This window comes from Miscanthus floridulus, chromosome 10 (genome assembly GCF_019320115.1).
Source record: "Miscanthus floridulus cultivar M001 chromosome 10, ASM1932011v1, whole genome shotgun sequence".
NCBI lineage: Eukaryota > Viridiplantae > Streptophyta > Magnoliopsida > Poales > Poaceae > Miscanthus > Miscanthus floridulus.
This window is the reverse complement of record NC_089589.1, coordinates 46988552-47060640: the sequence shown is the minus strand read 5'-3', so window position 1 is coordinate 47060640 and position 72089 is coordinate 46988552. Positions and strand designations below refer to the sequence as shown.

At 47.8% G+C, this 72089-nt stretch overlaps 2 protein-coding genes and 1 pseudogene across 2 annotated transcripts in view; 2 read left to right on the top strand and 1 right to left on the bottom strand.

The window, feature by feature from the left end:
* Positions 1 to 3599, bottom strand: part of LOC136488560 (uncharacterized) — a 15773-nt gene extending 12174 nt beyond the window's left edge. The window contains exon 1 of the mRNA XM_066485455.1: positions 3387 to 3599. Within this exon, the coding sequence (XP_066341552.1) occupies positions 3387 to 3599 (213 nt within the window). The remainder of the gene's footprint in view (positions 1 to 3386) is intronic.
* Positions 3600 to 15838: 12239 nt separating this feature from the next.
* LOC136488559 (uncharacterized) lies at positions 15839 to 37922 on the top strand (annotated as a pseudogene).
* A 5597-nt stretch (positions 37923 to 43519) lies between these two features.
* LOC136488558 (serine carboxypeptidase-like 50) lies at positions 43520 to 44911 on the top strand. Its single transcript, XM_066485454.1, has one exon. The coding sequence runs from the start codon at positions 43520 to 43522 to the stop codon at positions 44909 to 44911; it is 1392 nt and encodes a 463-aa protein (XP_066341551.1).
* The last annotated feature ends 27178 nt before the right edge of the window (positions 44912 to 72089 follow it).

Here is a 72089-nt window from a genome sequence, read left to right as displayed (position 1 = left end):
TCACCCCAAGTCTAGTCTGGAGTGGCTGAAACTGTGAGTCATGAGCCAGGTCCACAAGGTCTCCATGAAGTCTCGGAAGGGTGTGGGGGAAATCCTCCGCGCCCCGTACCTCCTTGCACTATCCGCTATCAACCTAGCAGTAGTGGCAATATCCTACCAAGTAGTCCGGCCGTCCTGCACCATATAGGGCGAGTGGTACGTAAGGCTTCCCATTGAGTCTGAGTACTTGTAAGTCCTTAGGGATGACCAAGCCAGAATGTCTTCATTAGGGTTTCCATTTACCATGCCACCACAGCACCTCCACCCCGGGCTCCTCCCATCACAGGTTCACACCTAGGGCCACCTCTTATACCATTTACCCACCACAGGTAGCACCCCATGGAAAGACTTGCCCCAGGCTCGTCGTATACTCCAACTTGGTCGACACAACCCTCACCCTCCACACACCCAAGTCACACACGCAGCACTCTCCCCATAGTCTAGATAACACCACGCATTAATGTTGTATAAGTGTATTAGAAGTACAAGCAATGAAATATAGCAGTAAGCGTGTGTCTAGCCTAATAGCAAGGTATACAGGGATAAGGTTGCGTCAAGGTAGAGGCCACCAAGTAAGCATACTACCATGCAAGTCCTATCATAGTATGATTATAACAGTAAAATAAAGCAATAGCAGTTCTATATTAGCCATGCGCAATAGGTGCTACGAGGTTGGGTGGGATATGGCACCTTCAGTGTAGTCATCTCCGTACTCCTCACGGTACTCACGATCCTCGTCCGTCTGGTTCTCCTCCGAGTCTGCAACGATCGCATTATAGTCACGTTAGCGACGTCTATAGAATAGCATAAGGAAGCAATGAAAATTCAAAGGAGCCAAATGCACTCGAACATGGGTTCATTGCGTAGAGCTTGATTTTAGATGGATTTTGGTCCTAGTCTTGTATTTTTTTGAGTTCGTATGAATTAGTTATGAATTTCCGAAGTTTAAATCATTTCTGAAAATGGAAAAAGGCCGAATTAATCCTGGGTTGACACGTGTCACGTTGTGACTGGTCCACGTGGCATGCTGACGTTAGCATGACGTCAGCATGATGTCATCATCTCGTCTCCGAGCTGACAAGTGGGGTCCTGCTGATGTCATCTTGACGTCAGCATGACGTCATCAACGTCATCGTTTCCGACAGGTGGGGCCAGAGGCTCTTGGGTCACTGACATGTGGGTCCAACCAAAGCCAACGTCAAGTCAAACGGTGAGTCAACGGTCAATGGGTCAGGGTCACTGACGTGTGGGGCCAGTGCTGCTGATGTCAGCAGCTGACGTCATCGTGACGTCAGCATGACGTCACCTTGGCTATGTTGATACTGACAGGTGGGACCCGTGTGACGTCAGCATGGCGTCACTCACCGACATGTGGGTCCTGAGTCTTTGTGACACTGACATGTGGGGCCAGGTCAACTGTCAACGTTGATCGGTCAACGGTCAACTCGGACTAGGTCTCAAACGGGCTCTGGCGGGCTCGGGTTGGGCCAATCTGGGCCGGGCCGGCCCGGACACATGGCATGCTGTGATGCTGCCACGTCGTTGCCATGGGCCTCCACTAGGCTTCGTCTACTGTTCGGTCCACGCCGTGTGGCTCACGGTGGACCTGTGTTCATGGTCCATGGACCGTAGGCTGGGTCCTCGGTGGACCGAGTCCACCCTTCCTTCCTTCGGCATGGTCTACGTGCACTGGGTTCATGCACGTGTGCGGCCGGCAAGGGGAAATCCCCTGCTTTCATCTCCAGCGCGCTCCCGCCGGTGATGTGCTCGCCGGTGTGGTCCTACGGCGACGCTGGCATCCAATTAAGGTGGGGGAAAGCTTTGCTAGGCCCCGGCGAGTATGGTGGTAGGGTCACGGTGGTGGCCAGGGCTTCCCCGGGCGCTGGCCACGGCGGTCGGTGGCTTAGCGGTGCTCGTCGGTGATGAGGTCATGCGTGTAGGCTCCCTGGTGGCTCGGCTGGGCGGATAAGAGCTTCTGTGGGTCCGTGGGAGCACGACGAGGGCGTCTAGGGCTCAAGGCGGGGCTCGGGTTCTCATGTGGCCGGTAGGGGCTCCATGGCATCCACGGCGGCATGGCGGCGACGGCGAGGCACGCAGGAGCACTACGGGGCATCGGTGGGGCGGTCACGGCATGGTCGCGGATGTGCGCGTGTGTGCGTGTGTACCCAGAGGCCGGAGACGGCCTTGGCCTACGCGCTCCCGGTGTGGAGCGCCATGGCCTAAACAGCAAAGTCCGGCGGTGAGCTGGGGAAAGACCGGGGCTCACCGTTGGTGTCGTGGGAGATAGGATGGTGATGCAGTGGCGGTTCGAGGCCATGTAGCTCCGGAAGCCGTGCAGCGCTGCTGTAGCCGATCGTGGCGTCGTCTCCTGCTCCGACGGCTTCGGTGGTGCTCCGATGGCGCCTCCTTTTCCCTCCTCTTCTCCCTTTCCTCTCTTGGCTTGGGTGCGCAGTGGACGGCCACAAAGTGGTGGCGGGGCGATGAGAGAGCTCAGGGGCTCCCGGGGCCGGGGCTTTTATAGCCGAGCTCCATGGCACCCATGGCGGACGGCGATCGAGCGGTGGAGGCGCGTGCATTGCATCCAACGGCCCGCACGTGGTTGCGTAGGCACGACGCAAGGGGAACAAGGCAATGCCCCGGGCGTGACCCCCTGGCTCGCTCCTACCAGCGCTGTCGGCCTCCGGTCACGCGGGTAGTTGAGGCGTGGGCGGAGAAGATGAACAAGAAGGCTGACGGGTGGGGTCTAGTGGCAGCGACATCAGGCAAAGCGGACGAGCGCGTGGGCGTGAGCGGCGTGCTGGGCCAGCTCGTGGGTCGCGTGCGCGCGCGCTGGGTGGAAGGCGGGTGCGGTTGGGCTGGCTGGGCCGCGAAGCCGAGCAGGCCGAGGCGGCTTGCGAGGCCTCCCTCTTCTTTTTCTTTTTTCTATTTTGTTTTTCTTCTTCGTTTTGAATTCAAATTTGTTTTTTTAGAATTCGAATTCAAATCTGGTGGAGTTTTTGTTATACAAAAATGGAAATAGTTTTCTCTTTAAGCATTTATTCTTTGGTTTGAGTAATAATTACTTTATGGTTTATGTCTTCAAAGGAGTTGTTAAGCATTACATAAAGCGAATGAAAATCCAAATCACCAGTGGTATTAATGTGCATGAAAGGTTCATTTAGCTAGGGAACTTAAATCACATGTTTATGCCAAGAGTTATGCCATGCTTATGTGTTGACTTGGGTTGGGGTTAGACCTAATGCATCTCTTAGGTTGGGTTTCTATACATGACACTCATCAACACATGGAAGTTTTAAGAAAAATTTTATAGTTGGTTTTTTTTAGTGTATGGATTTTTGGGTTGTTACAGTGGGCACCATCTCTGGGGGCACGCCGGAGCAGATCGCATCTAGCGCGAAACGGTCGTCGTGGAAGTCGACGTCGTCGTCCTCGACTGCTTCCCAGAGGTGGCGAGCCTGCATCTTCAACTTCATCAGCAGCGACCACGAATCATAGTTCGTCTTGGTCAGCTGTGGCCAGTTGCCTAAGGCTCCCATCTCCCGGAACACGCGCTCGACCATGACCTCCCGTGGGCACCACGTTCTCGGACGGTGGGCGTCGTGGGTCCACGAACGGCGCGACGGCGAGCGGCTTGGAGACGGCGTGCGCGATGGAGCTTGCTGCCGGAGCCACTGCCCTTCTCCTTCATGCCCGCCAGCAGCGGCGAACGGCCTCGACGCTTCGGCGACGTCATGGCGGCGCGCTAGGCCCTCTCTCACAGCTCTGATGCCAATTGTCAGTTCTCAACCAGAGTTCTTGACTACCGGCGAGCTCACAATCACAACCGTGAAAGCCAACACAAACTCAACGCTATCACTTGGACACACGGTTTGGTGCTGCTTAACAACTGCAGCATTTTCTGATCTTGCGTTCTTTTATTGTATGGAAAAACAGAGAGAGCAGAGCTCTCGGAGGCCGACTGCACGTCGCCTAGTAGCGCGTCCATCCTCACGCGTGCGACGTCCCCCACTCCCGATCATTCGGATCATGGCGAGCTATTCTTGGCCACTTCCCCTACACGCACGGCGACCACAACATGCTCGTGCGCATGTATAACATAAAGTAAACATGCAAAGCTAACTAAACCATGCGATGCAAACTGAAGATAAAAACATCCTATGAACAAGACTTACTAACAGGGAGCTCCGTCACGTCCTGGCGCGCATCCAGGAACAGCGGTTCCGGAATAGCCATGATCTTCTTGTCCGGAACGAGCTTAGGGTGGATGCACCAAGCAGCAACGAAGAGCTTGCGATCATCGTCTTCGGGGACGACCTCCGGCGGAGCGATTTCAACGCCGGCACACGACGTCCCCAGGATGCGCTCAGCGGTACATAGAGACACTCTGGGCGTGAGCAGGCACGTTTCGCATCCCGACGAGCACCCTGATATATAGGTAAAGGCCCCCACCGAGGCCATGGACGTGCGGCGCCATGGTCGCCAAACCAAGGTGAAGGGGGGGTGGGGGCGTTGTTTAGCACGAGGTCCCGATCGAGACGACTGCCGAACTGCACGATGAAGTCCTCAGGAGCGTGGCATCGAACGGAGAAGGTCTACACCGTGAGGCCGAAGTGTGCGCAGAGATGTTGACGAACCATTGCCGGAGAGACCTCAGGTCGTGTTCCCTCCACGACCGCAACCAGCGCACGGGAGAGGTCCTCCTCAACGGCCTCCAGCTCCGCAGAGTGAGGGATGACGACAATCTCCGTGAGGCGACCCTCCGTCAGCGGCGCATCGGGCGCCGGTGGCACGGCAGCCGTGATGTCACGGTCGGGCTCCCCTGGGGGTGACGGCGGCGGGGTCGGTGGCTCGCAGCACCGGGGCACCGACGGTGAGCGACCGGTGGAGACGGAGCGACCAGAAGCTGTGTCGTCAGCCGATGCAGGGGCCCGGCGGTGCTCCGTGCACCGACACGGGGTGGCACAGCGGCGGACGTTGAGGCGGGACGGCGAGCGGCCACGCTTGCCACTCCGGTGGTGCAGCTCAAGCCGACACTCCCGAGCCTCATGGCCCGGCTGCTTGCAAATGAAGCATTTTGCCTTCCAGACGCAGTCCGCCTTGACGTGGTCGCCTGCCAAACAGTTGAAGCATAGACTGACCAGGTGCCTGGGGACAGGCTTCGCCGGCTTGGGGGACTCACGCCGGCGCTAGCGACGGTGACTCTGCACCTGGTAGTAGCCCTCCGCGTTCGGTGGGCCCGTGGGACGTGCGGGATGCACCACGGAGGAGGCGTGAAGATGGCGCGGAGGGGAATGTTGAGGATGGGAGCGACGCGCATCCGCCAAGAAGCCGCCGTTGGCAGGACGCCGCCTCCTCCTCGGGCGGCGCCGACGCGGCACTGTGGCCTCTGCCCTCGGGCAGTGGGGAAGGGGGCTCCGAGTCCGCCGAGGCCTCCGAGTCGGTGAAGGAAACCCTGCCGGCGCTGGAGCTAGCCGGCGAGAAAGGGGGCGCGAACGGGTTGAGGCTGGACGTCCCGGCGAAGCGGTCACGCAGGGAGTCGAGCTCCATGGAAGCCTCATCTTCTTCCTCCACCTCATCGGCCCAGGAAGGGCGTGGCTGGGAACCGCGCTCAGATGGAGAACCCCGCTCCATGGGGGAAGGCCAGGTGGGGGCGGATGGGTGGGCGGCGGGGCCGGGGAGGCCGCCGGCGGCTGGGGGTAGTGGGCGGCGCGGGGCGATGGCTGGGGGTGCATGGACGCCGGGGCCGGAGTGGCCACCGGCGGTGAGCGGGAGCGGGGGCTCAGCTCAGCTCAAAAGGATTAGGAGCAGCGACTTTATCCTGCCAATGAAAACACCCTTTTGGTCTAAGCCTCGTTTAATTGGCGAAATTTAGAAATAATATTATAGCACTTTTTGGTGTTATTTGATAATTAGTATCAATTATAGTCTAATTAGGCTTAAAAGATTCGTCTCTTGAATTTTGTCTAAACTGTATAATTAGTTTTATTTTTTATTTATATTTAATGCTTCATGCATACGTTCAAAGAATCGATGTGACGAAGAATTTTGAAAAATTTTGTAAAATTTTAGGAACTAAACACTACCTAGCCAAAAATATCAATGTGTTATAAATTAAGCAATTTCACTGGCCTATTATAATTGGTCATATCTGGAGGTAATAAACATGAACATTAGCTTCTCCCTTGCTATCGGCTATCTGTTATCCACGTGTGACTAGCCGATAGCATCGGCTTCCTCCTTATTTGCACACGTGATGGTTTCTCGTAGCTTTCCGTATACACCCTTTTCATGTTGCTGGATCTTTTTTTCTCCATCCGGCCTTTATATTTCGCCTAAGGTCTTGTTTAGTTAGCGAATTTTTTTTGGAAATGGTACTGTATCACTTTCGTTATTATTTAGTAATTAGTGTTCAATCATAGTCTAATTAGGCTTAAAAGATCCGTCTCGTGAATTTCGTCTAAACTGTGTAATTAGTTTTATTTTTTATTTATATTTAATGCTTCATGTATACGTCAAAGATTTGATGTGACGAAGAATCTTGAAAAAATTTTGCAAAATTTTAGGAACTAAACAGGCATTAAGCACTACCGGACTCAGTGAATTTGCCGAGTGCCAGGGGCACTCGGCAAAGCCCAATTTGCACTCGGCAAAGGCTTTGCCGAGTGCTGCACTCGGCAAAGAGCACTCGGCAAAAAAAGAGTCGGCAAAGACGTCTTTGCCGAGTGTCTTTTGTCGGGCACTCGGCAAAGCCTTTGCCGAGTGCCGACACTCGGCAAAGTTGGAACCGAAAAAAAAGCCGAAAAAATGGGAATTTTTACCCAAAAAAATGAAATTTTTTTTTAATTGGTGGAGGCCCCCACCGGTCAGCGCCCATCCATCTCCGACTTTTTTCGCGTAAATTTCACGGCTACGCGGCCGACGGGATTCGAACCCAAGACCTCCCGCTGCGCACAAACCTCCTCTACCACTACACCACACTGTCACTTGTGTCTAGATTCCGTTTTAGTTCCCAATATATTATACTAAACCGAGTGTAAATTGCTTATTTAAGACCCTAAATGAATTCAAATCAAAAAGTGGTCAACTACAAAGTTTCATAACTTTTTGAGATCTACAATTTTCATTTAGTAAGTTTTTCCATCCGAGGTCGTTTGAAAATTTTGAATTTTAAATTTCAGAGATTCAAACGTAGTTTTGCATGATAAGATGATTTCAAATCAAAAAGTTGTCAACTACATAGTTTCATAACTTTTGGAGATCTACAATTTTCATTTAGGAAGTTTTTTCATCCAAGGTCGTTTGAAAAATTCAAATTTTAAAATTTTCAAATTCAAACGTCGTTTTTGCATGAAAAATGATTTCAAATCAAAATGTTGCCAACTACAAAATTTCATAACTTCTCAAGATCTACAAAGTTTATTTTGATCATTTGTTCATCCGACATAGTGGTAGTAACATTGTTCACAAATCATATATATCTCTCTTCTATTTTCATGAAATTAATATGAGAGATGTATATTTTATGAACAACGTTATTGTCGCTTTGTCAAATGAAGAAATGACCAAAATAAACTTTGTAGATCTTGAGAAGTTATACAACTTTGTAGTTGAAAAGTTTTTCATTTGAATTCATTTAGGGCCTCAAAAATTGATTCGAAAAACTGATTTGCCGAGGGCCAAAAAAATGCACACGGCAAAATACCTCTTTGCCGAGTGCCAAAATATAGGCACTCGGCAAAATACGGCTTTGCCGAGTGCTAGAAAAAAGGCACTCGGCAAACTGAGAGTAAATTGCTTGTTTGAGGCCCTAAATGAATTCAAATCAAAAAGTGGTCAACTACAAAGTTTCATAACTTTTTGAGATCTACAATTTTCATTTAGTAAGTTTTTCCATCCGAGGTCGTTTGAAAAATTTGAATTTTAAATTTGAGAGATTCAAACATAGTTTTGCATGATAAGATGATTTCAAATCAAAAAGTTGTCAACTACATAGTTTCATAACTTTTGGAGATCTACAATTTTCATTTAGGAAGTTTTTTCATCCGAGGTCGTTTGAAAAATTCAAATTTTAAAATTTTCAAATTCAAACGTCGTTTTTGCATGACAAGATGATTTCAAATCAAAATGTTGCCAACTACAAAATTTCATAACTTATCAAGATCTATAAAGTTTATTTTGGTCATTTGTTCATCCGACGTAGTGGTAGTAACATTGTTCACAAATCTTATATATGTATCTTCTACTTTCATGAAATTAATATGAGAGATATGAGATATGTAGATTTTATGAACAACGTTATTGTCGCTTTGTCAAATGAAGAAATGACCAAAATAAACTTTGTAGATCTTGAGAAGTTATACAACTTTGTAGTTGAAAAGTTTTTCATTTGAATTCATTTAGGGCCTCAAAAATTGCTTCGAAAAAATGATTTGACGAGGGCAAAAAAAATGCACACAGCAAAAAGCTTCTTTGCCGAGTGCCAGAAAAAAACACTCGGCAAAGACGTATTTTGCCGTGTGTTTTTGTTTGCCGAGTGTATTTTATTTGGCACTCGGCAAACACGGTATTTGCCGAGTGCCCGATAAAATACACTCGGCAAAGCCTCAGCACTCGGCAAATCGCCGGTTTCCGGTAGTGAAGGCCCTGTTTAGTTCCCAAAATTTTTTACGCAGTACCCATCACATCGAATCTTGCGGCACATGCATGGAGTACTAAATGTAGACGAAAAAAAAACTAATTGTACAGTTGGGTGAGAAATCGCGAGATGAAACTTTCGAACCTAATTAGTCCATAATTAGACACTAATTACCAAATAAAAACGATACTGCTACAGTAACCAAAACCCAAAATTTTTTTGATCTAAACACGCCGTAAGTGATAGCCGATTGCCCAGCTGATGATCGACTCGCAATTCTAGATATATAGGTCACATCAGCTTTACTAGCACCTTCATTGACCGAGTAGCTAATATCATTAATTTTCTGATCTGCTATTATTTTAATCGGCTCAACATCCAATATCTATCTTGCATGTTTTTCCATCGGTCTTTTGAGCTACAAGGAGCCGATGTTCCTTCCAAATAGCACTTCGAATTTTGCTAGATATGTATATGCTTCCCAAAATAGCTTTTCCTTTTTCTTGGCCTGCTGACTTTGTCCAGGGACTCCTGAATTTGCTTCTAATCTCAGCTGCATAATGTAGATTTATGCTGGACGAACAGAGCCGAGGCAGATAACTTGCCTTCATTGTCTGCTTAATTCTTACGGCCGTATTAGTAGTAGCAAATTAATACCGCAAACCCAAGTCTGGTAGACGGGCCGACTACTGAGCCGATGGAACAAGGCGTTTGGTATGAGGTGTTGAATCTCCCTTGGCCGGCCATTGCACAACCTACTGAGTAGCTGGTGAGATTGGCTACTGGACCGAATATACCTGGGTTTGTCTAGGAGGCTGAGTTGTCTGTGTAACAGGGGCACTTGTTGGTGACTGCTGTGATGGTGGTTGCCCCCAACGTCATCTGACCTTGACCTTGCCCCCTGCTGTTTGCAGGACTTGTCCTCTGAATTTGAGGATCTTGGACTTGTCCTTCCGGAACGTCTGAACTTGGGATGCGTCCATCGGCTTCTTGCTCATTTGATAACCGATGGATGAATTCAGGGCAAACTCCCCATACATGTATCTACGGATCGCATAGTACCGAGGCTGTAAAGAATTTCTGACAATTTCAGCTCCAGAAAGTTGTTCTTGTGTCTTGTCCTAACCGAACCACATTTCATTATCATGAATAGTCCTCTTGTGAATTCCATGTCAGCATGTTGCCTTCCAGCCGAACTCGAGTCAGGTTCAGCTAATTTATTTATCATGCTTGGACATATCAACAAGAGCCCGATCTTCTTTTCCTTTGCTATTCCATAAGGGCATGTACAACCCATGGACGGGGTCGTCTGCAACACCCTTAAATCTAGCAAACAGACAGATAAAAAGACAGGTCGTACAATGGAGAGTCTGTTGCACTGTCTGTAAGTTGTTTAATGCTTTGCATGTAGCTAGATCAACCGTGAACACTATTTTGTATACCATTGTGTTGCTATTTGATAGAAACGGATCAAAAATAAATTAGATGAACATGATTACAATATTTATTTTAAAACCATCAATATAAATTAATATAAGTCATATATTTTTTTAAAAAAAATGGAACACTATGTAAGCATGAACACTAGTTTCAGAAATCAACATGACAGCTCCATACATCAACTTACCTCCGTACATCATGAGAGGAAACAAAATCATGTGGCAACTCAGCTAATTTAAAAGAAAAAAAAATGATAGCATGCAACAGGCTGATATGATCTCAGTGGTTGCTCTGGACTTGGCGCGCAAAGAAACTTCGCGAGCGCCGTGCGGGATCCGAGCGCGGGGGCGAGTCGCGGAGACGAAGGCCTACAATGCTGCTGCGCTCATTGGTTCCGCCTCGGAGCACGGGCCCATGCCGTCGCCTCGCGAGGCGACGGGACGAGCGTCTGCAAGCCGAGCTGAGGACTTTTTTGTAAAAAAGACATCTCCGAGACGGGGGACAAAAGGCCGTTGTACGTGCCCTAAACCACATGCTTTACGTTCTTGTCGATCGGCTACAGACTTCATCGACCAATTATCTTAAGATTCTATTAGATTGATGTATGTGCATTCTCACTCTGATTTGAAAGCTAATAGAATATCCGTAAAGAAGCCACCAAATTTTTGCTGATCGGCCACCATATCAATGCTATTTAAATATGCTCCCAACATTTCTCAATACTTCACCGATGTTTAGCCAATGCCATATAATCATACTCAATAGATCTATGACTTAATGCAGTATGATGACAACGGTAGCACTTCAATAATCTTCCATAGGATGCTTCATGATTATCTATCTGGCCATCTTTGTGCACGCTTAGCCAAATAGGATAATAATTGCTTGAGCGGTGGAGTGCAGGAGCAGCAGCTTTCAAATTTTCTTGAGCTTATGACCCAGGTGTCAACGTGTTGCCGTATGCCACAACCAGCCTCATGCAGATGACACGTACAGAAGAATTGGCTTTCAGGCTTTGTATAGTGGCAAATCTCTGCGATATAGAAGATGTTCCCATAATAATCTCAAAGATTCAGCTCAAATATTTAATGATTAGTCTGGTTGACTTCGATCAAATGATTGTGATCCCATCGGGCGTGCCAAGTCTGTGTGGACGGCGAAAAGTGACAGGGCGCCGACACACACAAGCAAGCTGAGAGAAACCGCGTGGAGTAGATCCCGAGCTCTCTCTGGGCTTAAGGGGGACACCGGACCGGATGGTCGCGACCTAGGGTGTGCCAGTTAACTTGACCCTGCAATTGATAAGGAGAGAAAATTTATCAGTAATTTAAGTTGGAACATGCCGGTGTTTGTTCAGACAGTTCCAAATGTGCGGCTAAGTAGCCGATGAGATAAGGCTCCAGCATGTTCATGATGCATGATAAGTAAAATAAGCATATTGGCAATTATCAGTTACTCAAGTATATAGATCTAACTAGCCAATGATCATGAAAACATGCAAAAGATATAAAGGATAGGCGTGAAAGCACTCATATGAGAAGCATACTAGCTTTTAACCAGGATAAGAACAAATAAAAACATATAAATAGCCAGTACATTCTCAATAAACAGGCTATCGGCTAAAACAACCGATTCCAGTGATCTTGTCGTATAACATGCAATCACTCATCCGTTGGGTATAAATAAATCTACAAACCAACCAGACCCAATCTATTGTACCGTCAACGGATCGAGTTGTCTGATGCAGCATTAACAGTAAAACCCTAGATCAGAGACTGACAGTCGATAGATCTACTTACATTGCAATGGAATCATGAAGGCATACTATACACGTGGAAGCTCAGGCCATCGGCTAAATAGCCGATGGAAACATAGTGAGTGATTGACGCCATGCTCTTCTTAATAGATGGATCTAATAACCAACAATGTCCAATCTGACACACCATCAACAGATCGAGTCGGCTGATGCAATATTGATAGTGAAATCAGATCAGATACTGGTAATCAATGAATCTATCTGTTAATAGAGCGCGACTCCAAACACTAGCCATGTACGATTAGGATTGAGATGAATTAGTCATCAAGCAGGATCTAACGTCAAGAATTGAATCTAGTCGTGACGATATCTAGCAGACGATAGATCAAGAAAATAGGACTAAATCTAGATCGGGCAATTGGTGATATTATATTAAACAGTAAACTATTTAACACAATATTGGTAACTTTGATTAATACCAACGTTTACAAGAGATCAATCGTCTGTTGCAGCCTTGTAAAGGTTGATACGAATCGATAACTAATCTATACCGCGATTTGTAAGAGATCAGTCGTCTGTTGCAGCCTTACAAATAACAATATAGATCGATAACTAACTTATACCGCGACTTACAAGAGATCAGTCGTCTGTTGCAGCCTTACTAGTAACAATATAAGTCGTGACGAATACTTACAGACAAGCCGGAGGTCAGGTCGTCCGATGCAGTCCTGCTTGCCCAAAGAACTCGTCGAAATCTACTCTACTCCTACTCCTAAGGGGTGGCATAAGCCAAAAAGTAAAAGTACTTGTTTGGTTGATCGATGAGAGATGTCTATTATAATAACTGGGATTTATATTTATACCCTGGACCGATAAGAGTCCTTCTACCAAAATATATCTAAATAATAGAAAATATTGAGATACAATGGCGTCTTGTCGGCAACTACGTCAACACAAGTCCAAGCAATAAATAACCATATTTGATTTGTCTTCTTTCCTCCTCACGTGAGTAAGCAATCGTGTAGCACCAAGCAATAAATAACCATATTTGATTTGTCTTCTTTCCTCCTCACGTGAGTACGCATACCTTCTCTGATTAGCAATCAAATGATTTTCTTCAGCCTTGGACTTCTCTTTTCAATTGATGAATACGCTAGACTCTTTCCCAGGCTGGCATGTACAGAACCGATTTGTTGCACAGCTTGGTATATCTCAAATGCATGAAACCAGCAAGTATACGTCATCCTTCAATAATAATAAAATATTTCGGCCTTGATGCTAATCTTGTTGGAAAATGAATATTTCCCTAATCTTTTGCTTCCAATGCATCACACCGTTCCCAAGCTGGAAACACACTTGGCCGAATATAAATCTCCCCCATCATGAATCGTTCATTTTCAGTGATCTTTTGGCTTTCTTTGCTTTTCCCTTGTCTTTACTCGAAGAGGTCTTGAACATCAGACTTCTCTCAAAAATATATTAAATAATATTTTCTGACTGGCTCCTAAATATTCATTAATTTGGAGACTTTCTTGTTCTTAATATCATCGGCCGATCTTTCTCTTTTCAGGGTAGGCTTACCAAATTTTGGTGTCAACAGACTCTATTTTCCTAAACAATTATCTATCTATTTTCTTCCAAATATCTTTATTTTCCTAAGCTACCTAACTTTTTTAGAATTGCACAGTACAACGTAGACGCCTACAATACGCACGTACACTCACTCCTATGAACACACGTACGCAAACCCTATCCCTATGAGCACCTTCGGAGGACTGAGCCGGCAGATCTTGAAATTCACAAAGTCACCACATGCGCCTTGCTGTCGACGGGGACGTCGCCTACCACTGAAACCATAGCGGCATTAAATATTGGAATAAATCCAGAAAAATATGAGCAGTTCGCTAAGCTACCTAAATCTTGGGGATAATGGGAGGTGGAGAGGGCGCCCCCTTGCCACACCTCCTCCTAGCGGCGTGCGCGGCCTGTGGCCTCGACTGCCGCCGTGTTGCGGGCTCCCGCCGGCCCATTTGGCCCGCTCTGGGGGGGCGTCCCTTAGGACCATGACACTGATGTAAAAACATGGCCATTTAGTCTTTGTACATGTTGGATTGAAAAATGCGGCGTGGAAGGTTGGTTAGCCCACGTATGCACATAGAAGCCTTTTTCATCAAATAGAAGCCACTGTTACTTGTCCAGTGACGGAACATTTAATTCTATATGGATGTTATTTTGATCGTTCAGAATGTGATCTGAACATTTAATTCTATAATCTGAAGGACGTAGTCGATCAAAAGAGTAAGCCGGGAATAGAAAATTAACAGAGTTTTATCAGTTGTTACAGTTGTGTCCTCTTATATAGAAATAATGGATGATACTATCACCATGTGTAAGTACACAAGTGTGATCAAGAACATGATGGTGATGCTTGTTGTATGAAAAAAATGTTGAGCTGCAGGCGCTCACCCGCGATGACGCAGGTCATGACATGGCGTATACACAAATGAATCATGCAGACCGTAATTCCACTCATATGGGCGAAATCCACTACTGCATCTATTGCAGCCAAGAAGATGACCTCCTTGTATGGATGAAATCCAAGAAAGTGGAAAGTTTCAGGGTAACCGTCGTGTTCCTCGTTATCATTCTCCTCCTCCCCGTCTGCATTGTAGCAAATAATGTCATCGTCGTCGCCGTCCGAGCTCCAGTCAAGTTTCCACCTCTCCTTTCTCCGGTTGTGATAATCATCGAAGACCCGAGGACCAAATTTCATCCTCTGCTTTCTCCGGTTGTAATAATCATCCAAGATCCAAGGACCAGGTCCCAGGTCCCGGTCAGCGTCGCTAGTGAAGCCGAACCGCAGTCTGCCAACAACCAAGAGGGAAGTGTGGAACCTGGAAGCGTCACGGAAGCCAGGGACCAGTCCGAGCCTGAGCCGAGGAGGAGCAACCGGGTCCGACGCGTCAACGTGCGGCTTGGTGTGCGTGAGTGGGCGTGAACCGTATGTCACACACAGCTGCGCCTGTGTCGTTCACGCCGGTGGCCGAGGCCTGTATACATATTAACGAAGAGCTGAGAGAGAGAGAGAACAGATGGAACGAAAACCAGAATACTAAGATTCCTCCTCTGTCATCTGGCGTGTTCTTCCCCTGCCTTCCCTCATTCCGAATCCTTTCCCCTCTCTAGCGCTAACAATTGGTATCCAGAGCCTTCCGATTCTCCTTCGCGTTCCCTTCTCTACTCGGATTCGCAAATTACCGTGGTTGGTTAATTTCGTCGCGCCGCAGTGAGCTGCTGTAGTGCGATTGATTTCCTGTAAATCCCCGGTGTCGCGATTCGAGCAGAGAGCACGCGACCTGGATCCATCACCACCGCCACCGCCGCCGCTGCCACCACCACCAAAGCCGCCGATTCGATTCCACTATACTCGTTCCACCAAACGTCAGGGGGCCATGAATCCCGATATCCAGCTACTGTTGGCGTAGTTCCAAAAACTCACCACCGCACAAGCCGTCACCCAAAAGCTAATCGCCGAGCAGACGGATCTACTCGAGCTGCGATTCAGCGAAGCGGATGAAGTCCTGGACAAGCGCTTCCAGGAGGCCGACGCGGCGGTCGAGCAGAGGATCATCGACTCCGAGCTTCGCCAGGACGCCTGCCTCAGTTCCATTGAGAAGACTGCTTCAGATCTCACCTCATGGCGCCAGGAACACGAAGGCATCGTCGACGACCTCCGTCTTCGCATTGGCAAGCTCGACAAGTACTGGAACCGGTCTGTGATTGAGTCCGCCACCGCTCACCTCGAGCCGGCTATCTTCACCTAGCCACTAGTCAAGTCGGAGCAGCACGCCGCATCTGCATCTGCTGGCTACAAGGCTGCTCGGCCCAACGGGCACGGCGTCGATCCTCACCACCGGGAGAATGGGTTTGGGGTTGTCACAACCTATACTCATTCCCCGGTCACGGGTATGGATAATTCCTCTCCAAATCCCCATAAGCTTCATGGCACTGCATATGACTTAGTGTTATCCCGCAATCGCCCACCTGAGACCCACCGTAACCCCACCAGCAAGCTTCCCAAAATGACTTTCCCAACCTTTGATGGCACTGACCTAAAATTATGGATTACTTGCGTTGAAGATTACTTTGACATGTATTCTGTTGATCCCTCAGTCTGGATTCAGTGCTCCTGCATGCAATTCCTTGGCCCTACCAAACGCTGGATCCAATCAGTTACTGACAAACTGAAAACCATGTCCTGGTCTGAATTTTGTCAAGCTTTGCATACCCGCTTTGATCGCGATCAACATGAATACCTCCTTCGCAAGATGAACCGCATTCGCCAAACTTCTTCTGTGCAAGATTATGTTGATCGTTTTTCTAAACTTGTTGACCAGCTCATAGCCTATGATTCCTCCACCAATGCTCTGCATTACATCACTCGTTTCCTAGATGGCTTATGAAAGGATCAAGATGCCCAAGAGGGGGGGTGAATTGGGCTAATTCTAAATTTTTTTGCAATAAACAAATCCTACGGATAGCCCAATTAACCCCTTGTGCCTAGAAAAGTGTTTCTATCAAATCAACGCACAAAAGACTTGCACCCTATGTTCCAAACTTACTCTAGCATAGCAATTCTATGAATGTAAAACAAGTATTGAATTGCTCAAAGTAAATACTCAAAGTAAGTGCTCAAAGTAAATAGGGAGAGAAAGGAACGCGGCGATGTTTTGCCGAGGTATCGAAGAGTCGCCACTCCCTACTAGTCCTCGTTGGAGTACCCGCGCAAGGGTGTAGCTCCCCCTTGATCCGCGCAAGGATCAAGTGCTCTCTACAGGTTGATTCTTCGACACTCCGTCGCGGCGAATCACCCAAAGCCGCTCACAACTTGAGTTGGGTCACCCACAATCTCCGCCGGGTGATCACCAAGCTCCCAATCACCACCAAGCCGTCTAGGTGATGGCGATCACCAAGAGTAACAAGCACGAACTCTCACTTGACCACACGAAGCCTAATGAGAAGATGGATGCACACTTGTCTACTCTTGATTCACTAATGAGGTTTCACTCTTGGATTCTCGAATCACAAACACCTCACTAGGACCTTGCTCTTCTTGGCACTCACAAACGTGTTTCTTAGCTGTTGGAATGAGCAAAAGTGACTCCACTCACGAGTGGAGCCTCTATTTATAAGGCAGCCTGAAAAACGAACCGTTATGAGCTTCTGCGGGGTGACCGGATGCTCCGATCGTTTTGACCGGACGCTCCGGTCAGTTCAACCCGCGCAACAGTTTTCAAGTGATGACCGGACGCTGTCAGGGTCCGGTCAGTACTGACCGGACGCATCCGGTCGCTCTTGGATGCTTACTGTAATTGACCGGACGCTGGATACTCAGGGTCCGGTCACCACTGACCGGACACATCCGGTCGCACTTTCTCAAGTCTGGACCCTTACTGGAGTCGACCGAACGCTGGCCCTCAACGTCCGATCACACGACCTTCCAGCGTCCGGTCACACCAGACTTGTTCTTCACGGTCAAATGAACTGACCGGACCCTGCGGCCAGCGTCCGGTCAGTATTTGACCCTCCATTTACTTCCAACTTTCGAACATATGTGAATGAAGTTTGCTCCAAAGGATCTTAGGCATTCATAGGAGCTGCCTAGAGCTAGTTTTAACAAGTGTGCACCACACCTAACTCACTAGACTCAACTAGGTCAAGCTACCCGTTCATACCCCCCTTAATAGTACGGCCAAAAGAAAAACAAAGTCCTAAACTACTCTAAGTGTCTCTCCAACTCCAATCGACACTTAGAACTAGTTATCCTTAACCTTGTCATCCATCCTTTAAAAACCAAAACAATTTCCATCGTAGGGGCATGACCAACTCGATTGCCCAATCGATCTCCATTACCATGACCTAACTTAATTGCCTCTGCAAAACACACGTTAGTCATAGTAATCTTGTATTGACATTAATCACCGAAATCCAACTAGGGGCCTAGATGCTTTCAGCTTACATTCCGATATTCATACTGTCATTCTTGTTCAGCGCCCTGATTCCCTGGATACTACGTATACTTTGGCGTTGTTGTAGGAGGAGGCTGCGGAGACATCAAGGAAACGTGAGTTCAAGCCCTGGCATCAGAAGGCTGGCTATTCACTTCCTTCAAGACAAGATAGTTTGCAAGTTGGCACAGTGGACAAGCCCTTGTTGAATCAGAAACCTCTGGACAAGAAGCTGGCCGATCTCAAGGCTTACCGGTGTGCCCGTGGTTTGTGTGATCATTGCGGAGAGAAGTGGAGTCGTGAACACAAGTGTGCACAGCAAGTGGGACTCCATGTTTTGGATGAGCTCTACGCTCTTTTCTCTGAAGAACCAGTAGATGCTCCGACACTAGATGGCACTGAGGGCCCAAAGCCAGAGGAAACCTGTTACTGCCTATCTTCTGACACTATCGCACGACCAGGGGTAAAGACCTTGCAATTTCAAGGCATCTTTCACCGGCAGCCAGTCTTGATCCTCCTGGATTCTGGTAGCTCCACATCTTTTATCAGCCACCACCTACTATCTCAACTGTCAGTTAGTCCAGTTAAGTGTCCTTCACTATCTGTCAAAATAGCCAATGGTCAGTTCATGCAGTGTTCTGCACAATTGCCAGCAGCAGTCTAGACTATTCAACAGCACCAGTTTACTCATGATCTCAAGGTTCTACCCATCACACACTATGACATGATCCTTGGCATGGATTGGCTACAACTGTTCAGTCCAATGAAGGTGGATTGGTTGCATCGCTGGTTGGTCATTCCTTATAAAGGTAAAATGGTCAGGTTACAAGGCAATCCATGTTTAGAGGCTCCTGGGGATGATGAGTTGTTGGTGCACATATGCAGTATCACTCCACAACCCACTAACACCGAGCGTTAGTTACCTCACGCCATTAGTGTTTTACTAGATGAATTTCCTTCAGTTGTTTCTCCACCTGACCATCTACCACCTAAAAGAGCATGTGATCATGTGATACCATTGATTGAGGGGGCCTGGCCTGTCATAGTTCAGCCATACCGTTACCCTCCAGCCCTCAAGGATGAAATTGAATCTCAGGTTGACTCTATGCTGCAACAGGGCATAATCCAACCCAACACTTCACCATTCAATTCACATGTTTTGCTGGTCTGCAAAAAAGATGGTTCTTGGAGATTATGTGTGGACTATCGCTACCTCAATGCTCTTACTATCAAGACTGCCTTTCCTATTCTAATGTTTGAGCAACTTATGGATGATCTAGCCGGTGCTCGGTATTTCTCTACCCTAGATCTCCTGTCAGGATATCACCAGATATGATTACGTGAAGGTGAAGAGCATAAGACAACGTTTTCCACTCATGTGGGTCATTATGAGTTCAAGGTTGTCGCCTTTGGCCTTTCTGGTGCACCAGGCACTTTTCAAGGCGCCATGAACAGCACTCTAAAACCTTGCCTCCGCCGGTGTGCTATTGTTTTCTTCGATGATATACTCATTTACAGCAAGTCTTTTGAGGAGCATCTCGACCATCTGCGTCTGGTTTTTTCCCTGCTAGCACAAGACCAGTGGCACATCAAGCTCTCCAAATGCAAGTTTGCGCAAACTGATATTTCTTATTTGGGCCATGTCATCAGTGCTAACGGTGTAGCTACAGACCCGGCTAAGATTGAGGCAGTGGTTTCTTGGCCAACGCCAACTACGGTCAAGGAACTTCGTAGCTTTCTCGGATTTGCCGATTTCTACCGCCGTTTCATCCGACATTATGCAGTCATTTCCAAGCCACTGACATTGCTGTTGAAGAAGCACTCGCTGTTTGTGTGGTCTACTGAACATGAGACAGCATTCCAATCTCTGAAGAAATGCTTGAGTTCTACTCAAGTGCTGGCACTACCTGATTTCAAGAGACAATTCTGTATTGAGACAGATGCTTCTCATTATGGGGTGGGTGCGGCACTTCTTCAGGAGGGTCATCCCCTCGCTTTCCTCAGTCGAGCTCTTGGACCCAAGAATCAAGGGTTGTCAGCCTATGAGAAAGAGTACATGGCTATCATCATTGATGTTGATCAGTGGCGTTCCTATCTGCAGCTAGGTGAGTTTGTCATTTTCACCGATCACAAAAGCCTCATTCATTTGAGTGATCAGCATCTTCACAGTGCTTGGCAACAGAAGGTTTTCACTAAGTTGTTGGGCTTGCAATACCGAATAGTGTATAAACCGGGCACTGACAATCGAGTTGCAGATGCATTGTCTTGCATAGGCCACCCAGAGGAGCTGTCAGCCGTTTCAGCACCTATGCCTTCCTGGCTTGACGCCATCATCCACAGTTATATTTCGGATGCTCGGGCTCAGCAACTGTTAACTAAGTTAGCTGTCTCGGCAACATCTGAACCTAACTTCTCTATGCACCGAGGGCTCCTTCGATACAAGGGTCATATTTGGGTGGGTCCAGATGCCATTCTCCAACAAAAAATTATCAAGGCTTTCCATTCTTTGCCAGTGGGTGGTCACTCGGGATTCCCAGCCACTTATAGATGAATCAGACAGCTCTTTGCCTGGATGGGTTTGAAATCATCGGTTCATTAGTTTGTGACTGCCTGTCCTACTTGTCAGCAAGCCAAGCCCGATCGCGCCAAGTACCCCGATCTACTTCAACCTTTACCAGTTCCAAGTATGGCTTGGCAAAGCATTTCAATAGACTTTGTGGAGGGCCTTCCACTGTCAGGCAGGAAGAATTGTATCCTGGTGATTGTGGATCATTTTTCCAAGTATGCACACTTCATTCCAATGGCTCATCCATTTACTGCTCTTACTGTGGCCAAGACGTTTATCACCAATGTGTATCGCCTTCACAGTCTTCCATTGTCTTACCGAGGGCTCTAAGCGGTTAGGCTTAAAAACGTGAGCACGAGGCTCCGATACCAATTGAAAGGATCAAGATGCCCAAGAGGGGGGGTGAATTGGGCTAATTCTATATTTTCTTGCAATAAACAAATCCTACGGATAGCCCAATTAACCCCTTGTGCCTAGAAAAGTGTTTCTATCAAATCAACGCACAAAAGACTTGCACCCTATGTTCCAAACTTACTCTAGCATAGCAATTCTATGAATGTAAAACAAGTATTGAATTGCTCAAAGTAAATACTCAAAGTAAGTGCTCAAAGTAAATAGGGAGAGAAAGGAACGCGGCGATGTTTTGCCGAGGTATTGGAGAGTCGCCACTCCCCACTAGTCCTCGTTGGAGCACCCGCGCAAGGGTGTAGCTCCCCCTTGATCCGCGCAAGGATCAAGTGCTCTCTACGGGTTGATTCTTCGACACTCCGTCGCGGCGAATCACCCAAAGCCGCTCACAACTTGAGTTGGGTCACCCACAGTCTCCGCCGGGTGATCACCAAGCTCCCAATCACCACCAAGCCGTCTAGGTGATGGCGATCACCAAGAGTAACAAGCACGAACTCTCACTTGACCACGCGAAGCCTAATGAGAAGATGGATGCACACTTGTCTACTCTTGATTCACTAATGAGGTTTCACTCTTGGATTCTCGAATCACAAACACCTCACTAGGACCTTGCTCTTCTTGGCATTCACAAACGTGTTTCTCAGCTGTTGGAATGAGCAAAAGTGACTCCACTCACGAGTGGAGCCTCTATTTATAAGGCAGCCTGAAAAACGAACCGTTATGAGCTTCTGCGGGGTGACCGGACGCTCCGATCGTTTTGACAGGACGCTCCGGTCAGTTCAACCCACGCAACAGTTTTCAAGTGATGACCGGACGCTGTTAGGGTCCGGTCAGTACTGACCGGACGCGTTCGATCGCTCTTGGATGCTTACTGTAATTGACCAGACGCTGGATACTCAGGGTCCGGTCACCACTGACCGGACGCATCCGGTCGCACTTTCTCAAGTCTGGACCCTTACTGGAGTCGACCGGACGTTGGCCCTCAGTGTCCGGTCACACGACCTTCCAGCGTCCGGTCATACCAGACTTGTTCTTCACGGTCAAATGAACTGACCGGACCCTGCGGCTAGTGTTCGGTCACACCGGAGCCAGCGTCCGGTCAGTATTTGACCCTCCATTCACTTCCAACTTTTGAACATATGTGAATGAAGTTTGCTCCAAAGGATCTTAGGCATTCATAGGAGCTACCTAGAGCTAGTTTTAACAAGTGTGCACCACACCTAACTCACTAGACTCAACTAGGTCAAGCTACCCATTCATACCCCCCTTAATAGTACGGCCAAAAGAAAAACAAAGTCCTAAACTACTCTAAGTGTCTCTCCAACTCCAATCGACACTTAGAACTAGTTATCCTTAACCTTGTCGTCCATTCTTTGAAAACCGAAACGATTTCTATCGTAGGGGCATGACCAACTCGATTGCCCAATCGATCTCCATTACCATGACCTAACTTAATTGCCTTTGCAAAACACACGTTAGTCATAGTAATCTTGTATTGACATTAATCACCGAAATCCAACTAGGGGCCTAGATGCTTTCCATCTCCCCCTTTTTGGTGATTGATGACAATACCACCTCGAGTATGTGAAAGAGTGAGGTTTTTGACGGGCTTGGTTCATATAAGCTTTTGTCGATAAGAACAAGAGAGTTGGTCAAGCTTATATAACCCAAGCCAACACAATGTACTCAAAGGATATGAATTAAGCATGAGTACAAATAACAAAACTCATTTGCTTCGAAGTTTAAACGCGGAAGCAAAAGCAAATGAGCATAACACAAGTGATATGACATATAGATAATGCAAAGTAGAAATCACACATGTCATATATCACAATCACGTAGATAGCACTATCACATATATATAATGGTATGCATGAAAGTAAACACACGAATTCATAAGTAATAGTGTATCACACAAATAAAACTCCAAATGTATATAATAAGCTAATACTAGATAACTAGCTCCCCCTAAAACTTGCTCCCCCTGAGTCTACATACTCAAACACCCTCTCCCCCTTTGGCGTCAAACACCAAAATCTAAGGGTCGGTCGGCGGGGCTGCAGCGGACGAGTCGGGCGCTGAAGTACGTGGGGCAAGCTGGAACTAGGCACCATCATCATCTGACCCTGAACTCTGAACTGACTGACCCTCTGTGGCAGGAAGTGTCGCTGAAACAGTCTGGGTCTGAGCTGGGGCTGGTGCTGCCTATGAAGCTGCTAGTATATCTGTCGTAGGATCTGACGAGGCGACAGATGAGGGGAGCCTCTGAGTAGTCACTGTAACTGGAGCTGCTGTAGAAGGACCGACGGTATGCATGTGTGGCAGAGTAGGCATGCCGGTCAACTCACTGAAGGATGCTCCAAGACTCCTGGAGACTGATGTCTCAGGCACGAATAGCGAGGAAGACTGCTCTAGTGTGAAGCCCATCTGAAGTGGAGTGAACTGCGGGGCTACCACAAGTGAGGCTAACCACTGGGACACCTATACAAGAGGTGAAGTAAACTGAGCTGGAGGCTATCCCTGACTCTAGAGCCCACTGGGTTGTACTGCTGGAGTCGTCGAAGTGGTAGGAGGCTGTGCAAGCTGGGGCGAAGGCTGTGGCAATGGGACCCCAATGGCTGTCACTACATGCTGCATGAATCCCATGAGCTGTTGCTGCATAAGTAACTACTGGTGCTGAAGGAGCTGCTGCTGCCGCTGGAACTCGTCCTAACGAGCCTGAAACTGTGCGAAGTTGGTAGCTGTCTCCTGTGCCTGTCGTGTCTGATCCTGCTGCATCTGCTCAAGAATAGCAATGAGAGCGGGGTCTATCTGCGGAGCAGGTGGAGCAGAACTGGAGCTACCGGCCTCTGCATCGTGTCTGCATGGAGGCATCTGAGGTATAGGCTAGTAGTCATTGTCAGAGCTATCACTGTACTCGCTCACCTCCTGCTATGCCTCTAGCTCCTCCTCCTTAGTGGCTGCAATCCCTCTGGTGATCTCATCCTGCTGAGCTGCGGACTCTGGCACGTCAGGACGACGGCTAGGCTATCTAGGTGCCTGAGGAGTGGTGTGTCTGATCCTCTGTGACAGGTTGTAGGCTAGGAACTCTGTGGTGGCACCTATATACTCATCCATCATACCAGAGGGCTTATCAAGCACTATTCTGCGGATGAGGAACGTGATCCAGTGAGCATAGGGAAGCTGCCTGTGACCCTTGAATCCCTCAGCTATAGTATCCTCCATCTCTGAAAGAAGGAGGTCCCAGATGTCAAATACTATCCTCTGCATGATGGCATTGAGAAGCCAGAGCTGTAAGCGAGTCAGGCCCTCCCTGTATCCCAACTTGGGAAGTAGTGTCCTCCTGATGATGGCCTCTAGTATCCTCGCTGTAGGAGTCAAGTCACTGGGGTTCCTGCTCGACCCCTCTCCAAACGGCTCCTTGAAGCAATGTCGCACTAAATCTGTAGGGGGCACCAACCCTCCATGAGGATGCCTGGGAGGCTTCTGCTATCCATAGCAAACCTCATGCATCTTAACAGGTTGCTCCTGTAGCCTCAGTATCTCTCTGGCTCTGCCACTCGTCACCCTGTAGTCTTTGCCTCTGAAAGCAAAGTGAATGAATCTGTGATGTGGATCGATGTAGAGTGAAGCATAAAACTGATGGACCCAAGATGGTACATATATGCCCGTCCGTCCAATCAAATCTGTCAGTCCTGGCAAATATGACAAGTATGGCTGAATGCTCTCTCCGGCTGTTGCCACAATAGACTCTATCTGACAGACCCTCTGAGATCTGAACATTGCCCCACTGTTGAGATAAGCATTGTAGAAATCCTCCTACAGTGGCGTGTAAAAACCCTCAGCTGCTCTCTCATCCCTCCTTGGAGGAAACCAAACCTCAAACTCAACAAAACGCAGCTGCTGAACCTGCCTGGCGGTAGCGGCCCTCAAGTTGAGGTGTACCACTGGAGGTGGACCCTGTGGTCTAGGTGGAGGACGTGATCCCCTCCGCTGTGTTGGCGGCCTCGGCGAGACTGGTACACGGGTCCGTCTAGAGCGGCGAAGCTAGGGTGCCGGCTCTGTCTCCTCGGCCTCCTAGGTCTGCTGAGGCTCTGCTGGTGGGGGCTGCTGCTGTGCTAACGGACCCTCCTCAATGGCAACCCGTCGTCCTACAAACATGGCAGTCCTAGCTGGACTACCGTGACGACGCTCAACCTCCTCAATCGCAGCTCTGACTGCTGGTGAAATTGGCTGATCTACAATGACAACTCCGCTATGAGCACCACCTCTCTCGGCACGCTCTGCGGCCTCTGCAATAGCTGCTGCTCTCGCTGTCTCTGCATCGAGGTACTTCCGCTTCTTGGATGTCACCTGCTTGGTTGACTTGCCCTTAGATCCGGCTGGCTGGTGAGGCGGGGGCCTCCGATCATCATCACCTGGGCCACCACCAACATTCTTGGTGCGGGCCATCTGAACTGACAAGATGATGAACTGACGCTGATGAGGATCAACAGACAAACTGAACCTCTCGAGGCTTGGCCTCGATCCTTACTCGTGAGCTTGGCTCCGAGTTGACTGCCAACTGCCAGAAGAACCACAACGGAACCGACTCGCTGCACGATAGAATAGATGGATATACAAATAAATACCATATGTCTAATAGATGCGAAACCCTAATAGAGAAAGCAATGTAGATGCGAATTTGAATCGAATGGCTTTCCACCTGACGATCAGCGATCCGAGAAAAGATAAGATGTCGCACGGGGAAACCTCGGAACCGATAGGGGCTAGGGTTGCAAATTGATGAACTAGTGACCCTAGTATTTGTGAAATCAGTGCATTGGATTGCAAATTGATCTACGCAATTTGAAATTGAAAAAGGGGCTAGCCTTATCAAGAGGAGATGGGCTAGGGCACACAGCACTTCACGGTGAGGAGAGGGCCGGTCGCACGGTGGCGCACGGGGAGGCACGGTGGCGCTGCGAGTTGTGCTGGCGTGATGGCGCTGTGGGAAGGCTCGAGCACGGCGGCGTGGGCGCGAGGTGGCCGGCGTAGGGTCGCGGTGGCGCACGGCTGATGAGGGGGCCGGGCGAGCACGGGCAAGGGAGGTGCAACTTGGCGGTGGCTCGGGCTAGGGCACGGCGGGATGAGGGCAAAACAAGGGTACGGCTTGCGATTAAATAGTTCCCCACACGCGACAGAAAAGGAATCGAAGAAAGGAGTCCTGAAGCCGCGCGAGATCCACTGACCGGACGCTCCGGTGGTAGCGACCGGATGCTACCACCCAGTGTCCGGTCGATTCTAGAGAGGTCCACATCCTCTGGAATCGGGACCGGACACGTCCGGTGGTCCATGACCGGACGTAGCCAGGGTCCAGTCAGTACAACTTGTGCACCCTTCGATCGACCGGACGCTGAACCCTTCCTGACCGGACGCACAGACACAGCGTCTGGTCACTCCTTCGGCAGCAGTTCACCTCCTGTGAACTGACCGGACGCTGGACAGCAGCATCCGGTGCAGCGTCCGGTGCACCTTTTCTAGCAAATCTTCAAACTTCCTTCTCGCTGCCTGTTCCCAATCAAGTCCCAACTTGAATAAGATCCAAATAAACACCAATTGGGACTGATATGAGTGACCTCTCTCAAACCCTCATATTTTTCAAAATATTTTGCCTTAGGCTATAATTCTTTTTAAGAAAATAGGCAACAAGAGGGCAAATGGAACAAAACGACAAACAACATTCATGCATATGCAATACTTGTAATTAAAACTAGTTGCTTGTTAAGTTTGATCCAAGGTTAAGCTTCTTCACATGCTTTTCGGCGGTTATCTTAACCATGTTAGACAAGCCCTATATGCATTGCCACAAATTAAGCATGTTGTATAATACAATGAATGCAAGGGACAACACAAGCTCATTTTTTAGTGAAGTTACTAAAATCAAGTACATTGAGCTCATTCCGCAATCTACAAAATATAGCCTCATCTAGCGGTTTAGTGAAGATATCCGCTAATTGATCTTCGGATCTTACACCTTCTAGTGATATATCATTTTTAGCCACATGATCTCTTAGAAAGTGATGGCAGATATCTATGTGCTTGGTGCGAGAGTGTTGAACCGGATTATTTGCAAGTTTTACCGCACTTTCATTGTCGCACAAAAGAGGTACTTTCTCTAGAACTACTCCATAGTCTAGCAAAGTTTGTTTTATGTATAATATTTGTGCACAACAAGCACCCGCGGCAATGTATTCCGCTTTGGCGGTGGATAAAGCCACACTATTTTGTTTCTTAGAGGACCAAGACACAAGTGATCTACCAAGCAAATGGCACCCTCCGGATGTACTCTTTCTATCAACTTTGCATCCGGCGTAATCCGAATCGGAATAGCCAATTAATTCAAATAAAGCTCCTTTGGGATACCAAAGACCAATGCTTGGTGTGTGCTTAAGATACCTAAGGATTCTTTTTACGGCAATTAAATGTGTTTCCTTAGGACTAGCTTGAAATCTAGCACACATACACACACTAAACATGATGTCGGGCCTAGATGCGGTTAAATATAACAAGCTACCAATCATAGAACGATAGAGAGTTTGATCAACCGGGTTACCTCCCTCATCTAGGTCGAGATGTCCATTTGTAGGCATTGGTGTCTTGATTGGCTTGCATTCATCCATCTTGAATCTCTTGAGAAGATCTTTTGTATATTTCTCTTGAGAGATGAAGATGCCTTCTTTCATTTGCTTGACTTGAAAACCAAGAAAGAATGTAAGCTCACCAATCATTGACATCTCGAACTCCTTCGACATCAATTCACCAAATTCTTTGCATGAGTCTTCATTTGATGATCCAAAGATGATATCATCAACATATACTTGACAAATGAAGATATGCCCATCAAGCTTCTTGGTGAATAGTGTGGTGTCGACCTTCCCAATGGTGAAGCCTTTCTCAATGAGGAAGTCCCGAAGGCGCTCATACCAAGCTCTTGGGGCTTGTTTAAGCCCATATAGTGCCTTGGACAACCTATAAACATGATTAGGATATCTAGGGTCTTCAAACCCGGGAGGTTGATCAACATAGACTAGTTCATTTATAAAGCCATTTAAAAAAGCACTTTTCACATCCATTTGATATAGTTTCATTTCATGATGTGATGCATATGCAAGAAGGATACGGATGGCTTCTAATCTTGCAACCGGTGCAAAGGTCTCTCCAAAATCCAAACCTTCAACTTGAGAGAACCCGTTTGCAACTAGTCTTGCCTTGTTCCTCACAACAACACCTTGATCATCTTGCTTGTTGCGGAACACCCACTTCGTTCCAATGACTCTTGCACCTTTTGGTCGCTCTTCAAGAGTCCAAACTTCATTACGAGTGAAGTTGTTCAACTCTTCATGCATGGCATTGATCCAATCCGGATCTTTAAGAGCTTCTTCTACCTTGGTAGGCTCATAGCAAGAGACAAAAGAGTGATGAGCAATAAATGAAGTAAGTTTTTGAGATCGAGTCATCACACCCTTTGATGGACTCCCTATGATGAGATCTTGTGGATGATCTTGTAGGAGAGGTGTGTTTCTTCTATTGACCACTTGAGGAGGAGGTTGTGGAGCATCGACATCTTGTGCTTGTACCACCATTTGCTCATGAGAGATATGAGTATCTTCATTTTCCACTCTCCCATCTTTTTCGCCATCTTGTGGTACATTTGATGAAGAAGGTTGGTTAATGACTTGTACATCATCTTCATCATCTTTTGGCTTGATGTCTCCCACCGGAATATTCTTCATAGCCTCCCTCAATGGTTCATCACCTACATCATCAAGATTCTCATGTGCTCCTTGGGAGCCGTTAGATTCATCAAATTCCACATCATATGTTTCTTCAACTAAGCCGGTGGCATGATTAAATACTCTATATGCTTTGGACTTCAATGAGTAACCAACAAGAAAACCTATATCACAACGTCTTTGAAACTTCCCTAGGTGTTGCCGCTTCTTTTAGATGTAGCACTTGCAACCAAACACCCTAAAGAAGGAGACGTCCGATTTCTTCCCATTGAGCAACTCATACGGTGTCTTGACAAGGAACTTTTGAAGAAATAGGCGGTTGGATGCATAACATGCGGTGTTGATTGCTTCCTCCCATAGAGCTTCGGGGGTGTTGTACTCATCTAGCATTGTCCTTGCAAGGGTGATCAAAGTCCGATTCTTCCTCTCAACTACACCATTTTGTTGAGGAGTATAGGTTGCGGAGACTTCATGTTTGATTCCAACTTCATCACAATAGGATTCAATATTTGTGTTGTCAAACTCTTTGCCATTGTCACTTCTTATCTTCTTGAGCTTCACTTCAAATTCATTTTGAGCTCTCTTGGCAAACTTCTTGAAACAAGATGCAACTTCGGATTTGTCATGAAGGAAGAACACCCATGTATACCTTGAATAGTCATCCACAATCACAAGACAATAGAGATTTCCTCCCAAACTCTTATATGTTGTTGGTCCAAATAAATCCATGTGTAGGATTTCTAGCACTCTTGTGGTTGACATGAAAGCTTTGGTTGGATGAGTGTTTGCAACTTGCTTGCCGACTTGACATGCACTACAAAGCTTATCCTTCTCAAACTTCACATCCTTCAACCCTCTCACCAAATCATTCTTCATAAGCTTCTTGAGTGAGCTCATCCCAACATGAGCAAGTCTTCTATGCCATAGCCACCCAAGTGTTGTTTTGGTGAATAGGCAAGTCTTCAAGTTTGCATCTTCGGAGGTCAAGTCAACTAGATATAAGTTATTGTACCTAAATCCATTGAATATCACTTGATTGTCATCTACCTTGGATACAACAACCTCCTTCTCGATGAATAAGCATTGAAAGCCAAGATCACACAATTACCCAACGGATAGCAAGTTGAAGCTCAATGAAGCAACATAGAGCACATTGGAGATGGAATGATCATTTGATATTGCCACTTTACCCAATCCTTTAACCTTGCCCTTTGAATTATCTCCAAATGTTATTTTCTCTTGTCCATCTACCTCTTCATTTAGTGAGGTGAACATATGAGGATCACCGGTCATGTGTTGAGTGCAACCACTATCAATAACCCAATGACTTCCACCGGTCTTGTAGTTCACCTACACATAAGAGATTCAAGCTTTAGGGATCCAAACTTGTTGAGGGCCCTTCACCTTCTCAACAAGTGACTTAGCCATCCAAATCTTCTTAGGCCTATTCTTGTTGGGGGGACCTAAGAACATGACTTTCATCTTTCCACTAGAATCTTTTCTAAGCATGTAGTGAGCATTGAAAGCAAAGGGTCTAGCATGCTTGGGCAAGGGTTGTGGTGGTGGAGTTTGACACTCATGAGCAAAGTGGCCTTCTTGTCCACACTCAAAACATCTCTTTGGCTTTAGCTTTGGCTTTGATTGTTGGTGTTGAGCTTGAGCCTTCTTCTTCTCTACACTTGCCATATATCCAATGCCACTTCTATCCATCTTCATGACGGTATTCATGAGTAGCTCACTTTGGAGATGCTTGCCTCTAGCAAACTTGCTTAATCCCACCTTGAGATGCTCTTTCTCCATCTTGAGCTTCTTGTTCTCTTCCTTGAGAATATCATTGTTCTTCTCTTCCTTGAGTTTCTTGTTTTCTTCTTTGAGCTTCTCATTCTCAAGGATCAACTCTTTGTCATGATCAAGAGTTTCTAGCACAATGGTGTTGTGAATTTTCATCTCTTCAATATCTTTCATGAGCTTCTCATGGTCACTCTTGAGCTTGACATACTCATCATAGTCATTGCACTCAACCACTTGCTTGCCTTTGCTACTAGATCCATGCTCAATGCCCTCATCTATTAAATCATCACATGAGGTAGCTATATCAATCTTAACAACATGGTTAGTAGCAACATGTGGCTCATTTGGTAAGAATTCTTGTGCAATAACAAGGATATCATAATTGATCTTTAGAGTTGTATATTCATCTTTTAGCTTGTTGTGACTAATGATAAGCTCATTGTGCACGCACTCAAGTTTATCATGTTTATCTTTAAGCTCTTTCTTAGAAGATTTGAGCTTCTTGAGTTTGGATGATATAGAGTTGTTTGTTTCTTTGAGCTCATCATTAGCCTTTTCCAATGTATCACACTTAGCTAAGAGTGAATCATTTTTAGCATCAAGTTTTTCATTTGTAGCTCTACTCTTTCTAATGATCTTAGTGTATTTTCTTAATATTTTGACAAGATCATCATATGTGGGTGAATCATCATCGCTATCACTATCATCATCACTAGCTTGCTCATCATCACTACTATCATCACTCTTAGTTACCTTGCGTTCACCCTTGGCCATAAGACATAGGTGTGTAGAGGATGATGGCGATGATGGCGGTGAGGATGCAAGATCAATAGCAATGGCGGCCACCTTCTCATTGTCACTCTCATCATCGGATGATCCACTTGATGAATCAATGTCCGTGAGCCAATCACCGACAATATAGGCCTTGCCACTTTTCTTCTTCTTGTAGAAGTCTCTCTTTTTGCCATCTCTCTTCTTGTATGGCTTGTTCTTTTTCTTTTCATCTTCATCACTTGAATCATCTTTCTTGCCCTTGTTCTTGAACTTGTCTTTCTTTGGCTTTGTGCATTGATGAGCTAGGTGGCCAAGTTCACCATAATTGTAGCAATCCATCTCGGAGATTGGCTTTCTTCTTGAGCTAGTGAAGAACTTCTTCTTCTTGCCGTCAAACTTGATGCCACTCTTGTTTAGCTTCTTTAGCATCTTGGCGGTCTTCTTCACCATAAGAGCAAGACTTTCTTCATCATCTTCATCACTTGAGCTCTCATACTCAAGTCTTGCCTTGCCCTTATCTTGGCTAGCTTTGAATGCTAAGTCCTCTTTCTTCTTTGTAGAGGATGAGCCATCTTGTGGCGTGATGTGCATGTACATCTCATGAGCATTGATCTTTCCCAAGATTTGTGTCGGTGTAGCGGTGGAAAGATCACCTTGATATAGCACGGTCACAATGTGCCCATATTTGTCAATGGGGAGGACACTTAAGATCTTTCTCACAACGTCGGATGGTGACATTTGAGTAAGTCCAAGCCCATTGACTTCCTCTACAAGAACATTTAAGCGAGAATACATTTCATTAGCACTTTCTTTGGGAAGCATCTCAAAAGAATTTAGCTTTTTAATCACAAGATGATAGCGTTCCTCACGCTCACTCTTTGTTCCCTCATGGAGCGCACAAACGTCCGACCATAGTGCATGGGCGTCTTTGTGGTTCCTTACACGATTGAACACATCTTTGCAAAGGCCTCTAAAGATGGTGTTGCGAGCCTTTGCATTCCATTTTTCATAGTTTACTTCATTGCCTTGAAGTTGTGCGGCATTCTTAGGTGTTGGGAACCCTTGAGAGGCGGCTCTAAGAATTCCAACATCTAGAGCTTCTAGGTAAGCCTCCATGTGAATTTTCCAATATGGAAAATCATCCCCCTCGAAGATAGGAGGAGGTCCATCCCCGTGAGACATCTTGCTCTAAGCGGTTAGGCTTAAAAACGTGAGCATGAGGCTCCGATACCAATTGAAAGGATCAAGATGCCCAAGAGGGGGGGTGAATTGGGCTAATTCTAAATTTTCTTGCAATAAACAAATCCTACGGATAGCCCAATTAACCCCTTGTGCCTAGAAAAGTGTTTCTATCAAATCAACGCACAAAAGACTTGCACCCTATGTTCCAAACTTACTCTAGCATAGCAATTCTATGAATGTAAAACAAGTATTGAATTGCTCAAAGTAAATACTCAAAGTAAGTGCTCAAAGTAAATAGGGAGAGAAAGGAACGCGGCGATGTTTTGTCGAGGTATTGGAGAGTCGCCACTCCCCACTAGTCCTTGTTGGAGCACCCGCGCAAGGGTGTAGCTCCCCCTTGATCCACGCAAGGATCAAGTGCTCTCTATGGGTTGATTCTTCGACACTCCGTCGCGGCGAATCACCCAAAGCCGCTCACAACTTGAGTTGGGTCACCCACAATCTCCGCCGGGTGATCACCAAGCTCCCAATCACCACCAAGCCGTCTAGGTGATGGCGATCACCAAGAGTAACAAGCACGAACTCTCACTTGACCACACGAAGCCTAATGAGAAGATGGATGCACACTTGTCTACTCTTGATTCACTAATGAGGTTTCACTCTTGGATTCTCGAATCACAAACACCTCACTAGGACCTTGCTCTTTTTGGCATTCACAAACGTGTTTCTCAGCTGTTGGAATGAGCAAAAGTGACTCCACTCATGAGTGGAGCCTCTATTTATAAGGCAGCCTGAAAAACGAACCGTTATGAGCTTCTGTGGGGTGACCGGACGCTCCGATCATTTTGACCGGACGCTCCGGTCAGTTCAACCCGCGCAACAGTTTTCAAGTGATGACCGGACGCTGTCAGGGTCCGGTCAGTACTGACCGGACGCGTCCGGTCGCTCTTGGATGCTTACTGTAATTGACCGGACGCTGGATACTCAGGGTCCGGTCACCACTGACCGGACGCATCCGGTCGCACTTTCTCAAGTCTGGACCCTTACTGGAGTCGACTGAACGCTGGCCCTCAGCGTCCGGTCACACGACCTTCCAGTGTTCGGTCATAGCAGACTTGTTCTTCACGGTCAAATGAACTGACCGGACCCTGCGGCCAGCGTCCGGTCGCACCGAAGCCAGCGTCCGGTCAGTATTTGACCCTCCATTCACTTCCAACTTTCGAACATATGTGAATGAAGTTTGCTCCAAAGGATCTTAGGCATTCATAGGAGCTACCTAGAGCTAGTTTTAACAAGTGTGCACCACACCTAACTCACTAGACTCAACTAGGTCAAGCTACCCATTCATACCCCCCTTAATAGTACGGCCAAAAGAAAAACAAAGTCCTAAACTACTCTAAGTGTCTCTCCAACTCCAATCGACACTTAGAACTAGTTATCCTTAACCTTGTCATCCATCCTTTAAAAACCAAAATAATTTCCATCATAGGGGCATGACCAACTTGATTGCCCAATCGATCTCCATTACCATGACCTAACTTAATTGCCTCTGCAAAACACACGTTAGTCATAGTAATCTTGTATTGACATTAATCACCGAAATCCAACTAGGGGCCTAGATGCTTTCAGCTTACATTCCGATATTCGTACTGTCATTCTTGTTCAGCGCCCTGATTCCCTAGATACTACGTATACTTTGGCGTTGTTGTAGGAGGAGGCTGCGGAGACATCATGGAAACGTGAGTTCAAGCCCTGGCATCAGAAGGCCGGCTATTCACTTCCTTCAAGACAAGACAGTTTGCAAGTTGGCACAGTGGACAAGCCCTTGTTGAATCAGAAACCTCTGGACAAGAAGCTGGCCGATCTCAAGGCTTACCGGTGTGCCCGTGGTTTGTGTGATCATTGCGGAGAGAAGTGGAGTCGTGAACACAAGTGTGCACAGCAAGTGGGACTCCATGTTTTGGATGAGCTCTACGCTCTTTTCTCTGAAGAACCAGTAGATGCTCCGACACTAGATGGCACTGAGGGCCCAAAGCCAGAGGAAACCTGTTACTGCCTATCTTCTGACACTATCGCACAACCAGGGGTAAAGACCTTGCAATTTCAAGGCATCTTTCACCGGCAGCCAGTCTTGATCCTCCTGGATTCCGGTAGCTCCACATCTTTTATCAGCCACCACCTACTATCTCAACTGTTAGTTAGTCCAGTTAAGTGTCCTTCACTATCTGTCAAAATAGCCAATGGTCAGTTCATGCAGTGTTCTGCACAATTGCCAGCAGCAGTCTAGACTATTCAACAGCACCAGTTTACTCATGATCTCAAGGTTCTACCCATCACACACTATGACATGATCCTTGGCATGGATTGGCTACAACTCTTTAGTCCAATGAAGGTGGATTGGTTGCATCGCTGGTTGGTCATTCCTTATAAAGGTAAAATGGTCAGGTTACAAGGCAATCCATGTTTAGAGGCTCCTGGGGATGATGAGTTGTTGGTGCACATATGCAGTATCACTCCACAACCCACTGACACCGAGCGTTAGTTACCTCCAGCCATCAGTGTTTTACTAGATGAATTTCCTTCAGTTGTTTCTCCACCTGACCATCTACCACCTAAAAGAGCATGTGATCATGTGCTACCATTGATTGAGGGGGCCAGGCCTGTCACAGTTCAGCCATACCGTTACCCTCCAGCCCTCAAGGATGAAATTGAATCTCAGGTTGACTCTATGCTGCAACAGGGCATAATCCAACCCAACACTTCACCATTCAATTCACATGTTTTGCTGGTCTGCAAAAAAGATGGTTCTTGGAGATTCTGTGTGGACTATCGCTACCTCAATGCTCTTACTATCAAGACTGCCTTTCCTATTCTGATGTTTGAGCAACTTATGGATGATCTAGCCGGTGCTCGGTATTTCTCTACCCTAGATCTCCTGTTAGGATATCACTAGATATGATTACGTGAAGGTGAAGAGCATAAGACAACGTTTTCCACTCATGTGGGTCATTATGAGTTCAAGGTTGTCGCCTTTGGCCTTTCTGGTGCACCAGGCACTTTTCAAGGCGCCATGAACAACACTCTAAAACCTTGCCTCCGCCGGTGTGCTATTGTTTTCTTCGATGATATACTCATTTACAGCAAGTCTTTTGAGGAGCATCTCGACCATCTGCGTCTGGTTTTTTCCCTGCTAGCACAAGACCAGTGGCACATCAAGCTCTCCAAATGCAAGTTTGCGCAAACTGATATTTCTTATTTGGGCCATGTCATCAGTGCTAACGGTGTAGCTACAGACCCGGCTAAGATTGAGGCAGTGGTTTCTTGGCCAACGCCAACTACGGTCAAGGAACTTCGTAGCTTTCTCGGATTTGCCGATTTCTACCGCCGTTTCGTCCGACATTATGCAGTCATTTCCAAGCCACTGACATTGCTGTTGAAGAAGCACTCGCTGTTTGTGTGGTCTACTGAACATGAGACAGCATTCCAATCTCTGAAGAAATGCTTGAGTTCTGCTCAAGTGCTGGCACTACCTGATTTCAAGAGACAATTCTATATTGAGACAGATGCTTCTCATTATGGGGTGGGTGCGGCACTTCTTCAGGAGGGTCATCCCCTCGCTTTCCTCAGTCGAGCTCTTGGACCCAAGAATCAAGGGTTGTCAGCCTATGAGAAAGAGTACATGGCTATCATCATTGCTGTTGATCAGTGGCGTTCCTATCTGCAGCTGGGTGAGTTTGTCATTTTCACTGATCACAAAAGCCTCATTCATTTGAGTGATCAGCATCTTCACAGTGCTTGGCAACAAAAGGTTTTCACTAAGTTGTTGGGCTTGCAATACCGAATAGTGTATAAACCGGGCACTGACAATCGAGTTGCAGATGCATTGTCTTGCATAGGCCACCCAGAGGAGCTGTCAGCTGTTTCAGCACCTATGCCTTCCTGGCTTGACGCCATCATCCACAGTTATATTTCGGATGCTCGGGCTCATCAATTGTTGACTAAGTTAGCTATCTCGGCAACATCTGAACCTAACTTCTCTATGCACCGAGGGCTCCTTCGATACAAGGGTCGTATTTGGGTGGGTCCAGATGCCATTCTCCAACAAAAAATTATCAAGGCTTTCCATTCTTCGCCAGTGGGTGGTCACTCGGGATTCCCAGCCACTTACAGATGAATCAGACAGCTCTTTGCCTGGATGGGTTTGAAATCATCGGTTCATTAGTTTGTGACTGCCTGTCCTACTTGTCAGCAAGCCAAGCCCGATCGCGCCAAGTACCCCGGTCTACTTCAACCTTTACCAGTTCCAAGTATGGCTTGGCAAAGCATTTCAATAGACTTTGTGGAGGGCCTTCCACTGTCAGGCGGGAAGAATTGTATCCTGGTGATTGTGGATCATTTTTCCAAGTATGCACACTTCATTCCAATGGCTCATCCATTTACTGCTCTTACTGTGGCCAAGACGTTTATCACCAATGTGTATCGCCTTCACGGTCTTCCATTGTCAATTGTGTCCGACCGAGACAAGATCTTCACCAGTCAGCTATGGCAAGAGCTGTTCCGTTTGGCCGGAGTCACTCTCCAGATGTCGTCAGCTTACCATCCTCAAACCGATGGCCAAACGGAGCGCGTCAATCAATGCCTGGAAACATTCTTGCGCTGCTTTGTCAGTTCTTGTCCAGCTAAGTGGCTTGATTGGATTTTTTTGGCTGAGTATTGGTACAACGCCTCATGGCATTCTTCACTGCGCCATTCACCCTTTTTTGTGCTTTATGGTCATCACCCTCAACACTTTGGGATATCGGCTGAAAGTTCAGTCTCCTTAGTTCACCTTGATGATTGGATGAAGGAAAAGTCCTTGATGCACACACTCATTCAGCAGCACCTTATAAGGGCTCAGAAGCGCATGAAGACACAAGCTGACAAGTCTCGCTCCGAACGGTAGTTTACAGTTGGCGACTGGGTCTACCTCAAATTGCAGCCTTATGTCCAAACGTCTTTGGCTCCGCGCGCTAAACAAAAGCTAGCTTTCAAATTCTTTGGTCCGTTTCAGGTCATCGGACGTGTGGGCGACGTCGCATACAAGCTCAAGCTTCTGGAGAATTCAGCTATTCATCCTGTCTTCCATGTGTCCCAGCTCAAGACGGCGGTGCCAACATCTCACTCCGTCGCTGATCTTCCCCATACTCTCGACGGCCTGCAAGTTCCACTGAAGATTCTCCAGTGGCGCATTCAAACCACTGACCACGACGTAGTACCCCAGGTGTTGGTGCAATGGTCCAATCTCCCAAGATCACTGGCAACCTCGGAAGACACTAAAGCTCTAAGGCAAAGATTTCCTCGTGCTCCTGCTTGGGGACAAGCAGGTCTTCGTCAGGGAGGGAATGTCAGCGTCGCTAGTGAAGCCGAACCGCAGTCTGCCATCAACCAAGAGGGAAGCGTGGAACCTGGAAGCATCACGGAAGCCAGGGACCAGTCCGAGCCTGAGCCGAGGAGGAGCAACAGGGTCCGACGCGTCAGCATGCGGCTTGGTGCGCGTGAGTGGGCGTGAACCGTATGTCACGCACAGCTGCGCCTGTGTCGTTCACGCCGGTGGCCGAGGCCTGTATACATATTAACGAAGAGCTGAGAGAGAGAGAGAGAGAACAGATGGAACGAAAACCAGAATACTAAGATTCCTCCTCCGTCATCTGGCGTGTTCTTCCCCTGCCTTCCCTCATTCCGAATCCTTTCCCCTCTGTGGTGCTAACAGTCCCACCAGGCATCGGGCCTAAGTACGCGATCATGCTTCAATACCCATTCTGATCCTGCCATCGGATTGTGCTGCTGCGATCCGTAATCGTTGAGCATCCAGACTCGAAGCCGGCGCATGTTAATAGCCACAAAGTATACCTCGCCTTTTGATCTTCCCAGATAAGAGCGCACATTCTTGTAGTACTCGGAGCGGTGTATGTAGTATCTGGAATGGTCTATTGGCGATTTTATTACACGGTAGGAGTAATCCCCTAGTAAGCACTCATTTCGTTTCAAATTGTAAGTCGAGCACCCGCGTTTTATCATGCATGAAACCTCTAATAAGTACTCTCTCCGTTCCAAACTTTAAGTCTTTATGGACTTTTTAGAGCTATATGCATCTAAGTCACAGTGAGTTACAATTTGGAACCGTGGCAGTAATTACTACAAAAAATAATCAGATTATTCAGCCGATATATAGTACTCCGTCGTTTTGAAATTATAATTCTTTGACCTTTTCTAAGTACATAGAACCAAGAATGATTTAAAATTTAGAACGAAGCGGGTAACAAATACATACAGCACCTACAATGAACTGAACAAGCACTACGTACCAATAATAATAAAAAATATTGAATATTGGGTTATCGTCGATGGACTGATTTACCTCGAGACATATTCACCACGGCAATGAACGTACAGTGCTCCTTGCCTATAGACGGCATAGCGCCACCGAGGATTGAGAGTAGCACAAAGAATCCATCCGCAGATCGGCGACGATCCCCGCCGCCTCGCCTTCACGGACAGACACCCTTTCTCGCCACCGCCCGCTCCTAGACGAGAACACGTGCCACGTCCACCGGGACGGAGGCCATTCCGTGTCGCCGGCGGGCGGCGCAGGCGCGTACTGCAGCGGATGGTTCTGCCGCTGCTCCTCCTCCGGCACTAGCGCGCTCGAGGGGAGCCACGAGAACCTGGTAGTGCCGCGACACGGCGGGACTGAACGCGAGGAACGCCCGGGGCTGCGACGCCGCGCGGACGGCGAGCCAGGGCAGGCGCACCCACCGCCGCGTCGTGGGGTTGCACACGTACAGCTCCCCGTAGTTGACGCCCTGATACAGGACCAGGCGTTGCAGTGGTCCGCGACCTTGTGCGGGCCGTAACGGCGCCGCTTCGGCAGGACGTAGCTGAATTTGCCGTCGACCGTCGGGCTCGCCGCCGCCGCCGACGACGACGACGACGTAGGGCGGGCGAAGAAGTGTGGCTTCCCGTGATCGGCTTAGTTGACGAACATGCCGGACACCGAGTGCGGGAGGAGGTGCCGGATACGTTGCAGGAGCCTGCGCTCGTCGTGCAGACGCACCGCGACGCCGCCAGGCTGCGCGCCAGGAGACGGCGGAGGATGGCCGCGAGCACGTCGTCGGGTAGAGCCGGCACCGCCGCGTCGGTCTCCATGGACCCTGACTGCATGCCGAGGCGTGCCGCGTGCGCAACGCCGCTTGTTTCGTCGGGACTAAAGATCCGGGACGAACGCCGCCGAGATATTATGTTCTTGTTCGTGGCGGTTTTGTTGAGCTCGAGCTAACGTAGCCCTCAAGCAGCCCAGCTCCATACACACAATAGGAAAAGATCCGCTATTTCGGACTTTAAAAACAGAAACTGGTGAAAAATCAGGAAAATAAATTGGGTACGGTACGGATGGTCCGTCCTGGGCACGGTGCGGACCTCCCGTCCACGCACGACGCGTGTCCCACGCCGCGCCGGGCACGGCTCGCAGCTCAGCTCGCTGCCAACCCGACAAATTGGCCACCAATAACAACGCCTCCTTGTTCACCCCTGTCCGATTCAGCCTGATTGACCTCCTGTTTTGCCGAGGTTATTGGAGGCCTTCGTTCTGTACCATATCGCGTGAACACGGAGGATAGAATCATCGCTGCCCTGCACGGCGCTAGGTTGGGCATCGTCCAGGTTTGTGGCCTCCAAGGACAAGGGTGCAGCCGGCTGCCACCCCGTCGGTGGACGAGGACGACCCGGTGGGCCTGCACATAGGAGTGGGTGGCACTTCCTCTGAACTCGTCGGACTACGGGGAGGCGGCGATAGCGACAGCAGGGGGTTACACTTGCACTGCCTCTGGCTCTACCTCGTCGGGAGTCTACTTGCGCGGGCCTTCGCAGCTCTCGGCGCGGCCGATCCCACTTCACCGGCGCCCAGTGATTCGACCCAGCGGCGACAAGTAAGTATTATTTCACTACTATTTCATATGACATGTTGAAAATCGAACTGGAGACTAACAATTCTTCTTAATGACTCTTGCAGCAACTGGGAAGTTGTGTCCGGAACGGGCCGGCACATCAATGGCACCCTGGGCCTTCTGATTCGGTAGCACTACCCTGGCATGGTCACCTACGCCTCGGTGACTTCGCCGCCCTAGACGTGGGACCACCACTTCTACGCCGCCGAGGACAGCGAGTTCGGCACCGTTGCGGCGCGGATCAAGGCCGAGTTCTGGGTGAGTCTTCATCGCACTAAATTGGTCAATACTACGCATTCATTGGTCGTTCTTGAAATAATGAAACGATACATGATGTCTATATGCAGGACTTCTTCAGGTGCGACGAAGGGTTTGAGGACCGGGCGGCGCAAGTGCAGGACAAGGTCTGTAGGTCCCGACTCTCGGGCCTGTACCACGAGACGCGGCTCCAGTGCATCATCAACTACAGCGTCGACGTCCTTGTTCAGGTGGTGAGGAAGGCCGATGCCAGGACCAGGACTCTCACCAAGGAGCAGTACCTCTCGGTAAGTACGAAACATTAATACTGACTCCTTCCATGAAGAATAGGTAGACTTCATTTCATCTTCTGACATATCAATAACTTGATGGCATGCAGCAATGTCCTGATTGGTGCGCCAGGCACCGCCTCTGCTAGGAGGCCATTGTGGACAGGTGGCTCTCGGAGGAGTGGACGGAGAAGCACAACATCCGTCGGGACTGCCGCCTGCAGATGGGTGGGGCGCCACACCACCAAGGCAACCGGAGCCTCAGCGCGTACGCCCAGACATGGGTAATCTTCTTTGTGTTTTTATCTTTATTTATTTATTCTAACGCTCAATTCTCATTACTTGTAATCATCTTTATGTTTTTCTCGTAGTCCCAGGCGCACCAAGGCCAGGAATGCAACAAGTTCATGGCGTACGCCCTGGCACACAAGGGCAAGGCGACGGCCCCGGAAGTCACCTACAACCCGGCGGACCCGGCTCGAGGCGTACACCAACGCGAGCGTCCACAGCAAGCTTAGCGAGTACACCTCGGCGGCCCGCGAGCGCCATGGGGAGGACTTCGATCCGGCCACCCAGCCCCTGGACACAGACCTCCTGATGAGGCTGGGAGGAGGGAAGTAGCACGGCCGGTACTGGATGGCGGACAACACAGTCGACTCCCCCTCTGTTCCCATCCTCGCCGAGATTCAAGCAAGGAGCACGAGCTCCTCCCTCCCCATACGCTCTCGGCAGCAGAGCTCACAATAGCAGATGGCGGAACTCCAGGTTAGTACTGTTTTATTTGTCGTTTATTGCTTTTACATATCTACCTTGCCTTTGCATTGTTTAAACATTGCGGGTGGAATGTTGCAGGCCGACTTGCGGAGGTTGGAGGCCCAGCAGGCGGCCCAGGCGGAGGCCCATCGGCGGGAGATGGAGGCTGTACAAGCCTAGAGGGCGGCCGAGGCGCAGAGGCTGCAGGACATGTTTAGCTTCATGGCGAGCCTTCAGGCCTTGCTAGGTGTGGTCGTGCCCCAGTCGCTGCTCGCTCCAGTTGTGGCTCCTTCTCCTCCTGTAGGGACTCCGGTGAGTATATATGGTTGTTTATTTCTTTACCTTGTGCGGCCCTCCTATAGATACTCATGAATTCGCTTCTCCTTTGTGCAGCCATAGTCGACGGGTTCGAACCCGACTCCTCAAGGTGGTCCTTCTCCACAGGCCGGGTGGCCAACTGACCCTCCTCAAGGTGGTAGTTCACACTCCGGGTGGGGACGCTGGCAGTAGGTACCGTTTATTTGTTTCTTTTCATGTTGTATGGACTTGTGTTAGACTTAGCCTTATGTTGAACTACTACTAGAGACATATATATATTGTGATGGATATTGTCATGGATGATGCGAATGTATGTGATGGATTATGGACAATGGATTTGTATGTGATGTATTATGGATGGTGGATGTGTATGTGATGGGTTATGGATGTGTATGTGATGGAATATAGATGTGTATGTGATATATCCTGTGCTGTGTGTTGATATATATGTGATTTCTTTGTTTGTGCTGATGGAAAGCAAAAAAAACAAAAAAAGCATTTTCCCCCTCTTTGCCGAGTGCCGTGACCATGACACTCGGCAAAGCTGGGAAGCAGAGACCTAATTTTCCAGCTTTGCCGAGTGCCAGAGCCATGGCACTCGGTAAAGATTTTTTTTTTAAAAAGAAAAAATTTCTTTGCCGAGTGCAAGAGTATGGCACTCGGCAAAGAATTTTCAAAAAAGAAAAAATTCTTTGCCGAGTGCCGCTGAGGTGGCACTCGGCAAAGAGGCCGTCCGAGTTGACGTCGGATTTTTTTTTGCCGAGTGCTGACGTGACACTCTGCAAAGGCTTTACCGAGTACCCGATATGTGGCACTCGGCAAAGAAACCTTTGTCGACGGGTTCTTTGCCGACTGCTCTTTGCCGAGTGCGGCACTCGACAAAGTCTTTGCCGAGTGTAATAGGGGCTTTGCCGAGTGTCCTAAGCACTCGGCAAAGAGCCCGTCTACAGTAGTGCTGTGTCGGGCATCATTATTCTAACCCCGCAAGGAGTACTCGTGGTGCAGGAAGGAGATGGTCGAGGAGGCACTCGAGATGGTCACTGAAGCCTGTAGGTACGAGCTCCATTTTTCCTCTGAATGATACGTGCGTCTAATTGTCTAAATGATATTGTTCTGAATATTCAGGAGAAGAAAGGCTTTGAATTCAAGGATCTGATGAAACCAGTGCCCATGTGTGATACAATAAGCTGGAGCAGTTTCAGACATCTTCGGGCGTAAGAAAGTGAAATTTGTACACCATCATCATCAGAAAGTTACAGGAAATGCAGTGTCACGCCGCATGACTGGAACAGACACGGATCCTTGACTATCTTTTTTTGAAACTCTGATCCTTGACTATCTAACACGCCTAATCCATGAAAATTCATACAGACTACTGCTAGTAAAAAAAAAAAAGTCATACGATGCAGTAAGTAAAATGCGTATCCAAATTTTCTTTTGTCAATCTAATTTTTTAAAAGGAAAAAAAGTTTCCTTTGTCAAGGATTTTTCTGCCACCCTCACAACCAACATATCCAGTTCTCTCTCTGATGGTGCAAAGCATTCAGGCAACCAAGCTAGACGCAATGCCAATGGCACCTCGTCTCCCGGTTTCCCTCCTCCTCATCGTCCTCACCACCACCGCCGCGCCTGCAGGCACGGCGGCCACCATATTCCCCAGAGAAGCCCTGCCGACCAAGTCCGGCTACCTCCCGATCCCCGTAGCCAACGCATCTCTCTACTACGCCTTCTACGAGGCCAGCGACCCGGTGACCCCGCCGGCCTCCACGCCGCTCCTCGTCTGGCTCGAGGGCGGCCCCGGCTTATCCTCCTTCGCCAGCAACTTCTTCCAGATCGGCCCCTACGTCTTCTCCCTGTCCGGCGACTCCAACACCTCCTCCTCCGCGTTGCTCTTGTCGCCCAACCCCTACGCGTGGAACCGCCGCTTCGGGCTCCTCTTCCTCGAGAGCCCGCTCGGCACGGGCTACAGCCCAGCGCCGTCCCCCTCCGCCATCCCCACGTCCCAGCCCGTCGTCGCGGAGCACGTCCTCGCCGCGCTCCAGTCCTTCCTCTCCGCACAGCCGGATGGCAGCACCTTACGCGCCCACCCGCTCTTCCTCACCGGCGAGAGCTACGCCGGCAAGACCATCCCCACGGCCGGCGCGCTCATCCTAGCCACCAACCCCACGCTTCCCGAGCAGCAGCGGATCAACCTGCGCGGCGTGGCCATCGGCAACGGCTTCGTGCACCCCGTGGCGCAGGTGACGACGCACGCCGACGTCCTCTACTTCATGGGCCTCGTCGGCGCGAAGCAGAGGCGCGAGGCCGCGGCCATGCAGGCGGAGGCGGCGGCGCTGGCCGTCGCGGAGCGGTGGGGCGAGGCGACGGACGCGTGGTACCGCGTGCTGTCGTGGCTGCGCAACGCCACGGGGCTCTCGTCGCTGTTCGACGTGGCGGTGCCAGACACGTCGCTGGAGGCCCTGCTCGCCGGCGCCGCGGAGTTCATGAACAACGCCGAGGTGAGCGCGGCGCTGGGCGTCCGAGGCGACGCGCCGTGGGAGCTCGTCAGCCCGGCCGTCGAGGCGGCGCTGCACGACGACGTGATGAAGAGCGCCAAGCGCGACGTGGAGGCGCTGCTGCGGGTGCCGCCAGCGCCGTCGTCCACGCGCGTGCTGCTGTACGAGGGAATCCGTGACGCGCAGGTCGGGGTGGTGTCCGTGGAGGCGTGGCTGCGGGAGCTGCACTGGGACGGCCTCGCCGCTTTCCAGGACGCCCCCCGCGCCGTGTGGCGGCAAGGAGGAAGCGGCGGCGCTGGACAGGAAGGGAGGCTCGCTGGGTACGTGCAGAAGCATGGCGCCCTCGTGCATGTCGCCGTGTACGCGGCCGGGCACTTGGTGCCGGCGGAGCAGGGGCGCGCCGCGCAGGAGATGATCGAGGACTGGGTGTTCGACAAGGGCCTTTTCGCCGCCGCGGCGTAATCGTAAAGCACTGCGATGCGTCTTGTCGTCGAAGTCGTGCCAGGATCCCATGACACGGGCATCATAATCTATCGCACGTGCACATCACGTTCATCAGATTATTTAATTTTATTATGCTGTTGTTCTATATTATATGTATAATAAATAAAGCTCATTTGAGTACTCAAAAAATAATAAATAATATTGAGAAAAACCAAAAATGATATAAATGTGTCAAAAGGACAGGCACTCGCTGAAAACAGTGAAAGGATCAAGATGTTCAAGAGGGGGGTGAATTGGGCTAATTCTAAATTTTCTTGCAATAATCAAATCCTACGGATAGCCCAATTAACCCCTTGTGTCTAGAAAAGTGTTTCTATCAAACTAACGCACAAAGGACTTGCAACATATGTTCCAAACTTACTCTAGTATGACAATTCTATAAATATAAAGACAAATATTGAATTGCTCAAAGTAAATACTCAAAGTAAATGCTCAAAGTAAAGAGAGAGAGGAACGCGGCGATGTTTTGTCGAGGTATCGGAGAGTCGCCACTCCCCACTAGTCCTCGTTGGAGCTCCCGCGCAAGGGTGTAGCTCCCCTTTGATCCGCGCAAGGATCAAGTGCTCTCTACGGGTTGATTCTTCGACACTCCGTCGCGGCGAATCACCTAAAGCCGCTCACAACTTGAGTTGGGTCACCCACAAGCTCCGTCGGGTGATCACCAAGCTCCCAATCACCACCAAACCGTCTAGGTGATGGCGATCACCAAGAGTAACAAGCACGAACTCTCACTTGACCACGCGAAGCCTAATGAGAAGATGGATGCACACTTGGCTACTCTTGATTCACTAATGAGGCTACTCCCTTGGATTCTCAAATCTCAATCACCTCACTAGGACCTTGCTCTTCTTGGCACTCACAAACGTGTTTCTCAGTTGTTGGAATGAGCAAAAATGACTCCACACACGAGTGGAGCTTCTATTTATAAGGTAGCCTGAAAAACGAACCGTTATGAGCTTCTACGGGGCGACCGGACGCTCCGGTCAGTTCAACCCACGAACCAGTAAAAATGAGTTGACCGGATGCTGGCAGGGTCTGGTCAGCACTGACCGGACGCGTCCGGTCGCATTAAACCCTTACTGGAACCTTACTGGACTCAACCGGACGCTGAACCCTCAGGGTCCGGTCAGTACTGATCGGACGCTTCCGGTCGCAGATTCCCTTCTTTGGAACCTTACTGGAGTCGATCGGACGCTACCTTTCAGCGTCCGGTCACTTGACCTCTCCAGCGTCCGGTCACACCGAACACAGACTGCTGATCAAATGAACTGACCGGACCCTGCGGCCAGCGTCCGGTCGCACCGGGGCTAGCGTCCAGTCAGCATTTGACCCTCCATTCACTTCCAACTCTCGATCATATGTGAATAAAGTTTGCTCCAAAGGATCTTAGGCATTCATAGGAGCTACCTAGAGCTAGTTTTAGTACGTGTGCACCACACCTAACTCACTAGACTCAACTAGGTCAAGCTACCCGTCCATACTCCCCTTAATAGTACGGCCAAAGGAAAAACAAAGTCCTAAACTACTCTAAGTGTCACTCCAACTCCAATCGACACTTAGAACTAGTCATCCTTAACCTTGTCGTCCATCCTTTGAAAACCAAAACGATTTCCATCATAGAGGCATGACAACTTTGATTGCCCAATCGATCTCCATAACCATGGTCTAACTTAATTGCATCTACAAAACACACGTTAGTCATAGTAATCTTGTATTGTCATTAATCACCGAAACCAACTAGGGGCCTAGATGCTTTCAATCTCTCCCTTTTTGGTAATTGATGACAATACCACCTTGAGTATGTGAAAGAGTGAGGTTTTTGACGGGCTTGGTCATATAAGCTTTTGTCGATAAGAACAAAAGTGTTAGTCAAGCTTATATGACCCAAGCCAACACAATGTACTCAAAGGATATGAATTAAACATGAGTACGAGTAACAAAGCTCATTTGCATTGGAGTATAAACGCGGAAGCAAAGGCAAATGAGCATAACACAAGTGATATGACATATAAATAATGTAAAATAATAAGCACACATGTCATATATCACAATCACGTAGATAGCACTATCACATATATATAATAGTATGCATGAAAGTAAACACACGAATGCATAAGTAATAGCGTATCACACAAATAAAACTCCAAATGTATATAATAAGCTAATACTAGATAACTAGCTCCCCCTGAAAGGTGCTCCCCCTGAGTCTACATACTCGAACCCTCTCCCCCTTTGGCGTCAAACACCAAAACCTAAGGGTCGGTCGGCGGGGCTGCAGCGGATGAGTCGGGCGCTGAAGTACGTGGAGCAAGCTGGAACTAGGCACCATCATCATCTGACCCTGAACTCTGAGCAGACTGACCCTCTGTAGCAGGAAGTGTCACTGAAGCAGTCTGGGTCTGAGCTGGGGTAGGTGCTGCCTATGAAGCTGCTAGTACGTCTGTCGTAGGATCTGAAGAGGCGATAGACGAGGGGAGCCTCTGAGTAGTCACTGTGACTGGAGCTGCTATAGAAGGACCGGCGGTATGCATATGAGGTGGTGTAGGCATGCCGATCAGCTCGCTGAAAGATGCTCCAAGACTCCTGGAGACTGACGTGTCAGGCACAAATAGCGAGGGTGACTGCTCCGGTGAGAAACCCGTGTGATATGGAGTAAACTGTGGGGCAACCACCGGTGAGGACAACCACTGGGACACCTGAACTGTAGGTGAGGCAAACTGAGCTGGAGGCTGTCCCTGACTCTGAAGCCCACTGGGCTGTATAGCTGGAGTCATCGAAATGGTGGCAGGCTGAGCAAGCTGGGGCAAAGGCTGTGGCAGTGGGGCCCCAAGTGCTGTCACTACATGCTGCATAAAGCCCATAAGCTGCTGCTGCATGAGTATCTGCTACTGCTGCATCTGTTGTTGCTGCTGCTAGAGAAGCTGCTGCTGCCTCTGGAACTCATTCTGACGAGGTTAGAACTATGCGAAGTTGGCAGCAGTCTCCTGTGCCTGTCGTGCCTGATCTTGCTGCATTCGCTCAAGAATGGCAATCAATGCGGGGTCCATCTGTGGTGCTGGTGAAGCTGAGCTGGAACTGCCGGCCTCTACATCATGTCTGCGTGGAGGCATCTAAGGAATCGGCAGATAGTCATCATCCGAACTATCACTGGACTTAGTCATCCCCTACTGTGCCTCAAGCTGCTCCTCCTCTGTAGCGGCTATGCCTCTAATGATCTCGTCCTACTGAGCTGCTGATTCTAGAATATCATGACGATGACTGGGCTGAGCAGGTGCCTATGGAGTGCTATGCCTGATCCTCTGTGCCATGTTATATGCAGGAAACTCTGTGGTGGCAGCCTTGTACTCTACAACCATCTCAGGGGTCCTGACCTGCACAGACTTGAGCATCAAGAATGTGACCCAATGTGCATAAGGAAGCTGGCTGTGACCCTTGAAGCCCTCAGTAATAGTATCCTCCATCTCTGATAGAAGGAGGTCCCAAATGTCGAATACGGTCTACTACATCAGGGCATTAAGAAGCCAGAGCTGTAGGCGAGTTAGACCCTCTCTGTAACCCAACCTGGGAAGTAGTGTCCTCCTAATGATGGCCTCTAGCACATGAGCTGTAGGAGTCAGGTCACTGGGGTTCCTGCTCGACCCCTCACCAAAGGGCTCCTTGAAGCAATGTCGCACCAGATCTGTAGGGGGCACCAACCCTCCATGAGGATGCCTGGGAGGCTCCTGCTGTCCATAACATACCTCATGCAATTTGATAGGCTAATCCTATAGCCTCAGTATCTCCCGGGCCCTAAAACTCATCACCCTATAATCTCTGCAGTTGAATGCAAAGTGAATGAAGTTGTGATGCGGATCAACGTAGAGTGAAGCATAAAACTGCCGGACCCAAGATGGTACATATACTCCTGTCCGGCCAATCAGATCTGTGAGCTCTGGCAAATATGACAGGTAGGGGTGGATGTGCTCTCCAGCTGCTGCCACAATAGACTCTAAACTGCAGACTCTCTGAGATCTGAACACTGCCCCACTGTTGAGATAGGCATTATAGAAATCCTCCTGGAGCGGCGTGTAGAACCCCTCTACTGCTCTCTCATCCCTCCTTAGAGGAAACCACACATCGAACTCAACAAACCTCAACTGGCAAACCTGTCTGGCTGTGGTGGCCCTCAAGTCGAGGTGGACCACTGGAGGCAGACCCTATGGTCTGGGCGGTGGGCATGAACCCCTGCGCTGTGTAGCTGGCCTCAGTGGAACTATAGCACTGGTACGACCAGAGCAGCGTAGCTAGGGTGCCAGCTCGGTCTCCTCGGCCTGCTGACCCTCCTGAGTCTCCTAAGCTGGCTGAGACTCTGCTGGTGGGGGCTGCTACTAAGCCTCCTACTGGGACTCCCCCTGAGGTCGAGCCTCCTCTATAGCCAGTCAACGTCCTACCATCATGACAGTCCTAGGTGGACCACCATGACGACGCTCAGCCTCCTCAACTACTGCCCTCTGTGCTGGTGTGAGCTATGGATCATCTATGACCACACCACTGCGAGCGCCTTCTCTCTCGGCACGCTCTGTGGCCTCTGCAATAGTAGCTCCTCTCGCTGTCTCTGCATCGGGGTACTTACGCTTCTTGGATGTCACCTACTTCATTGCCTTGCCTTTCGATCATGCAGGCTGGCGAGGCGGGGGCCTTCGGTCATCATCACCTGGGCCACCACCAACGTTCTTGGTGCGAGCCATCTGATCTGACAAGAGGATGAACTGCCGCTGATGAAGATCAACTGTCAAACTGACACTCTCGAGGCTTGGCCTCGATCCTTACTTGTGAGCTTGGCTCCGAGTTGACTGCCAACTGCCACAAGAACCACAACGGCACCGACTCGCTGCACGATAGAATAGATGGATATATGAATAAATACAATATATCTAATAGATGCGAAAGACCTAGGAAGCAAGCAATGTAGGTGTGAAATTGAGACGATGGGCAAACTACCTGACGAACAGCGATCCAGGAAAAGAAAAGACGTCGCACAGGGGAACCTCGGAACCGACTAGGGTTAGGGATCGCGAACCACTTCGAAGATTTCGGTGGCCCTGAATGATTTAGGTCAATGCATTGAGATTTGAACTAGGTCATACGCGAAGCAATTTGAGAAAATGGATTTGCCCTTACCAACGAGGAAGAAGAGCTAGGGCACGGCAGCTGCACTCGGTGGTTGAGGGTCGATGGTGGCACACGTGGGCGACGAAACCATGGTGAAGTGCTCGGCTACGGGCTCGGCTCCAGCGGTGCGGTGGCAAGCGAGCCTGGCGGATGAGGTGGCGCGCGAGGCTAGCGAATGCGGTGGCGCGCGAGGGAGTTCGGCACGGGGCTGCGGCGGCGTCGAAGACACGAGCAGAGGCTAGGTCACGGCAGGATAGGTTAGCAAGGGGTATGGCGGATTGAAATAAATAGGTCCCCCAAACGCGACAGAAAAGGAAACGGAGAAGGAGTCCTGAAGCCGCGCGAGATCCACTGACCGGACGCTCTGATGGTAGCGATCGGACGCTACCACCCAGCGTCTGGTCGATTCCAGAGAGGTCCAATTCCTCTAGAATCAGGACTGGACGCGTCCAGTGGTCCATGACCGGACATAGGTAGGGTCCGGTCAGTACAGCCTGTTCCTTCTTCAAATGACCGGACGCTGGATCCCTTCCTGACCGGACACACAAACGCAGCGTCCGGTCACTCCTTCAGCAGCAGTTCACCTCCTATGAACTGACCAAACACTAGACAGCAGCGTCCGGTGCAGCGTCCGGTGCACCTTTTCCAGCAAATCTTCAAAGTTCCTTCGCGCTGCCTGTTCCCAATCAAGTCCCAACTTGAATAAGATCCAAATAAACACCAATTGGGACTGATGTGAGTGACCTCTCTCAAACCCTCATATTTTTTAAAATATTTTGCCTTAGGCTATAATTTTTTTTAAGAAAATAGGCAATAAGAGGGCAAATGGAACAAAACAACAAAACAACATTCATGCATATGCAATACTTGTAAGTAAATCTAGTTGCTTGTCAAGTTTGATCCAAGGTTAAGCTTCTTCACACGCTTTTCGGCGGTTATCTTAACCATGTTAGACAAGCCCTATATGCATTGCCAAAAATTAAACATGTTGTATATTACAATGAATGCAAGGGACAACACAAGCTCAATTTTTAGTGAAGTTGCTAAAGTCAAGTACATTGAGCTCATTCCGCAATCTACAAAATGTAGCCTCATCTAGCGGTTTAGTGAAGATATCCGCTAATTAATCTTCGGTTCTTACACATTCTAGTGAAATATCATTTTTAGCAACATGATCTCTTAGAAAGTGATGGCGGATATCTATGTGCTCGGTGCGAGAGTGTTGAACCGGATTATTTGCAAGTTTTACCGCACTTTCATTATCGCACAAAAGAGGTACCTTTTCTAAAACTACACCATAGTCTAGCAAAGTTTGTTTCATGTATAATATTTGTGCACAACAAGCACCCGTGGCAATGTATTCCGCTTCGGCGGTGGACAAAGCCACACTATTTTGTTTCTTGGAGGACCAAGACACAAGTGATCTACCAAGCAAATGGCACCCTCCGGATGTGCTTTTTCTATCAACTTTGCATCCGGCGTAATCCGAATCGAAATAGCCAATTAATTCAAATATAGCTCCTTTGGGATTCCAAAGACCAATGCTTGGTGTGTGCTTAAGATACCTAAGGATTCTTTTTATGGCAATTAAATGTGTTTCCTTAGGACTAGCTTGAAATCTAGCACACATACACACACTAAACATGATGTCGGGCCTAGATGCGGTTAAATATAACAAGCTACCAATCATAGAGCGATAGAGAGTTTGATCAACCGGGTTACCTCCCTCATCTAGGTCGAGATGTCCATTGGTAGGCATTGGTGTCTTGATTGGCTTACATTCATCCATCTTGAATCTCTTGAGAAGATCTTTTATGTATTTCTCTTGAGAGATGAAGATGTCTTCTTTCATTTGCTTGACTTGAAAACCAAGAAAGAATATAAGCTCACCAATCATTGACATCTCGAACTCCTTCGACATCAATTCACCAAATTCTTTGCATGAGTCTTAATTTGATGATCCAAAGATGATATCATCAACATATACTTGACAAATGAAGATATGCTCATCAAGCTTCTTGGTGAATAGTGTGATATCAACCTTCCCAATGGTGAAGCCCTTTTCAATGAGGAAGTCCCGAAGGCGCTCATACCAAGCTCTTGGGGCTTGCTTAAGCCCATATAGTGCCTTGGACAACCTATAAACATGATTAGGATATCTAGGTTCTTCAAACCCAGAAGGTTGATCAACATAGACTAGTTCATTAATAAAGCCATTTATAAATGCATTTTTCACATCCATTTGATATAGTTTCATTTCATGATGTGATGCATATGCAAGAAGGATATGGATGGCTTCTAATCTTGCAACCGGTGCAAAGGTCTCTCCAAAATCCAAACCTTCAACTTGAGAGAACCCCATTGCAACTAGTCTAGCCTTGCTCCTTACAACAACACCTTGATCATCTTGCTTGTTGCGGAACACCCACTTTGTTCCAATGACTCTTGCACCTTTTGGTCGCTCTTCAAGAGTCCAAACTTCATTGCGAGTGAAGTTGTTCAACTCTTCATGCATGGCATTGATCCAATCCGGATCTTTAAGAGCTTCTTCTACCTTGGTAGGCTCATAGCAAGAGACAAAAGAGTGATGAGCAATAAATGAAGTAAGTTTTTGAGATCGAGTCATTACATCCTTTGATGGACTCCCTATGATGAGATCTTATGGATGATCTTGTAGGAGAGGTGTATTTCTTCTATTGACCACTTGAGGAGGAGTTTGTGGAGCATCAACATCTTGTGCTTGTACCACCATTTGCTCATGGGAGATATGAGTATCTTCATTTCTACTCTCCCATCTTTTTCACCATCTTGTGGCACACTTGATGAAGAGGGTTGGTTAATGACTTGTACATCATCTTTTGGCTTGATGTCTCCCACCAGAATATTCTTCATGGCCTCCCTTAATGGTTCATCACCTACATCATCAAGATTCTCATGTGCTCCTTGGGAGCCGTTAGATTCATCAAATTCCACATCATATGTTTCTTCAACCAAGCCGGTGGCATGATTAAATACTCTATATGCTTTGGACTTCAATGAGTAACCAACAAGAAAACCAATATCACAACGTCTTTGGAACTTCCCTAGGTGTTGCCGCTTTTTGTAGATGTAGCATTTGCAACCAAACACCCTAAAGAAGGAGACATCTGGCTTCTTCCCATTGAGCAACTCATAAGGTGTCTTGCCAAGGAACTTTTGAAGGAATAGGCGGTTTGATGCATAGCATGCTGTGTTGATTGCTTCCGCCCATAGAGCTTCGGGGGTGTTGTACTCATCTAGCATTGTTCTTGTAAGAGTGATTAAAGTCCGGTTCTTCCTCTCAACTACACCATTTTGTTGAGGAGTATAAGTTGCGGAGACTTCATGCTTGATCCCAACTTCATCACAATAGGCTTCAATGTTTGTGTTGTCAAATTCTTTCCCATTGTCACTTCTAATCTTCTTGAGCTTCACTTCAAATTCATTTTGAGCTCTCTTGGCAAACTTCTTGAAGCAAGATGCAACTTTAGATTTGTCATGAAGGAAGAACACCCATGTATACCTTGAATAGTCATCCACAATCACAAGACAATAGAGATTCCCTCCCAAACTCTTGTATGTTGTTGGTTCAAATAAATCCATGTGTAGGAGTTCTAGCACTCTTGTGGTTGACATAAAAGCTTTGGTTGGATGAGTGTTTGCAACTTGCTTGCCGGCTTAACATGCACTACAAAGCTTGTCCTTCTCAAACTTCACATCCTTCAACCCTCTCACCAAATCATTCTTCATAAGCTTCTTGAGTGAGCTCATCCCAACATGAGCAAGTCTTCTATGCCATAGCCACCTAAGTGTTGCTTTGGTGAATAGGCAAGTCTTCAAATTTGCATCTTCAGAGGTGAAGTCAACTAGATATAAGTTGTTGCATCTAAATCCATTGAATATCACTTGATTGTCATCTACCTTGGATACAACAACCTCCTTCTCGGTGAACAAGCATTGGAAGCCAAGATCACACAATTGCCCAACGGATAGCAAGTTGAAGCTCAATGAAGCAACATAGAGCACATTGGAAATGGAATGATCATTTGATATTGCCACTTTGCCCAATTCTTTAACCTTGCCCTTTGAATTATCTCCAAAAGTTATTTTCTCTTGTCCATCTACCTCTTCATCTAGTGAGGTGAACATACGAGGATCACCGGTCATATGTTGAGTGCAACCACTATCAATAACCCAATGACTTCCACCGGTCTTGTAGTTCACCTACACACATGAGATTCAAACTTTATGAATCCAAACTTGTTGAGGGCCCTTCACCTTCTCAACAAGTGACTTAGCCACCCAAATCTTCTTAGGCCTACTCTTGTTGGGGGGTCCTAAGAACATGACTTTCATCTTTCCACTAGAATCTTTTCTAAGCATGTAGTGAGCATTAAAAGCAAAGGGTCTAGCATGCTTGGGCAAGGGTTGTGGCAGTGGAGTTTGACACTCATGAGCAAAGTGGTCTTCTTGTCCACACTCAAAACATCTCTTTGGCTTTGGCTTTGGCTTTGATTGTTGTTGTTGAGCTTAAGCCTTCTTCTTTTCTACACTTGCCACATACCCAATGCCACTTCTATCCATCTTCATGATGGTGTTCATAAGTAGCTCACTTTGGAGGTGCTTGCCTCTAGCAAACTTGCTCAACCCAATCTTGAGATGCTCTTTCTCCAACTTGAGCTTCTTATTTTCTTCCTTTAGAGCATCATCTTTCTTCTCTTCCTTGAGCTTCTTGTTTTCTTCTTTGAGCTTCTCATTCTCAAGGATCAACTCTTTGTCATGATCAAGAGTTTCTAGCACAATGATGTTATGGCTTTTCATCTCTTCAAGATCTTTCATGAGCTTCTCATTATCACTCTTGAGCTTGACATACTCATCAGAGTCAATGCACTCAACCACTTGCTTGCCTTTGCTACTAGATCTATGCTCAATGCTCTCAACAATTAAATCATCACATGAAGTAGCTATATCAATCTTGACAACATGGTTAGTAGCATCATGTGGCTCATTTGGTAAAAATTCTTGAGCAATAACAAGAGTATCATGATTAATCTTAAGAGTAGTGTATTCATCTTTTATCTTGTTGTGGCTAGTGATGAGTTCATTGTGCACCCACTCAAGTTTATCATGTTTATCTTTAAGCTCTTTCTTGGAAGATTTGAGCTCCTTGAGTTTGGATGATATAGCATCATTAGTTTCTCTAAGCTCATCATTAGCCTTTTCCAATGTATCACACTTAGCTAAGAGTGAATCATTTTTAGCATCAAGCTTTTCATTTGTAGCTCTACTCTTTCTAATGATCTTAGTGTGTTTTCTTAGTATTTTGACAAGATCATCATATGTAGGTGAATCATCATCATCGCTATCGCTATCATCATCACTAGCTTGCTCATCATCACTACTATCATCACTCTTAGTTACCTTGCGTTCACCCTTGGCCATAAGGCATAGGTGTGTAGAGGATGATGGCGATGGTGGCGGTGAAGATGCAAGATCAATAGCAATGGCTTCCACCTTCTCATTGTCACTATCATCATCGGATGATCCACTTGATGGATCAATGTCCGTGAGCCAATCACCGACAATGTAGGCCTTTCCACTCTTCTTCTTCTTATGGAAGTCCCTCTTCTTGCCATCTCTCTTCTTGTATGGCTTGTTCTTTTTCTTCTCATCTTCATCTTCATTGCTTGAGTCATCTTTCTTGCTCTTGTTCTTGTTCTTGAACTTGTCTTTCTTGGGCTTTGTGCATTGATGAGCTAGATGGCCAAGTTCGCCACAATTGTAGCAATCTATCTCGGAGATTGGCTTTCTTCTTGAGCTAGTGAAGAACTTCTTCTTCTTGCCGTCAAACTTGATGCCACTCTTGTTTAACTTCTTTAGCATCTTGGTGGTCTTTTTCACCATGAGAGCAAGACTTTCTTCATCATCTTCTTCATCACTTGAGCTCTCATACTCAAGTCTTGCTTTGCCCTTATCTTGGCTAGCTTTGAATGCTAAGTCCTTCTCTTTCTTCTTTGTAGAGGATGAGCCATCTTGCGGCGTGATGTGCATGTACATCTCATGAGCATTGATCTTTCCCATGATTTGTGTCGGTGTAGCGGTGGAAAGATCACCTTGATGTAGCATGGTCACAATATGCCCATATTTGTCAATGGGGAGGACACTCAAGATCTTTCTCACAACATCGGATGGTGACATTTGAGTAAGTCCAAGCCCATTAACTTCCTCTACAAGAACATTTAAACGAGAATACATCTCATTAGCACTTTCTTTGGGAAACATCTCAAAAGAATTTAGCTTTTTAATCACAAGATGATAGCGTTCCTCACGCTTACTCTTGGTTCCCTCATGGAGCGCACAAACGTCCGACCATAGTGTATGGGCATCTTTGTGGTTCCTTACACGATTGAACACATCTTTGCAAAGGCCTCTAAAGATGGTGTTGCGAGCCTTTGCATTCCATTTTTCATAATTAACCTCATCGCCTTGTAGGTTAGTAGCATTTTGAGGTTTTGGGAAGACTTGTGAGGCGGCTCTAAGAATACCAACGTCTAGAGCTTCTAAGTACGCCTCCATATGGATTTTCCAATATGGAAAGTCATCTCCCTCAAAGATAGGAGGAGGACCATCCCCGTGAGACATCTTGCACTAAGCGGTTAAGCTTAAAAACGTGAGCACGAGGCTTCGATACCAATTGAAAGGATCAAGATGCCCAAGATGGGGGATGGTGAATTGGGTTAATTCTAAATTTTCTTGCAATAATCAAATCCTACGGATAGCCCAATTAACCCCTTTTACCTAGAAAAGTGTTTTTATCAAACTAACGCACAAAGGACTTGCAACCTATGTTCCAAACTTACTCTAGCATGACAATTCTATGAATGTAAAGACAAGTATTGAATTGCTTAAAGTAAATACTCAAACTAAATGCTCAAAGTAAAGAGAGAGAGAGAGAGAGGAATGCGGCGATGTTTTGCCGAGGTATCGAAGAGTCACCACTCCCCACTAGTCCTCGTTGGAGCACCCGCGCAAGGGTGTAGCTCCCCCTTGATCCACGCAAGGATCAAGTGCTCTCTACGGGTTGATTCTTCGACACTCCGTCGCGGCGAATCACCCAAAGCCACTCACAACTTGAGTTGGGTCACCCACAAGCTCTGCCGGGTGATCACCAAGCTCCCAATCACCACCAAGCTGTCTAGGTGATGGCGATCACCAAGAGTAACAAGCACGAACTCTCACTTGACCACGCAAAGCCTAATGAGAAGATGGATGCACACTTGGCTACTCTTGATTCACTAATGAGGCTACTCTCTTGGATTCTCAAATCTCAATCACCTCACTAGGACCTTGCTCTTCTTGGCACTCACAAACGTGTTTCTCAGTTGTTGGAATGAGCAAAAGTGACTCCACACACGAGTGGAGCTTCTATTTATAAGGTAGCCTAAAAAACGAACCGTTATGAGCTTCAGCGGGGTGACTGGACGCTCTGGTCAGTTCAACCTGCGAACCAGTAAAAATGAGTTGACCGGACGCTGGCAGGGTCCGGTCAGCACTGACCGGACACGTCCGGTCGCATTAAACCCTTACTGGAACCTTACTGGACTCGACCGGACGCTGAACCCTCAGGGTCCGGTCAGTACTGACCGGACACGTCCGGTCGCAGATTCCCTTCTCTGGAACCTTACTGGAGTCGATCGGACGCTGCCTTTCAGCGTCCGGTCACTTGACATCTCCAGCGTCCGGTCGCACCGAACGTAGACTGCTGATCAAATGAACTGATCGGACCCTACGGCCAGCGTCCGGTCGCACCGGGGCCAGCTGAAGGGTCGAGATGGTGGACTAGAGGGGGGGTGAATAGTCTTTTCTAAAATTAATCACGTCGGCTTACCGAAACAAGTGCGGAATTATAACTATCGGTCTAGCCAAGACTACACCCCTCTATCTATGTTCTTTAGCACCTTCCAAAGATATTAATCAAGCAACAAAGGTGTCGGGCTAGCTAGAGCTCACCTAACCAATTCTAGGAGCAAGGTTACACAAACCTATGCCACTAGTACTTTAAGCAATAAGGGAGCTCCTACACATGCTAGTAAGCAAGAGCACAAAGCTAACTAAGCTCACTAACAATGCTTAATAACAAGGCAACCAATGCCTAATTAGAGAGCGCAAAAACTTAGCTACACAAACTAAGCAATGTGACTAACAAGGTTACTAAAACTAAATTAGCCACGCAAGGGAGCTACTTCTATGCTACACAAGCAAGAAGGTAATTAGCAAGCTACACAAGCTATCTAATTACAAGAGCAACTACACAAGCTTAATATGTATAAAAGTAATTGCAAGCTTGTGTAATGGGGATGCAAACCAACGGGAAGAACAAGGTTGACACGATGATTTTTCTCCAGAGGTTCACGTGTTTGCCAACACGCTAGTCCCCGTTGTGTCGACCGCTCACTTGGTGGTTCGGCGGCTAATTAGCATCACCCGCTAAGCCCGCACGTCGGGCGCCGCAAGAACCTATCCCTTGAGTGAGGGTAGCTCAATGACACGCTTTACTAGAGTTGCTCTTCACGGCTCCCGCGGGGCGAGCACAATGCCCCTCACAAGCACTTCTCCGGAGCGCCGCACAAGCTTCTTGCGCGCTTCAACGGAGACCACCACCAAGCCATCTAGGAGGTGGCAACCTCCAAGAGTAACAAGCACCACCGGCTTGCAACTCGATCACCTAGTGCCACTCGATGCAACCTCACGATGCAATCGCACTAGAATTGCTCACTCACACAATCGAATGATCACTATCAAGTATATGTGTGATGGAGGGCTCCCAAGCACTCACAAACATGGACACTAAGTCCCCTTAGGTGCTCAGCACCAGCCATGGCCGAAGGCCACTTCTATTTATAGCCCCAAGGGCTAAACTAGCCGTTACTCCTTTACTGGGCAAAAATTGGGTCGACCGGACGCTCCGGTCGTGTTGACCGGACGCTGGACCCCAGCGTCCGGTCGCTCGCAGACGACCACGTGTCCCAATTCCAATGGTCACTTGACCTGACCGGACGCAGCAGCTTCAACTGACCGGACGCTGAACCCCCAGCGTCCGGTCGTTTCCAGTAAGGTACCGACCTCGACCGGATGCGTCCGGTCACACTTGATCGGACGCAGCCCAGCGTCCGGTCACACTCCAGCTTCTGCGTTACCGTACGTTAGCCTGACCGAACGCAGCCTGCCAGCGTCCGGTGCTTTCAGACCCAGCGTCCGGTCAGTTGACCGACGCCAGCGTCTTCGCGATCAACTCGTTTTCACTTCTAACTTCTTCACCCTTGCTCCAATGTGCCAACCATAAGAACTTGCATCCGGCGCAATAGAAAATAGTCATTCCATTTTTCCGAAAGCGCCGAATCCCGCGAGCAAGCTCGGCGGGAGGGAGAGAGGGACCCAAACCTATCTCACCCCTGCAAACACCACCTCCTTTGCAAATGTGCCAACACCACCAAGTGTACACCACCATGTGTATGTGTGTTAGCATTTTCACAATCATTTCCCAAAGGATGTTAGCCACTCAACTTGCCACGTCACTCGATCCTAGCGATAATGCAAAGTTAGATCACTCGAGTGGCACTAGATGACCAATATGCAAATAAGTTTGCCCCTCTTGATAGTACGGCCATCTATCCTAAACCCGGTCATAAACTTCTCTACACACCTATGACCGGTGAAATGAAATGCCCTAGGTTATACCTTTGCCTTGCGCATTCCATTCCATCTTATCCAATGTCGATGCAACACATGCACCAACACGATCAACAATGATATGATCCACTTCATATCATCACGTGATCATATTGGTTCATCGATCTTGACTTTACTTGCTCTTCACTGTTGCCATCGTCCATCGGCGCCAAGTCTTGCTCAAGCTTCACCGCCACGCGGTCCATCACTCCAAAGCCTTCGACTTGCCCTTCACGCTTGCAACCGGTCCATCAAGCCAAGTCTTGTCTTGATCTTCTCCACCTTGATCACACGACTCAATGTCATGTCTCATGTGCAATAAGCTCCTTCATCATCACATGTGTGAGCTTTGCAACATCTCCAAGCCATTTTCACCTTCATGGCATATGTTGCTCACACACATGTACCTGTGGACTAATCACATGTGTATCTCACATAAACACAATTAGTCCACCTAAGTTGTCACTCAATTACCAAAACCAAACAAGGACATTTCACCAGCGTTCGGTCAGCATTTGACCCTCCATTCACTTCCAACTCTCGATCATATGTGAATGAAGTTTGCTCCAAAGGATCTTAGGCATTCATAGGAGCTATCTAGAGCTAGTTTTAATACGTGTGCACCACACCTAACTCACTAGACTCAAATAGGTCAAGCTACCCGTCCATACCCCCCTTAATAGTACGGCCAAAGGAAAAACAAAGTCCTAAACTACTCTAAGTGTCACTCCAACTCTAATCGACACTTAGAACTAGTCATCCTTAACCTTGTCGTCCATCCTTTGAAAACCGAAACGATTTCCATCGTAGGGCCATGACAACTTTGATTGCCCAATCGATCTCCATTACCATGACCTAACTTAATTGCATCTGCAAAACACACGTTGGTCATAGTAATCTTGTATTGTTATTCATCACCGAAACCCAACTAGGGCCTAGATGCTTTCACCAAGATCAACTATCATTAAACATCAATTATCACAAAAGTAGAGATGTGTCGAAATTTGTACAGACGTCGCTCACTTGATTGCAATAACTGTTGTTTATACTGGTTCCAGCGCATATATTGCTCCCTAAGTCTTAAGAGTATAGTGAATTGCTGTCTTTAGAACAACAATAATATTTAGTACGATATTAAATGAGAATCATAAGATACATAAACAACTGTATTTTTAATAGTTTATATTTTTATGAATTAAATTTTAATACTTTTCTCTATAAATATGGTCAAATTTAGAGTAGTTTGACTGAGGACAACCTCTAATACATTATATTTCAGTACCAAGGAATTACTACCTAACATTATATGTCAAGTATCAAATGAAGAGCCTTTTTGCCTAGTGTATATTTCTTCAATTGCTTAGAGTAGTTTCACTAAATGAGCCACATGATATGATAGTAGCATAAGTCTCCATCTGATTTTGATGCCACGTCATGGACCCACCCAAAAACCAATTCGCCACCTCTTAGTAAAAGGCCCGATGGCATCTTCGGTGTTGATCCACGCAGCGGGTGAGGCGGCGGTGCCGCTGTTCCGATCCGACCGGGAGAGGGTGTGAGGTGCAACGGGTTACGGGTGTGGCTGCACAGCAGCGAAGGGATAGGCAGCGGCGGCGACCAAGCGAGCTTCGGACGAGGGCCTCGTGCTGGCGCCTGGGCGGCCTTGTTGCACCACGTGGGCTTGTTGTGGCAGCAACGTGCAGTGCCAGGGCGTCGGCCTCTTCGCGGGAGATCATGGCAGAGCAACGGCCATAGCTCTCCTCAATCCCTTTCCCCCCCCACACTGTCGCCGCCACATCCTTGAGTACTCGACGCCGAGCCTTCTCCTCGAGACTCAGATAGCTAGATCCACCGCTAGCTCCGGCCTGCTACACCCGATCCACTCCCTGCCGCCCCTCTCAATCTCCGATCAGTGCTCGGAGCCCACGCCTTCTCCTGTCACTCTTCTACGGGCGCCGCCTCCCACTTAACGGGTGCTGCCTCGGCGAGGTCGCGAGGCAGCGTGGAGCCTTTGGCCTCGGTGACCTCTCATGCGGAGATGACATCGATCATAGCATTGCCTGGCGCGCTTCGCTATAGCAGCGGCCCCCGCTCCGTGCTAGAGCCGGCACGAGCACGCCAAGCTTGTCGACCAAGGGCATTATGTCTGCGCCTGGGCGGCCTCAAGGCACCAGAACCAGAGCCTATGGGCTTTCGGGTCTATTTGGTAGCCCACATGAAGCCCCGCCAGGCCCACGCGGTTCCCTGAGTCCCCGCGCGTGGCCTGTCTCGGCGCGTGCAAGAGAGCACCCGCGGCTTGGCCCGATGGAAACGCCAGATTTTGGTGTTGCTGGCGGACCTGGACGCGCGGATGCAGCTTAAGGCCCACGCGAATGCCATGTTGGGTTTTGAACCCGTGACCTCAAACTCTCGGCGTTCTCTCCTCTCACCACTTCACCCATCGCTCACTTGTGTCTACTTATATTATGCTGAATCGAACTTTAAATGAGTGTTTGGAACTCTAAACGAATTCAAATGAACATGTTGTCAACTACAAAGTTGCATAACTTTTCGGGGTCTACAACTTTCGTTTTTGCGGTTTCTCCATCTGAGGCCGTTTGAAAATTTTGAATTTCAAATGTTGGGGATTTAGACGTAATTATCCTCAACTAGATGATTTCAAATAAAAAGTTGTATAACTTTTGGAGATATGCAACTTTCGTTTTTACTGTTTCTCCATTTGAGGTCATTTGAAAAATTGAAATTTCAAATGTGAGAAATTCAAATGTAGTTTTTCTTGACATGATGATTTTAAATAAAAAGTTGCCAACTACAAAGTTGTATAACTTTTTAGGATAAAAAACTTTTATTTTGGTTGTTTCTCTATCCGATGTTGTTTGAAAAATTCAAATTTCAAATTTGAGAAAATCAAACATAATTTTCATTGATAAAATGATTTCAAATGGAAAAGTTGTCAACTACGTTTATAACTTTTTGAGATCTACAACTTTTATTTTGGTCATTTCTCTATCCGAGGTCATTTGAAAATTCAAATTTCCGTACTTAATTTTTACTATTCGGCGTCTATTTATAAGGACGGCTCTATATCCTGCCGTCTCTACAAATATGTCCATTTGTAGGGACGGCTGATAACACCAGCAGCCCCTACAAATGGATTTATACGGATGACTCATCTAGGGAACTATTTGTAAATGCGCTTTTAGATTGAGCCACCTCTAAAAAAAAATAGAAGACGTTGCTATAAATTCTTTGTGTAGCAGTGTTAGTGATATGGAGGGACTGGGACGACTGATAGCCACGGCAAGGCGGCCCGCGGCTACACCATCGGTCAGGAAGCAAGACGGCAGAAGCTGTAAGAGAAGTGCAACGGGCCGGCCCAACTTATGAAGCGGAGCATACATCCAGAAGAAGCAACCCAGTATGCAAAACTTACGAAGCAGCCCATTAACGAAAGGAGAGGAAAACGTTGCGTATTATTATAAGCGTGCCTTCTTGCCGATAGGGCCGGCGGCGGCGAAGAACAGAAGGAAGCCGTGAGGCTTGGTGGCGAGCTCTGCTCCAGTTCCAGCGAGATCATGTGAAACTAGTGTACAATCGTTAGTTAGTACAGTGACAACTTGTACCAGAGCCTAATAAGGAGCATAAACAAATAGTTGTTTGTGATTTATTAGAATTCCTATATATATATATATATATATATATATATATATATATATATATATATATATATATATATAGGGAGAGGCTATTCAGTAGCCGGCTACAAAATAAATTATTCTGTAGCCACCTCCATTTACTATAATTTTATATACTAATTTACCATAATGTCAATACATATTTACGATAGTTGGGTTACTATAACACATAGGGATATTTACCATAACGTTATATTAAACCACTTAGTAAGGAGTTACTATAATCTCGTAAATTAACATAGTAATTATCGTAACTCAAAGTGGCTACAGAATAAGTTATTCTGTAGCCGGCTACAGGACAGTAGTTCTATATATATATATATATATATATATATATATATATATATATATATATATATATATATATATATATATATATATATGAACTTAGGGGTGTAGCCCACATATAAGTTTTAACAGCCTCAACTGTGTTAGAACTCAAAGCGTGACATCCCCAGGCCTGTCTTGCCATTGTAGCTGTGACCTGTCACACCCAATTTTAAAGACAAAACCAGGTTCACTATATGTGTCTAGGAAATCCACACATACAACAACAGAATGGAAATTATCAGAAACAATGTTCTTAAATAATGTATAGATAGCTATATTAACACTTACATCAGAGTATCGCGGAACAGTAACAAATCTTTAGACTCTATTCTTCACAGAAACGACTGACTGGGGGTAACATACGCCTAGCACTCCTATCAATTTTTCGGGAACTCCTTTGTGTCCTCATCAGTGAGGGAAATAGCAAGGGTGGGCACATGTCGTACTCAACAAAATATAACATAGAGTTCATAAGGCTCAAAAGGTTAACACTGGTTTACTGCGATTAGCTTTTAGTGAGTCATAATTTTAACAATTGCATAGCATCAAATTTATCGTAAGCCCATATAAACACATGATCAGGTAAACATGAATAATGAATAGCATAAACAATTAACAATTAATGATCATCTATTCCGTAAGAGTTCCAAGGCCCTCGTAACCATAAGCACGGCTGATATACCAGTATTACACTCTGCAGATGTTGTACACTTTCACCATGAGCCGTGATTTACCCTTTCGCCCGAGGTAGCTAATCTCTTGACCCACTTTCAAGTAAGGTTGGTAGGGTTCACTATGAAGCCTTTTAAAGCTTCGTCTAACAAGTTAGGGCTGCTATGATTCCAATTGGCAAATAGATGTAGAACTCCCCTTCCAAATGGTACATTCCGCGCAGGCTATACACATAAGGACAGAGACCACACTATACCCGATTTGTCAAGCCCCTCTTACGCCATAAAGGTAAGCACTAACAAGGTAGAAAATGTCCTCATACTTGACTAAAGCCAGAGCCATGTGGCACTCATGGTTGTACTGTAAGTCCCGGTGACCACTTACAGATAAGTCCTTAAGGAGAGGAATCTAGAGCATCACAAAAACTATGCTCTGGCCCCCTAGTTCCTTGTTGCTAAAAAGCATCTTTTAGTGTTTATTGCATATTCCATTAGTCAAGTTACAAGATCATGGTCTTTAATTGAGCACTAGCTTTATACTACCCAAATGCATAAATCCATAGGAATCAAGGTACAAGTAACAAAGTACTAGAAAATCTTTAGTGGTAGTCAAGTTAGACACATGCAGCATGAATTAAATGATTAAAGGTGTATAGAACAACAAGAAAGATCACATGCTATACTTGTCTTTCACTTGCTTTACAACTAATGATCAACTCCTCGTAGAACCTTCAATCTTTTGTTCTTTTAGTCTCCAACGCTTTCTGACAGCTCTTCTTCTACTCACAAATCGTAGCACACCAAGCACACATACAAAAAGACAACTAAGAGCAGTACACCATACGAGATAAAACAACGTACTAAAAGAGAGCTAGTGCTACGAGATCACAAGAAACGCCGGAACCGAAACTATCATAAAAACAAACGACTACCTGGAGTTTATATTATATAAAAGAAAAAGCCTACAACTACAAGCTTGATTTATTTTAGTTAAACAAAAACATGGAAGAGTCATTAATTCAGTTTAAACAAATCTTATTTATACATAAAATCGAGTTGAAGCTGACCATATTTTATCTTATAAATATTATTACGTAATTTATTAAGCAAGTTAAACTTTAACTTTGCAAAATAAATAAATATATGAGAACATCTAAACAAGCTGTACATGATGCATGTTTAAGCTAAGAAAATTTATAATTGAAAATCATATTTATATTAGAAATTAATAATCATATTAATATTTGTATATAAAACAATGCAGTAGAAAACCTATATTGATTTTAATTATAAAACTAGTTGCATTAACTTGAGTCAAGTTAAATATGACAAGATATCGTGGCTAACTCGTGAACTACATTGAACGATCAGAGCTTAAAGGACGGAATGGTGATGAATTAAAGCTTTAGAATTTATTTATGGGGCAAAGCTCATATGTGTCGGTATTTCGGATCATCGGCTAGTAAATTTGTATTTGCGCGTCTAACCCGGATGGTGTGCTCGGAGGACATAAGGATTTATACTGGTTCCGGCGGAATGTCCCTATGTCCAGTGTGCTGCTACTCGTGTTACCGGCACTAGTTTATAGTAGGGATTACAAACAGGCGAGAGAGAGAAGGTCCCAAGTCTCTGGTGGAAGGATTGAAGAGTGCTGAGAGTTGTTCAGCTGTGTGCTCATTTTGCTGTGTGTTCGCCCCCTTTTCCCGTGGGGCGTCCTGCTTACCCTTTTATAGGTGAAGGGGAAGGCGCAGGTTACAGAGAGAAGGAAGGAGAAAAGCCAGGGAGAAGAAGGCCTCTAGGGCTGCTGGGTCCTTCTTCTCCTTCAGGCGGGTCCCACCGACGCTGTAGACAGTGACGGGGACGGCTCCATGTCGGGCTCCTGTTCACCACTTGTGCCATGCCCCGGCGTCATTAGCTGGTCGTGGCGTCCCATCCCGTCCCGGCAAACGACGTGGTGAATCGACGTGCCGGTCAGCGACTGTACGGGGAGTAGGCAGCACAGTGACCACTCACCCATCACTGTTAGCGATATGAACCCCCGGGCGTGGCCTGACATGGCCATGGGTCACATCGAGACGCGCCTGCTCCCTGCTCGGTGTCAAAAGTTTGACCCCGGGGTCGTACCTTTCGACTCGTAGTGGTTGGAGGCGGTATGGGTCCCCGTCGGGCGAGACAGAGCCCGTGCCCCAGGGGTTAGGCGAGACAGAGCTCGTGCCCTCAGGGTCGGGCGATACGAGGCCCATGCCCAAGGGGTCGGGCGAGACAGAGCCCGTTCCCTTGGGGTCAGGCGACACGGGGCCCATGCCCAAGGGGTCGAGTGACACGGGACCCGTGCCCTCCCTCAGGGTCGGTCGAGACTAAAACAAGTCCTTGATCATCTAGGCGAGTCATCGTCCGCTGTCCTTAGATCCCTTCTTTGGGTATCCCTAACACTAATACCCGACAGTAGCCCCCAAGCCTACGGAGGAGTAGGATACTCCTTCGTAGGCTTTTTTCGATGGAGGGCTTCGAGGGTGTCGACACAGAATTTTTGTCTCCATGCCGAGGACACACACAGCAAGCCGGAAGGGTCCGCTCGATGGAGTAGATCCGCCTAGCTTCAGCGCAAGGGTGGTCGATCCTGCGCAATCCTCTCGAGACGTGCCAGTCAATTTGACCCTGCAATTGACAAGGAGAGAAAGCTCATCTGTAATTAAGGGCGGAACGTGCCGGTATTTCCAGACAGTCCCGAATGTGTGGCTCTGAGAGCCAATATGAGAGGAGGTCAACTAAATAGTCGATTCCAACATATTTACAAGATTGAATCGATTAAAGCTCATGGGGTTGTATAAGAAGAATCGGTTATCATTCAGGATAAATGTTATTTAAGCAAATATTAATCAATGGCAATAAGATATCAATGATAATCAGTTTGTACTGAGCCAATGATTATAAGTAACTGAACTCCTTTTTATATAAAGAAACAATTCAACATTACTTAACCATTTAATAAAGATAAATCTAATGAACAGGTTAGATCTCATCTATCGCCATGACCAGCGGGGCATGAGGCAGAATCATGCAGGCCATAGAAACAACAATAGACTCGATGACCCTAACTCATTACTAATATCAGTGGGGCATGAGGCAGAATCATGCAGGCCATAATACAATAATAAGATCATGGGGCTAACATATCTTTCAACTTATCTCTACTTCGATGATCTCGTAATGTGAACTGTTCGTGAAAACATTCGATATCGGCTAAACAGCCGATTTAGGCATAACGCATAGTTAAGGTCATGCCTTCTCAGGAACGGGTCTACCAACTAACGACCCCCACTCCACGGTGCCAATAGTGGGGTGAGAGGCAGAATCCCACAGGCCATGATGACGGGCCATGGAACGGTTTTCATTAACTAATAGATCTACTCAAGATCGGACATGCCTTAACCGCACGCTATGCACGATTAAGATTGACGCAAAACAGCCGATAAAAACATAACTCATCGCTTAAGATGTAGATTAGATCAATTTTAGATTAGCAAACGACGAGTTAAACAAGATATAAGGCCGATCCAGATCAATCTCAATCGGGCAGAGTGATATTGCTATAATTAGATAAATAATGAAAGCAATAAGCAATATCGGTAACTTAATGAATCTACCAAAGACTGCCACACTAAGGTAGAGCCGATAACTTGACCTTGATCTAATTCAAGCAATGGGGTGTGAGGCAGAATCACACAGGCCATACTTGAATTAGGCAAGAGTCGATAACTAGCATATACCAGAGTCACAGTGGGGGTCGACTAGATCGATATAGCCATACGAACAGAGGTATAAACCATGACGGTACTTACAGACAAGCAGTGGAGGTCGACCGGATCGATGCAGCCGTACTTGCTGAAGAACTCACCAAGATCTACTCTACTCCTACTCCTAAGGGGTGGCCGGAGCCGAAAAAAGTAATTGACTTTGTATTTGATTGATTGATGATTTTACAATAGCCGGGGTTTGGTATTTATACCCGGAGCCTAAAAATGAATCTTACTCGAGTATGACTCAATACAATCTTTGGCATAATGAAAGCATTCCTAATTTAAGATAACTTGGACTCTAATCCTTCCCTTTTTGTAGAGTCCAGCTTGTCTTGTCCCAGCACCGATTGTAGCATCTGTCGTTATCTACTGGTGCTATCTAGAGAAAGCTGATTCTAGTGCTGCATCTGAATCAACCAGCTCCGATCTCCACACAGCCGATTCCTTGATGACATGATCTTCGGGAGCTTCCAAATCCCTACAACTCTCCTTCCAAATTCTGGTGTAAACAGAGGGCCTCGATCTTCTGCTGCCTGTGGGATGCCTTAGTGGGTAGCGATTCCCCTCTGTCATGACCGGACTCCTTGGGAGCATGTAGCTATGTGATTTGGGGGGTCGAAAAAGATTTCTCTTGATTCCGACCCCTCCCTAGGATCCGATCGATCCACCATCGTCCTACGACTGCGTATTCGGTCTCCTTGCGAGTCCAACTTCCCTCGAGACCCCACGCGTTGTAGGGGTCCAGTCAAGGGGTCAGCTTATCTTTGTGATTGTCATCCCTCAAGCATTTTTTTGATAAAACAGAGGGGTTGAGCCGTGCTATGTTTTTCCTCGATGGAAGAATCATGGTGCTCGGTGAGTTGTAAACGGGCTAGTTCGAGTGGGGCCCCAGCTTCCTGTTCATGGGGGTCCGACATGGGTTAGCTGGTGATGGACTCCAGATTCTTGGCGGCCAATCCATATAGTTCTTGGGTTCGTTCGACCGGTCCCAAGCGCTCATTGCCTTTCTTCAAGGAAAATCCATGGACTGGGAACCGACCAAGACTCAAACGTGGGCTGAGATGCCCGCGGTGCTTGTGCGCCCAGGTACTAGCCACTCGTGGGCCCATCCCTTTCCACCCCTCACTCTAAGGGCGCCCCGGAGTGGTTGTGAACCCGTCAGTGGGCCAACCTTCGAACTCCTAGGCCCGAATGGGCCATCGGAGCATTTTTGGCTCCATATCCCTCCTTACCTATCACAGTTCTTGTCAGGGACCAATACTAGGATACCTGAAGAGGAGGAACTAATGGTCATCAACACTGGTTCAACCGAGCAATCAAGTGTGCGACTATGGTTTCAATCGGGTCCTAGGTGCGTAGGCTCCGCCTCGCCTGATAATTGAGGCACAGGTCTCGCCCCGACCAACCCCTAGGGTGTGGGTTCTACCTTGCCTGACCCTAGGGGCACGGGCACCACCTCGCCCGACCGCTGGGGTACAAGCCTCGCCTCGCCCGACCGCTGGGGTACGGGCTTCGCCTCGCCCGACCACTAGGGGGCAGGCTCCGCCTCGCCCTACCTCTAGGTTGGGGGCTTCGTCTCCCCTGACCCCTTAGGCATGGCTCCCTTCTCACCTGATGGATGCCCGTACCATCAAAAACCACTACGGGTCAGAAGGTACAACCCAAGGTCAAACTTCTATCATCGGGTAGAGAAAGGGCACATCTCGACGTGACCCATGGCCATGACATGTAACTCCAGGGGATTGACATCGCCAACAGTGACTGATGCGTGGTCACTGTGCTGCCTGCTCCCCATACGACCACTGACCAGCATGTCGATTCACCGCATCGTCCACCGAGACGGGATGGGATGCCACGACTAGCTGATGACACCAGGGCATGGCACTAGCGGAGAACAGGAACCTGGCATGGAGCCATCCCTGTCACCATCTACAACATCGGCATGACCCGCATAAAGGAGAAGAAGGACCCGGTGGTCCTAGAGGCCTTCTTCTCCTTGACTTTTCTCCCTCCTCTTTGTAACATGCTCTTCGCCTTCGTCTATAAAAGGGGAGGTAGGACACCCCATGAAGGGGAGGTCTGAGCATGGCTCTATATGCCTTAGACGCCTAAGACATCCGTACACATCCACACACGCCCTAACATGCTTTAGTAGCACACACACACACATCAGAGACTTATGACCCTTTCCCTCTCTCGCCCGTTTGTAACCCCTACTGCAAACTTTTAGTGCTGGTAACACGAGCAGCAACGAACTGGACGTAGGGACATTTTGCTCGAACCAGTATAAACCCTTGTGTCTTCTTAGCACACCATCCGAGCTAGACACGCAATCTAGAAATTTACTAGTTGGTGACTCAAAACATCAACAGTTGGCGCGCCAGGTAGGGGCCTTTGTGCGTCTTGATATCCCCATCAGGCTTCGGATATCCAGCCACTTCATCAGCTGGGTCCCGAGCACGCACATGCGCTTTAGGAGCCTGGATTTCAACATCATGGTGGAGGAGAGCTGGTGCAGGCTCCCGCCACCACCTAGCCTCTCCACTCCACCAGCCTCGACGCGATCGACGAGGCGTTCGAGGAGCTACGGCTACACGCACCAGAGGCCCACACCCTTAGGAGCGACCAGCTCCTCGACTTCGAGTACATGAGGTTTGAGCGCTAGCTTGCTGCCTTCCTTGGACCCTGACCATCCTAGGAGGACTTGCGCTGCCTCACCTTCTCCTTCGCCAACGTCATGACATAGCTCGCAGGTGGGAGGCCGCTCGCCTCAAAACACCTCACTGGAGGGGCCGTAGCGGCGTTCCCGTTTGGCCTACACAATGCTGCATGGACCGCTGGTCACCTCATGGCATAACGCGTCCACTCACCCCTTACTAACAATGAGTTCATAGGGATGATGGAGTATGTCACAGAATCCTTCCACGACCTTCTCGTAGGAGACTCAGAGTCGTTCTCTAACTCTGACTCCAGCAGGGGGAGCTATCACCCCTCACAAGAATGCTTCATGGCATGTACCCCTGAGGGGCGCGCCGAAAGCGTCCACGAGGAAGGGGCTACCTCACCGAATAGCCCCAACGACAGGGTCAGGCAAGATGCAGGGGTCTATCCTCATGTGAGGATGTAGCAGCTAAAGGCCCAGCAGCAAGAGCTTGAGGAGGCTCGACTCCAACTCAAGCAAGAATGCATAGAGCTCGAGCACCGCGGAGACGGCGAGCGCACACACGCCATGGCCCGTGATGTTAACCGGAGGATCGTCGAAGACGATGGCACCCTCCCACACTTCGTCCGGGCAAGCCAGAACATCGTAGCCATGGCGGCGTTGCTTCGAGGGCTCCCTAAGCCCATGATGTCCGAAGATAGTTGGGCCCACCGCGAGATTCGCACGCTGCTCGAGCGTGCAGTGGCACAGCAAGCGGAGAGCTCGCTATCCCGACGATGTGAGCTCGTCGCCAGTCAGTGTGCGCCCTCGGAGCGACCCGATAGGGATGTTTCTGTCTACCAGGCATAGCATGGTGGCGGTCGCGCACCATGGTCCTGGTGCGTGAGCGTCTAGGCCTCCACCATGACGTGTGAAACACTCTGGACACCCATAGGCGTGCCCACAGTGGTGAGAGAGAGGGGGCCAACCATGGCTACCACCGCCATCGCGGTGGATGCTATGACAGTGGCGAGGACCGAAGCCTGATCCCTGACCTACTAGGACCTCAGGCCTTCGGTTGGCACATCCTCAATGCACCCT

Coding starts and splice junctions, on each gene's coding strand:
- LOC136488558 (XM_066485454.1), top strand. CDS start 43,520: ATGCCAATGGCACCTCGTCTCCCGGTTTCCCTCCTCCTCATCGTCCTC.